At 39.8% G+C, this 72,089-nt stretch overlaps 2 protein-coding genes and 3 pseudogenes across 4 annotated transcripts; 3 read left to right on the top strand and 2 right to left on the bottom strand.

Moving 5' to 3' along the window:
• The first annotated feature begins 19,019 nt into the window (after positions 1-19,019).
• On the top strand, positions 19,020-23,207 carry LOC149157255 (RING-H2 finger protein ATL13-like; annotated as a pseudogene).
• Positions 23,208-36,356: 13,149 nt separating this feature from the next.
• LOC149157256 (RING-H2 finger protein ATL13-like) lies at positions 36,357-38,352 on the bottom strand. The gene is made up of 2 exons (XM_089433695.1): positions 38,156-38,352; positions 36,357-36,999 (listed from the first exon to the last, which is right to left on the bottom strand). Exons 1-2 carry the CDS (start codon positions 38,350-38,352, stop codon positions 36,357-36,359), a joined length of 840 nt encoding a protein of 279 aa, XP_089289821.1.
• Positions 38,353-39,329: 977 nt separating this feature from the next.
• On the top strand, positions 39,330-41,781 carry LOC149157257 (uncharacterized). 2 transcript variants are annotated; one of them, XM_089435719.1, is made up of 2 exons: positions 39,330-41,457; positions 41,621-41,781. In XM_089435719.1, exons 1-2 carry the CDS (start codon positions 40,650-40,652, stop codon positions 41,641-41,643), a joined length of 831 nt encoding a protein of 276 aa, XP_089291845.1. In that variant the 5' UTR covers positions 39,330-40,649; the 3' UTR covers positions 41,644-41,781. The 2 variants fall into 2 exon arrangements, with proteins under 2 accessions (XP_089291845.1, XP_089291846.1); XM_089435720.1 differs by having other exon boundaries at positions 39,331-41,457; positions 41,633-41,781.
• Positions 40,088-40,629, bottom strand: LOC149157258 (uncharacterized; annotated as a pseudogene).
• Positions 41,782-42,219: 438 nt separating the features above from the next.
• On the top strand, positions 42,220-43,518 carry LOC149157259 (phospholipase D zeta 1 pseudogene; annotated as a pseudogene). Its single transcript, XR_016261563.1, has 3 exons — positions 42,220-43,034; positions 43,291-43,357; positions 43,443-43,518. The product of XR_016261563.1 is annotated as a phospholipase D zeta 1 pseudogene (transcript).
• Positions 43,519-72,089: the final 28,571 nt, after the last annotated feature.

Raw genomic sequence — 72,089 nt, forward strand, 5'->3', positions numbered from 1 at the left:
AAGCACCCAACACCGCGTCCTCCAACCGTCGCTTCCTGCAACCGTCACTAAGGCGAGCGGATTTTTGGGAACGGGTGGGAAATCGAGCAAGGTGGAGCAACACCAACTTTGGTGAGCAATGATCCAACGCTCCAGTGAGCAATGACCCAACTTCCTGATAGCAAGCAATTGAAATTGTGCGGACTTTGGGAACAAGTGGGAAATCGAGCAAGGTGAAGCAACACCAACTTCAGTGAGCGATGCTCCAACGCCCCAGTGAGCAATGCCCCAACTTCCTGATAGCAAGCAATTGAAATTGTGAGTCTCCAGATGGAAGGTGTGGCTCAACATTGGTGGGATTCTCAGTTGGAATCATTCACTCTTGTGGTGGATCTACAATCCTCTTCATCTGTTATTTCAATAGCACATCATATCCAGACTTAGGATGGACTCTTCTAGTCTTTGAAGAATCATTTTGACCCACTCGGTTATAGACAGAATTTGTTGGGTCTAATACTTATGCATATTGATAGTACCTCATCGCCTATATCTACCAGTCCAAAAAAGAAATCTATCCGGTTATCCAATTATACGCCTCTCATTTCCGCCTATCCACTGGACTGGAAGGATCACCCTTATTCCTACTATGAGGAGATAACAACTCTAGAGTAGCTGGGGAGAAGGACTAGATCGAGTAGTCTCTGATATTGAGGAGGAATTGCCCCGGGCAACCGTCTCTGAAGAGAAGCGCTGCTGGTATTTTTCAAATGCTGAAGTGGAGATGTTTTGTGGGCATTTTCATCTGCTGGACAATTTCTTGTGGCAAATCAAACTGGAATCGACTAAATTGGCAGTATTGAGGAGCTGCATGAGACGCAGGAGTAGGTTAAAGAGTGGCTCCAGAGTGGTTAAAGAATGGCATAAGCTTTAGTCTGATACTTCTTCTGTTGTTTCAATCTCCATTCAACGATGGAAAAGATAGCGTTGATCTACATCTCCTGAGCCACAAATTCAATGATTCTCGAGAAGAATACATTGAAGTCAGCAGGCCTATAAACTATCTTGGAAGGTATACCAAAAATACTTCACTTAAGTCACTAGGTGACATGTGACCCTAACAACAATTTGTGGCTACTTACGCTTTAGATTTGCAGTAAACCTAGAGAAACCTGCAACTAAACAACACATACGATCCAAAACAACAAACAACAATGTATATATCCAATGTAATAACCAAAATGGAAAGACTTTTAAAATGAATAAATCGTTTAATGATAACACCTGGTGAAGGAGATCTACAAAAACGGTCTGCAAATCCCCTTGTGTGGGATGGGTCCTTTGATGTACTTGATGCTTCAGTAATCGATTCTCTCTCTCAATGTGTGAAAAACCCAAAACAATGTGGAGAACTCAAATGGGATCTCAAGTGAAAAGAGACGATAATGATCGCGATGAAGAATGAATGGCAAAGCCTCATATTTATAACAAAGTATTGAGTTAATTTAAAAAATGAAGAATAATAAAATAATATTGATCAAATCAAGATCTAACCGTTAGGAATACTTTATTATATTTTTTGGAGAGTGAAAAGATATTCAAAATGGTCAAATATCTTTATTTATAAATTATTAACAAATAAAATGATCTAATAATTATTTCGCTAGGATTAAAATGGTGTCAAATTGAAATACTTATTAAATAGTGATTTAACAATTATTCCAATAATATAATTAAGGAATAATAAATAAATAGTGATTTATTTAATTATTCTTAGGCGATTTAGTCATATGTGACAAAGAAAAATTATCAAACAAGATTTAATAATTATTCCTAGAGAAAATTAAATAAATAATGATTTATTCCATTATTCTCATGGTTTTTTTAAATTTAATTAGAAAATAATTTAATAAAATTGGTTTACTAAATTATTCTCACGGTGAAAGTGATTTTACTATGGTAAAATTAATCATACATGGTGTATTTCAATCCGCCTAGTTAGAAATGGCCACGCGATCATTTTTTGGTGATAACAACAGTTTCATTTGGTGATCAAGTATAAGAAGGGCAACACAAAAAAGTTGGTTGATATGCTTTCAAGGCCGCCCACATCAAATATTATAGCTTTGGAGACTATTATGCACACAGATCCATTCACCCATGATGCATACAAAGAGGCATATTCCAAAAATGAGGACTTCAAGGAGGTGTATCAACAGTTGCAGAGTTAGAGTCACGTGCACGATGGCGACAACACTGTTGACTACCATCTCCAAGATGGGTTTCTCTACAAGCTAGATAAGCTATGTGTTCCTAAAGGTGATAAATTGTAGCTGATTAAAGAGGCTCACACCTCCAAGGTTGCAGGAAACTTTGGTGTATGGAAGATGTTGGGCTGTGCAACAGGTATAAGTTTACTCTTGATTACACTATATTTTTCCTCCTTTTTATGCATTTGTGCCCTGATGTAGTAAGATGTTGATAGAATTTCGATAAGAAATGAATGAAATTGCTTTTGATATGATTTGACTGTCAAAACTAACTTTCATTGCTTTTTATGCAGAAATCGGAAAAGGGAACAGTTGTTGTTCAAAAGGCTGAATAGCAAAGGCTAAACAGGGGAAAGAGCGCATCTTGTGCGGACAAATCAAGGAATGAATCAAGAGGATCAGCGCAAGTTGGAAGATTGTTTGATAATAGAATTTAGTTGCAAATTCCTCAGGATCCCCTGATCCTGAGGAATCACTTTTATCTCTTTTTCTCTTTTATTATAAAGAAGGGAGAAATGAATGAAGAAAGGATGGAACTTCTCGCCTTTTTACTTCAATTGTAATTTTAATATACCGAGTGTGATTTTGAAGAACACATCGTGTTGTAATGACATTTGAACTTGATGATTAATACATAATTTGAGTTGTTGTTCACTTGCGATATTCTGAAGTAGTTAAGCAGTATTCGCTAGCAGCTTGGGCCCGGTTACTGGTGGATTTCACTGCTGTTCCCTGTTTTATACTTTTACTTTTCCGTTACTACAAGTTTAATTATTCTACTTTACAATTGATTTACTTTCATGGTGTGGATTTAGTGCAAAGTAGTCAACAGGAATTTAGTGCAACTTTTGAGGGGATATAACCAAAGTATTTGAAGACCTGGGATGAAAATTTGGTATATGTACAACATTTTTATAATAGAGCAGTACACACTTCTACATGAAAGTCCCCATGTGAGACTTGTTTTTGATATTTTCCACCTTCCCCTTTGGATATTGCATATGGGCAGCAAGGAGGAGTGAGGGAAGATCTTATAGGAGATGATTTTAGGGCTAAAAAAATTATAGAGAAGATCAGGGAAGTCCATCTACAGATACAAAAAACATTTCAGAAGTCGTAGGAGAAGTATAAGGCTAGGCATGATCAACATAGAACAGAGAAATCATTCAAGGTGGGAGACAGAGTATGTCTACAGTTGAACAAGGAGAGGTTGCAGGGGCTTGGTAAAAAAATAATGGCTCTAAGGCATGTTCCCTTTGAGATACTTGAAAAGCGTGGGTTATAATGCCTATCGACTCACTTTACCACCACATATGCGCATTTACTCAGTTGTGAATGTAGAGAATTTGAAACTCTATGAGCCTTCCATGCTAGATCAAGAAGAGGAATAGGTCCTCCCTTCTGTGGAGGATTTGGCACCAGATGCTCGGGTAGAGTTAACAAAAGATATAGTTTTGCAAAAGAGGTAAAGAACTAAAAGATAGGGGGCAACATGACCTTTGGCAGATTGGGTTGAAGGGACAACTTCCATGCAAAGCTAATGGTACACTAGAGAGAAAGTGGAGGAAAAATTTCCTCACCTCATTCAGTAAAAGCTTTTGAGGACCGAAATTCTCCCAAAATGGGGAGGTCTAATCTTAATTGGATCATTCTATTGTTTTTCATCCATATCCATCCATTTGGAGTGGAAAAAGAGGAGGAATTAGCTCACGACACCATTTTTACTAGTGGGACCTAGTTTGGCGAAATGAGGTCTCAAACCTTCTGGGAGCATTTTGAGGCATCAGAAGATGCTTTTTTGGGGGTAAAAGTTTGTTGCATGAATGCAACACCTTTTAATGCTATTCTAGACACAAAGATCTTTCCAACGCCGCAAGAAGTGCGTCAATCAGAGTCGATATGCAAAATTTATGCCACTCAGATGTTGGCCTTCTTGTTTTCACACCTATAGTTCGGGAAGATGATGGTCAAACCCATTCTTTATGGAAAAGTGGTCTAGCCACGTGTTTGTGATGTAAAAGACTCTAGAAGAGTCTATATTGTAACTCTAGTTAAGAGTTTATTCAGTCAAAATTAACCACTAGTAGGCTACCAGGTTGTGTTATAACTAGTCACTAGGAGGAAGAGGAATTCCATTCTTTCAAGGGAATTTTGTTCCATAGATGAGAAAAGATAACCAAGAGAGATAGGAGGTAGAGCACACAGAGAGGATCTGTGCAATGTGGCAGCCCACAGGCCACAGATATTACTTCTTTGTACCTGCATCCATATTTCCAGACAAAGAAAGAGAGCGAAGCAGCCTCACCTTCCAGTTGGGTTTTCTCCTGAAAGGGTTTCTGAGAGAACATATCTTTTGTGTGTGTGTGTGTGTGCTTATTTTGTCCTTCTCTACTTTCTGCATAATTTCCATTCACATGCATGCACTAATTACAATTAAATCCACATATCTTAAAGTTTAATAAACTGTAATAGTGTAGAATTTTCAAAGTTTTAATATAATATTGCTAAATCTCTTGTGACGAACTGTCCCTAGTTAAAGACATTAGTATATGTTGGTTGTTGAAATTAAGTATTGCATTGAATTAATTGAACTATGTCTCGTATACGGGGCTAAATTAAAAAGAAAGACTTTGTTAAATAATTTTGAAGACTGAGATTTTCCCTAAAGCGTGTATGCATAAAGACTTACTTTTATTTTAGTTCTGCAGGCACCGAGAATATATAGATATGTAGCTAGTGCGGGTAAGCATTGGTAAAGGCACCAAATTTTTTTGTGGTTGGGCTAATACATTTAAATTCATCATGAATCTGATAAAGTAGAGGCATTGATTCACACCATAGAACCTCACAAAGAAACAATCACAAAAAAATCACAAAACGTCAATTGTGATTCAGACCGATAGAACCTCACAAAGAAATTCACAGAAACTCAATTGTGATTCACATCGAAATGCTTCTTTTCTATTATAGAAATATTATGATCATTTAGAAGTAAAATTGAGCCCTTCCTTCCTTTATATAGGATTTCTTTATGGGAGGATGGATATTTCAATTTAGTTGGAGAAAATGTTCCTGAAGCATAAGCACAAATCTCATCTCTCTTATGATGCTTTTGTAGAATAATAACAACCTAACAAGAGTCAAAGATCAATTTCTAAAATGAAAGGCAAATCTTGTTCAGGAAGGGGCAAAGATGGTAAATCCTTAATTTTATCTTTGATGCGCTGAACTGCTACAATCATCTATCGTAGCCATACTGAATCATTTTTTAATCTCCGTTGAAGGATTCTGGTATTATTAGCTTGTTATGGGTAGAATTTCCGAATATAGTTCAAACATCCCAAGAATCTTTGGACAGATTTGATATCAGGAAGCTGGTCTGGAAATCTCAATAGGGATTGCAGAACATGAGGTTGCAGTTGAATCTTCCCTTGGGAAATATATAGTCCAAGATATTCGATATTGGTTTGAGAAATGATGAACTTATCCTGAGTGGGAGATAGAACTAAGTTGTGCTTAAAAAAACTTGCTAAAACAATTCCAAATGCTTCTTGTGATGTTGTATGTCTCTGCTGAAAACTAAAAAACATCAATATAACAATAATAAAATAAAAATTATGGAAAATATCTTCCACTTGTTTCTGAAATTTAGAAGGCGCATTCTTCAGGCCAAATGTCATAACTGTCCATTGGTATTGCCCTCCTGGAACAATGCGGTCTTATATCTATCCTAGGATTTATGCCTATCTACCAGAAATCACTTTTCAAATCAAACTTTCTAAATACATTAGCACCTAAGATTTTTTAGAGAAGAATATCTTTGCTGGGTAGAGGATACCTGATGGGTTTTAATTCTTCATTTAATTCCTTGTAATTGATCACCAACCTTTTTTTTCCTCTTTTCTGTTCTGAGTGTTTGTTGACATAGAAGGTTGGGCACACCCATGAACTTTTGCAGGGTTCAATTAATCTTCTATCCGAGAGTTGTTAGATTTCTTGCTGGAACAAATTTTTCTCTGTAGGGCTCATGTGGTTGGCATATGCTTTTTTTGGTTTGTGATCAAACCCTTTTCTGAAAGGAAGTGAAAAAAAAAAACTTTTCCCGGAACCAAAATGCATCAGGATGCTCTTTTTTCCATTCTGTTCTAAGCTTATGTGCAATACCTTTGAGAACTTCTTGCCCATGAAGGTCAGCTTGTTTGATAATCTTTTTAATTTTTGACAAGTATTCAATAGCTTCAATGATTGTATCTACATTATCAGAAGGAATCCTGATAGAGTATGTATTTGTCGCAGGGACAGATACTTACTCATTTTGGACACTGAATGTGATCTAGTCCTTATAACCAATCATAGGCATGTGTCTTTTTACAAAATCTTGGCCAAGAAGAATATCAGATCGAGTATCATAATTATCCAAAGTAACATATACATTTGTTGAAGAAATATATATAGGAAAATCAGAAGCTACATAAGAAATCTTCATGAGTTGTTTGTTAACAGCTTTGAAATGTACTTTTGTTGGTTGCCAATAATAAGCTCAGATAGTTTTGTATTTTCGGCAACTACTCATGGCTCCTGTGTCAATTTGGGCATCCAACTGATGGTTTTTGTATCCTGGTATCTTGATGGAAACTGGAATGACCATCCTATCTCTAATTCCAATGATTTATTTTGTTGGTTCTTCTTCTGTGGTCAGTCCAATTGGTGTGTGTGTCTCTTGTCAAATATAGATGATACATATTTAGATTTGAGTTTGTCTAATTGTTAGACCTTTAATTGAATCTATTCTGCTATGCAGACCAATTATTGTCTATGTTTTGGTAAACTTTCTTCAAGTTTTCTAATGTCTTCAAGGACAACATTGTGATCGAAGTCTCTATTCGGTTTTGGTGCAGATTCTGTCCTAAACCATTTTGTAGGATCAAAGTCTTCATCAGGTTAGGACTCCATAGTTAGTGCATCGATTTTCTCTTGGATTCGTCTCCTTGGGATAACTAGGCTCGTATTGAGTGAATCCACCTGTCTCTGGAGACTAGCTATTTGTTGTTGAGTCTTATTAAAAGAAAACATAAGGCAATCAGAGAGATATGTACAATCGCCTTCACTTGTAGCATCATCTGTTATTGAATTTTTTTGAAATGCATTTTCAATGTCACTATCATAATCAATATTCACAGAAAAGTATTCAAATTCAGAATTTGATTCAGAGACTAAATCCCAGTCAGCTGGATTATGTGAGGAGTTGAATAGTTCCATAACCTTACTCTGGATCCTTCTTTTGTTCTTTTCTGGACATTTATTTACCCAATGATCTTTTCTCCCGCAGATGAAACAATTTTCTTCTCTGGCTGGTTTTGATCTCCTTCTGAATACATATATATTCTTGGGGAATTTGCTTCCTTGATGCTCCTTTCGTTTAGAATGGTTAGGGAATTTATGTCGTGGGCTGGAGCACTCACAATTTTGTCTTTGGGATATATGAGAACTCTTACTGGAGGAGTTCTTAAAGCATCCAAAGTGGTAAGTTTCTGAGAAAAAGTTGCAAATATTAGGACTGAAACTTAGTTGTTTCTTGATATTCTTTCGGATCTTGTAAGCTGCGCACTCATAATTTGAAGAATATGCTTTTGTAAAGAAGCTAAGGATAGAGTATCTATTGAGATACTTTGAGAAGATAGTGCTTGGTGAACAAGCTCTGGAATTTTGTCGAGCATTGATGCTATATAATGATAAAGATATGCAATATTTTGGTGGTCTGGGATTTTATAGTACAACTTTTGCATGGTGCAATATTATTCATCTAGAAAATCTAAGTTTCACAACCTTTAACTCATGAACATTTGTTCATAATGGTCAAGATATGTTGATAGAGTACCAATAAACTCATGGGATAATGCCATTGACATTGCTTCAAGTGGATCTTCATTTTCTAAGATTTCCAATTGTTCAGATCTTTTTAATGTTTCCCACCAAAGTCTAGCATTACCTGTTAGTGCCCATGTCACTTTTATGACTACATCCTTCCATGTAGCCTTGAGGTCAGCTTTTCTTTGACTGGCCCATGTATTAATCCGTTGCAATAATATCAATGTTAGATCTATGTTCATACAATCAAAATTAATGAAAAAGGATGATCCTTGGTCGTTAAAAGGAGTAGTTTCTTCTTGGGCTTCTACTAATGACATGTGATGAGCCCATTTAGAAAATGGATTGGTTTGGGACTAAGATCCAATATCAGACCCTGTAGTTCTTGCAGCTTTATGTGAGAAATTAAATGATTCATCTCTCTTATGTTTAGAAGACTCACCAATGTCTTCTTGTCCTGCCATCTTGATTCCATAAGTTTTGAACTTTTCTAACTTGCTTTTAATTAGATCTATCTTTTCTCTAGCTAATCTAGCTCCATCTGTTATTCTTCTAGTATCTACAAATTCAACATAAATAGATTTCAAAGATAAGATAGAAGATGACTTAGAATTTTTGAAATAAGAAAAATTCGGGCATTTAGCTTCGACTTCTTCATAATTGGGATGAGATTTGGGTCTAGGTAAAGAGTCTTGAAAGATAGACACTGCCTTAATGATAAATCCTAATTGAGTTATGATTTCTTTTAGTTGCTCCTCTTGCACAGTTTGATGAGCATACATAGTATCATATGTCTGGTGTATCATTCTGACATGATATTTGGCTAAATCATCTAAGTTTTGAGCCAACCATATAGACTGATAATTATTGTAATTGAGAAATTTGACTGGCTTGGTAGGTTCAGCTTCTAAAGATGATCGATAATGCAAGAACTGAAGATCACTTTGAACATAACCATTTTTGAATTTTGGAGTAGTATTTGTTGGCTTTAAGCTTCTCTCAAGAAGTGTGATTCTGTTTCTAGGTCTTTCTCTGGGAAGACCGTACATTTTTAAGTCAGATGTGGGAATCATGACACAGTCAGGACAATCAGAATGTTGACCATGGTGTGGTTGGGAACTGGATGGAGTATCAATAGTTTGATATTTATTTTTGGGATTTTTTGTATTATTTTGACAATACACACAAGACTGAGAAGTGATGGATTTATGCATCTGTACATGACTACCAAAACTAGTAGTAGGTATAGTAGAAACCGACAATATTGGAGGAATAGGAGTTTTGTTAAGTCGTGCTGATAGACTTCGATTTAATGGGTTTGGATTATGGACTCTGAGACTAGTTCTACGATCTCCTATGGGTACCACTCTCAACTGGTCGGATGTGTTAGATAATTGGGGATAATTTTTTGAGAGAGGCTAGTACGAACTTGACCATTCTTCAGGAAGAGTTAGCTCACTAAATCCAATCTGGAGTGGAGTTACATTGCCAGGGCTGACTATAACTCCTTCTTTGAGTGTTCATTTGTGTAGTTTGGAATTTATGTGGGGCATGCTTGATGTGACAAAATGGATACAAATTGTGGTATGAAGCTGAGCTATCTGGGTACTAGGAGAAAAGTTAAACCCATGGAATTGAATAAAGGCTTGCAGGAATTCATTAATGTAAGGGTTTGTCAATGAGACCAGATAGTGAGGAATTACTGATGACCACGCAAGACCATTATTTAAATACTTTGGAAGCCTCCTATTAATGCATCATTAAAATCATTAGGTCTATAATCGATGACACAAGTTAAACATGAAGTATTTAGTCTAAGTCACACCAGAGGATTGATTCCGAACTGTATAAGCCCAATATGAATGTATTTAAATCCATTTTCAAGGCCCCACTCTACATCTTCCTTATGGATCAAAGGAACTTGGTAGAATTGCTCAGACAAGGAAATAGGAATATTCACAGAGGAAAATCGAAAGAGACTAGTACCTCTAAATTTAAACACTGACATATTATATATCTTATCCACATCAATATCTGGCAGAGTCCGGTTTGGCTAAGGATCAAATTCTTGAGTGATAACTCGTGTATTATACAATACATCCTTATTTTATTTATTTAATAACTGAGACAACCAAGACCATTTTTCTCATGTGCTTCTTTACGTGATTAAGAAAACAAATAATTTTTCCTAGAATCCATATAATCCAAAGAGAGAAAGTAAGAGACACCTGAAAAATCACAAGAATACTTTGCAATTCGTGGTCTAACGCCTTCATGCCTAAAACACAACCTCAACTGGTCTTCAACGGGGACTTATCAAGATGTACGACCTTCAACTTTCACCTACAACAGGTAACCCTTTCTACCTCTACATTGGTTTGGCTCTGATACCAAGTTTCGTTGATCCATAAGGAAGATGTAGAGTTGGGTCTTGAAAATGGATTTAAATACATTCATATTGGGCTTATAAAGTTCGGAATCAATCGTCTGGTGTGACCTAGACTAAATACTTCATGCTTAACTTCTGTCCTTGATTCTAGAGCTAATGATTTTAATGATGCATGGTCATCAGTGATTCCTCGCTATCAGGTCTCATTGACATACCGTTACATTAATGAATTTCTGCAAGCCTTTATTCAATTCCATGGGTTTAACTTTGCTCCTAATACCCAGATAGCTCAACTTCATACCACAGTCTGTATCCGTTTTGTCACATCAAGCATGCCCCCTATAAATTCCAAACTACACAAACGAGCACTCAAAGAAGGAGTTGTAGTCGCCCTTGGCAATGTAACTCCACTCCAGATTGGATTTAGTGAGCTAACTCTTCCTGAAGAATGGTCAAGTTTGTACCAACCTCTCTCCCAAAATTATTCCCAATTAGCTAACACATCCCACTAGTTGAGATTGGTACCATGGGAGATGGCATAACTAGTCTCAGATTCCAGACTCCAAACCCATTAAATCAAATTCTATCAGCACGACTTGAAAAAGCTCCTATTCCTCTGAGATTGTCAGTTTCTACTATACCTACTACTAGTTTTGGTAGTCATGTACATATGCATAAATCCATCACTTCTTGGTCTTGTATGTATTGTCAAAATAATACAAAAAATCCCAAATATAAATACCAGACTATTGATACTCCATCAAGTTCCCAGCCACACCATCGTCAACATTCTGATTTTCCTGACTGTATCATGATTCCCACATCTGACATAAAAATGTACGGTCTTCCCAGAGAAAGACCTGGAAACATAGTTACACTTCCTGAGAGAAGCTTAGAGCCAACAAATAATACTCCAAAATTTAAAAATGGTTATGTTCAAAGTGATCTTCAGTTCTTGCATTATAGATCATCTTCAGAAGATGAACCTACCAAGCCAGTCAAATTTCTCAATTACAATAATTATCAGTCTGTATGTTTGGCTCAAAACTTAGATGATTTAGCCAAAGACATTCTTTAATTCAAAGATCATGTTAGAATGATACACCAGACATATGATACTATGTATGCTCATCAGAATGTGCAAGAGGAGCAATTAAAAGAAATCATAAATCAATTAGGAGCTATCAATAAGGCAATGTCTAGCTTTCAAGACTCTTTACCTAGACCTAGATCTCCTCCAAATTATGAAGAAGTCAAAGCTGAAGGCCTGAATTTTTCTTATTTCAAAAATTCTAAGTCATCTTCTACCTTATCTTTGAAAGCTATTTCTGATGAATTTTATATACTTCAAGAATAACAGATGGAGCTAGATTAGATAGAGAAAAGCTAGATTTGATTAAAACCAAGTTAGAAAAGTTCAAAACTTATGAAATCAAGATGGAAGGACAAGAAGACACTGGTGAGTCTTATAAACATAAGAGAAATGAATCTTAACTTCTCACATAAAGCTGCAAGAACTACAAGGTCTGATATTGGATCTCAGTCACAAACCAGTCCATTTTCTAAATGGGCTCATCACATGTCATCAACAGAAGCCCGAGAAGAAACTACTGCTCTTTTAACAGCTACGGATCAACCTTTTTCATTAATTTTGATTGTTTAAACATAGATCAAACACTGATATTACTGCAACAGATTAATGCATGGGCCAGTCAAAGAAAATTTGACCTCAAGACTATAAGAAAGGATGTAGTCATACAAGTGACATGGGCACTAACAGGGAATGCTAGACTTTGGTGGGAAACATTAAAAAGCTCTGAACAAATGGCAATCTTATAAAATTAAGATCCACTTGAAGCAATGTTAATGGCATTATCCCATGCGTTTCTTGGTAATCTATCAATATATTCTGACTATTATGAACACAAGTTCACGAGTCAAAGGTTGTGCAACCTAGATTTGTTAGATGAATACTATTGCACCATGAAAAAGTTGTACTATAAAATCTTAGACCACCAAAATATTGCACATCTACGTCATTATATAGCATCAATGCCAAGAAAAATTCCAGAGCTTGTTCACCAAGCACTATCCTTAGCTTCTTTACAACAACATATTCTTCAAATTCTTAGGAACGAGTGTGCATCTTATAAGACCTGAAAGAATGTCATGAAACAGCTAAGTTTTAGTCCTAATCTTTGCAACTCTTTCTCAGAAACTTACCACTTTGGATGCTTTAAGAACTTCTCCAGTAAGAGTTCTCATATCTCCCAAAGACAAAAGTGTAAGTGCTCCAGCCCACGACGTTGATTCCCTAACCATTCTAAACGAAGGAGCATCAAGGAAGAAAATTCCCCAAGAATAGATATGTATTCAGAAAGAGGTCAAAACCAGCTAGAGAATAAAAAATGTTTCATTTGCAGGAGAAAAGATCACTAGGAAAATAAATGTCTAGAAAATAACAAAAGAGGGATCTAGAATAAGGTTATGGAACTGTTCAACTCCTCACATAATCCAGCTGATTGGGATTTAGTCTGTGACTCAAATTCTAAATTTGAATACTTTTCTGTGAATACTGATTCTGATAGTGACATTGAAAATGCATTTCAAAAAATTTCAGTAATAAATGATCCTACAAGTGAAGGCGATTGTACATATCTCTCTGATTGCCTTATGTTTTATTTTAATAAGACTTAACAACAGATAACTAGTCTTTAGAGATAGATTGATTCACTCAATCCAAGCCTATTTATCCCAAGGAGACGAAGCCAAGAGAAAATTGATGCACTGACTATGGAGTCCCAGCCTGATGAAGACTTTGTTCCTAAAGAATGGTTTAGGACAGATTCTACACCAAAACCCAACAGAGACTCTGACCACAATGATGTCCATGAAGACATCATAAAACTTGAATAAAGTTTATGAAAATATAGACAACAATTGGTCAACATAGTAGAACAGATTCAACTAAAGGTCTAACAATTAGACGAACTCAATTATAAATTTGTATTGTCTATATTTGACAAGACACACACACCAATTGGACTGAGCATAGAAGAAGAACCACAAAAAGAAATCAGTGGCATTGGAGATATTATGGTCATTCCAGTTTCCATCAAGATACCAAGATACAAAAACTATCAGTTGGATTCCCAAAATGACACAAGAGCCATGAGTAGTTGCTACAATTACAAAGCTATCCCAACTTATTACTAGAAACCAACAAAGGTACATTTCAAAGTTATTAACAAACAACTCATGAAGATTTCTTATGTAGCTCATGATTTTCCTATATATATTTCTTCAAAAATTGTATATGTTACTTTGTATAATTACCATACTGGATCTGATATCCTTCTTGGCCAAGATTTTGTAAAAATACACATGCCTATGATTGTTGATAAGAACCAGATCAAATTTAGTGTCCAAAATGAGAAAGTATTTGCCCTTGCGACAAATATATACTCTATTAGGATTCCTCTTGATAATGTGGATACAGTCACTGAAACTATTGAAGACTTGTCAAACATTAAAAATATTATCAAACATACTAACCTTCATGGGCAAGAAGTTCTCAAAGGCATTGCACACAATCTTAGAACATAATGCACAGAAGAGCATCTTGATGCATTTTGGTTCCGAGAAAAGTATTTTTTTTCACTTCCTTTCAGAAAAGGGTTTGATCACAAACCAAAAAAGCATCTGCCAACCACATGAGCTCTACAAAGCAAAATTTGTGCCAGCAAGAAATCAAACAACTCTTGGATAGAAGATTAATTGAACCCTGCAAAAGTTCGTGGGTGTGCCCAACCTTCTATGTCAACAAACACTCAGAACATAAAAGAGGAAAAAAGAGGTTGGTGATCAATTACAAGGAATTAAATGAAGCATCAGAACCCATCAAGTATCCTCTACCCAGCAAAGATATTCTTCTTGCAAAAATCTCAGGCGCTAATGTGTTTAGAAGGTTTGATTTGAAAAGTGATTTCTGGTAGATAGGCATAAATCCTAAGGATAGATATATGACCGCCTTTGTTGTTCCAGGAGGGAAATACCAATGGACAGTTATGACATTTGGCCTAAAGAACACGCCTTCTAAATTTCAGAAACGCGTGGAAGATATTTTCCATAATTTTGATTTTATTATTGTTATATTGATGATTTTTTAGTTTTCAACGGAGACATAAAACATCACAAGAAGCATTTGGAATTGTTTTAGCAGGTTGTTTTTAAGCACAACTTAGTTCTATCTCACACTCAGGATAAGTTCATCATTTCTCAAACCAATATCGAATATCCTGGACTATATATTTCCCAAGGGAAGATTCAACTACAATCTCATGTTCTGCAATCCCTATTGAGATTTCCAGACCAACTTCCTGATATCAAATCTGTCCAAAGATTCTTGGGATGTTTGAACTATATTTGGAAATTCTACCCGTAACAAGATAAGGATACCAAAATTCTTTAGCAGAGATTAAAAAAGGATTCAGTATGGCTACCACAAATGACTATAGCAGTTCAGCGCATAAAAGATGAAATTAAGGATTTTCCTTTCATTTTAGAAACGGATGCTTCTGACTCTTATTGGGTTGCTATTCTTCTACTAAAGCATCATAAGAGAGATGAGATTTGCGCTTATGCTTCAAGAACATTTTCGCCAACTGAATTGAATATCCATCCTCCTATAAATAAATACTAACTGTTAAGAATGGGATTGAAAGATTTTGTCTTTTCCCAAAAAGTGTGCATTTTACTGTCAAAACATATGAAAGGTATGATACAAAATAAAAAAATGTTGGAACAAGGGAATTCCCGAGTCCTAAGATGGGCACTCTGGCTCGAAGGATTTGATTTTGATATTATCTACAAAGCAGGAAAAGAAAACTATCTCGCTAACATGATGACCAGAGAAGGAACAAGAGATCTAAAGGTTATATCCATAAAAAAAATCGAGATAGGAGAAATTTCTTCAAAACCCCAATCCCAAATCGATTTATGCCCATTATGTCATTATCAGTTCTACTGGGATTGTTTTTCCCAAAAAAATTGCCATTACCATTAGAGATCTAGAAAATGATTTTAGAAAAATGGTACAATTCCGAGGATGGGAGACACAATTATAACATCAACTGGAGCCTCATTAATAATAATCATATCTATTTTGGTCAAGCCAGGGAAAACCACCCAAAAATTGTTTATATCTTTTATCCAAGTATAACTTGGATGGATTATTATGGAATTCTGCAATATGCCAGAGCTTGGGGAAGAATTTTTATTATAATGTACTATGAAGATGTTGTTTCCCCATTCAGACACTGGAGCCAATGGATGGATTTGTTGATGTATTCATTTGTTCCAAGGAATATGATCTTGGTAAAGTAAGCCCACATTGGACTTTACCTTTTCTTCATAAAGATATGGAAGAAGGCAGTCTGAGATATGATATCTTTTGATATGATCTTATTTATCAAGGTACCACAATATTGATCACCCCTAACATCTCTCCGACAGGCCATCACTTCAACATCAACATCCATTATTTTTTAGAAATCAGTATTCTACCAGCCAATTTTGATAATTTTATAGCATCTTCATCTTTTTCACCTTGCTTTGGACATGAGCCACCTTGGCTCGCTCAAATCATACCTAGAATAAATCTTGGTCCTCATCATGAAGTACCCACTGATTTTGATTATGAATATGACTCTGATAGAAGTCCGAAAGGATAGGATTGGTAGACTCTCATTTCATCTTTCTCGACTTTCGAGGGGTTCACCCATGATTAATATCCTCTGTGTAGCATGGTTTGCTTGCTTTCGTGAGTGGTGCACAACTTACTTGCTTTCGTGGGTTCCTCCTCAGGAATCTCCACTATGTTTACTTTTTCGTAATCTTCTTTACTTGATTTCATGGGTTCCTCCTCAGGAATCTCCATTATGTTTACTTTTCTGTAATCTTCTTTACTTGCTTTCGTGGGTTCCTCCTCAGGAATCTCCACTGTGTTTAATTTTTTGTAATCTTCTTTACTTTCTTTCGTGGGTTCCTTCTCAGGAATCTCCATTGTGTAAAATTTTCCATAGTCCGCTTTAAGTCTTATCTATAGAAGGACCTTGTGAAAGTCATATCTTTAAGGAAAATCCTGGATGATTTGTTTTAGATATGATTCGAAATGAGCATGTCTTTAAGGACATACCTGGATTATTTCTTTTGGGGTTGATTTGAAATGAATAATCTAGAGAAACTAGACTTCCCTAAAAATTCCTATATAAAGGAAGGAAGGGCTCAGTATTAATTACTTGTAAAATGATCAGAATATTTCTATAATAGAAAAGAAGGATTTCGGTGTGAATCACAATTGAGTTTTTGTGAATTTCTCTGTGATTGTTTCTTTGTGAGGTTCTATCAGTGTGAATCGCAATTGAGTTTCTGCGAATTTCTCTATGATTATTTCTTTGTGAGCTTCTACGGTGTGAATCACAAAAGTGGTACTCAGGAATATATATATACATATATATATGCGAGGTTAAGAGGCTCTAAGGAAGAGTTGAGGATCATAGAGGATTCATCGAATCCTAGAATGAGAATTGATAATTAAAATGAATAAAGGAAATAATAATAACAATAATCCCATTCTTCTGACAATACAAGAAGAGTTGGATTAGAGTGTAACAAACGGTCCACCGAGGCAGGTGGGGTAAGGTTGTTATAGATTTAAGCCAATCCATTTCTGGGTTTTTGTGGGTTCGGTGAGAGCATCTCGTGAATAAAATTTCAAAGCATTCTGAAGAGTATTCAGCCCTGAGATCATCATTCCAGTGAATAGCCAACAAGAAATTATTTATGGGTAGTGCGCAGATCACTTCGAGGACACTTCCACACTTGGGTTTGAGCTCTTTCCTAGTTTTTCTTAGCTTTCATAGCAAGCCTAGGTTATATCATTTCAACTCATTTTATGTATTTGTTCTCAATATATTAATAAAATGGCTCACAATCTTTTGTTGGTGTTTATTGTGTTTTGATTTGGGTTGTGATTCCTTATCTCTTTTGTTGTTCCTTGTACAATGTTTTGGTATTACTGTTAATTTTTCCATTAGGAATATTAGAACTTTTATGTAAATGGAGTTTTCGATTGGTATTGTAGTGCACATTTGCTCCAGTTCAGATGCGAAGGAGTTACAAGGTTTATATGCTTTTGGGGTATGTTTATTTCTTGCCACAGGTGCTTCTACACAGTTGGTGTGGGGTATGAAAAATATGGAGCAAAAGAGTGGCATGACCTAAAGGCCTGTTATGGGTCTCTGTGTAAGTCCTCACAGACCCTCTCTTCGATGTTTAGTATATGCTCTATTTAGACATTTATGGTTATGATTGGTAGTTTTTTCTCATTAAATTTTTGGGTCTTTCCTTCTCAAATTATGGAATTCCATTTTTCTAGATCTGAGCTAAGTAAAGGTCAAAGCGGGTAGGCTCAAGTTCCTTTTCAAATTTTTATAAAAAAATTATATGGGAAGACCTTAATATTTTGGGTGAGGAACTTAGACATTGTTAAAAAATGAAAAAAAGTAATGGGAATAAATGGGCATACCAGTCCTTTCAAAAAATATACAATTTGAGGGGAGGGTTCTTGAAAATTTAAGCCGTATTAAAGAATATCATATACAAAGGGAATCCACTATTATACTGAATATGGGGATGAGAGGTATTAAAAAAAGGAACAACCACCTCTTTTAAAGAGGTATTAAAAAAAAAAACCCTCCACCTCTATAGAATAAATACAAAACATCTCGGGACAATACTATCCTTGAACAAATGGAGCTCCCCCCAATAGTGGAAATTGATTTTGCAGAGGCAAATACCCTCTTCTCTACCATGCAAAAAAGGCAACCATTTGTTGATTTAATGGGTTTTGGCCAAAACCAAAAGCATTACATCAATGGATATTCTCCTCATGGACAACTAACTATGACCTATACCTATGCTCCAAAGGATTCTTCATTTTACATTTTGATACAGAGAAAGAATATGATTTTGTTTTAAATGAAGGGCCTTGGTTTTGGGGAAATGTTGAACTCTTTATAACCCCATGGTTCTCAGAATTTGATGCAACAAACATGGTGGTCTCAAAAATGTCGGTTTGTGTAGGCTCGCAAATCTTCCTCTTTCTGTTTTGCACCATAAGGTTCTAGAGGATGTAGGTAACACTTTGGGAAAATTCAAAAAGAGGGACAGTGACAGAACTGAGAAAGGCATTTTCACCTTTGCTAGAATATGCATGGAGATTGATTTAAGAAAAGGCTTACTAAATCACATTATTCTGAAACACAAAGATATCCAGTGGTCCTAATTTATGGACTACGAGAACACAATTTCAAATGTAGGTACTATTTCCAAACAAGACATTTGAAGAACAGATGCCCACACATAAAAAAACTCCCAAAAAAAAGGCAAATAACCTAAGAGGATGGTAGTTTACAAACATATATACTCTTGAGATGGAAGAAGAACAAGAAATCATGGAAAATTTAGAAAAAGAGGAAGGGGGCATTCAAGATCATATTGATACTACTTATAATCAGTGTGGGACATACGCAATCCCGATACAGGTGACAAAATTAGAACAAAAAATGAATCAAAGGGAGGATGAAATAGGGGGTATAAAGCAAGCCCATGTGTCAGAAGGATTAGAATCAGACAAAGAAAACCCACCAGAGTCATCGATGGGTGTTTTGGCCCTGTTTCCAGTGGATCCCAAGCTCGAGGTCTGGCACGTGGTCCAAAAGAAGAAGGGAAAGAAGGGGAATACTGGTGATGCATACATTATTTATTCTCCCTAATTGTACTATATTTATTTTTATTTTTTACTTTTTTGTCGGAAGAATGTAAGCATATACACTAGTAATATAATCAATGAAATGATTAACCACACAAGGATTTGGGTAGATCCTTGATGAATGCACACTTTTTGTGTGTATATATAAAATGTATTTTCTTTTCAATATGAATGAAATAACGAGTTTCTTTTTGCAGGAAAAAAATGTAAAAATTAGTGTTTTTTTGATTTGGTATAAATATCATTTTGTTGTCTTTTTTATTTTTAAACTATAATGTACTAATCATTCACATTATAAACAAAAATAGAGTACAAGCATTAGAGTGAGGAATAATAGCCTATAGGAAAGAAACCACTCAACAACTCCGAGTTTCACCAATTTGGCCATTATGGAAATAATCTAAACAAAAATATATAGAAACAAAGGTCCCAAAATAGGTCCATGCATCTTTCTATTAACCTATGCCTAAGATATTGACAAAAAATACAATAGATAAAATGAAAAAAATCCTTAACTAGAATATATGGCCTATATTTGTTGAGATAGTGTCATTATTCCATATTCCTCAGTAGTAGTGGTAAGGGGAATGCTAGCTAACAACAAGTCCGTTACTCAATCTACCTTGTCTAAGATGACGGGGTTGGTAGTATTTTCCCCAAATGGTTCTACCTATCCCACCTTTAGGTCTCCCTTCAAAGTTAGTTCCACTTTGAAGTAGATTCCATTACCCCCTAGCACATCAATTTGAATTTTCTTTGAAAAATTCTCAATTCTTGAAGAGCATCATCGTGAAGAGCTTGAGCTCTCTCCATTGCTTAAGCTAAAATGACATGGGTTGTCTAAAATATATGTTCAATCCTTTCAAACTTTGTGTCCTTGGTGCATGAGTGAAGGGGTTTTGATAGCCAACCTTCCAACTCATCTAAAACTTTCCTTCTATTAATCCTTTACATTTTTCCTGGCCTAGGGGTGATCAATCACTGTCATTTGGTGGAGCCTGCGTGTGATCAATCACTGTCATTTGGTGCATACTAGGGAATTGGGATCGATCATGTGGAATATGGACATAATTAGCATGTGCATAATTATAGTGAATTAGGGAGAAATATTTATGCAATTGGGATCGATCATGTGGATTATGGACATAGTGAGCATGTGGATAATTATAGAGAATTAGCGAGAAATATCTATACAAGTAGTTCGTCAATTTGTAAGTGTACATACAGAGAATTAATCAGGAATCGTAAAAGAATATTTGAGCTTAGGGTGTATGGGTGATGAAATGCAATTTCTTTTCTTTTAGTGCTTTTTATTATGAATTATTATAATTTTTATTATTAATATTTTTCATGGTTTTTATTATTAGTTATTTTTGTATTTTTGAATTGTTATTCGAGTTGAATTATTAACATAATACATGATTTTTGTTTGTATTAAAAAATAAATCCCAAAAAAAAAAGTTTAATGTAAAATGGTTGATACTTTTTAAAATTTTAATTTTAAAATTATTATAATATATAGGAGTAGTCTACCTAGGCGGTAGAATGGCCCGTTTTCCGTCACCGGCCGGAAAATCGTCCGGCTCCGGCCACCGGGAATGTCTCCGCCCTCCGCCACCCTCCCCTATCTCCGCCACCCTCCTTCTCCGCTTCTAGGTAGACTACTCCTCAGTCAATCAGCTGACATCGCCGGGACCCCTCTCCGTTACCGTCCGCTTAGCTCGCCTCCGTTACCGTCCGCCGCCTGCATTAATGTTATCGCGCTCAATTTCAATTTTGAACTACCGCCATACCCTCCCTCCCCTGCTTGCAACACCTAACAACCTGCATCTCAACATCCCCTGCTTCCACGCGCACACAGAACCACAGAAATCCCCAATTCACCGCACTGAGCATTTCCGGTGATCATCCTCAACTGTGGTCGAGCACCCTGTCCACCACCGAGCATCGACACAGCGAACTCTGCATCTTCAAGAATAGTGCGCTTTTCGGATGACCGGAATCTCCGAAAAGTGGCACTATAGCCTATTCCGTTTTCACTAGCAGAAGCAGCAAGGTGGTCAGTTTTCCACTACAGTACTGCAACTTCCTCATTTTTCCCACCTCCTCAAGCTTATCCTTCTGACTTCAGTTCCCATCCTGTGAATCCACCATCCAAACAGCTCGATGACGACAACCAAATTAGCCCAAGCATTGTTCTGATAATTATAATCCTGACAGTACATTTTTTCTCGCTTTAGTCTTCACGTTTTAATCAGATACTTGGCAAGAGCTCCCAATAGAGACTCCAACAGCTCAGGGGGCATAGGTGCAATCGAAGGGCAACTGCAGCAGCTGTTTCATCTCCATGACGCAGGGGTTGACCAGGCATTCATTGATGCATTACCAGTCTTTCTATACAAGGCTGTCAAGGGACTCAAAGAAGGTTCGGATTGTGCAATTTGTCTGCATGAGTTTCAAGCAGAATATAAGATACGTTTGCTTCCCAAGTGCAGCCATGCTTTTCATTTAGAATGCATTGAGACCTGGTTGTTATCTCATTCCACTTGCCCATTGTGTAGAGAAAGTCTGCTGCAGTATTTCTCAAATCTCCCCACTGCAGGTCCAGGATTGAGATTTGAGTCAGGGGATGAAAATAGAGACAGAGAAGCTGAGGAACAATCCCATTTGCAGGACCATTTGGCGTTTTGTGGAGATATACAACAAGTGGGGATTAACCAGTTTCAATCTCAGGCCCCTCAAGGCCCAGAAGAGCCATGTAATCTTCAGGTGCAGGATAACAACGAAAGGGGGAAGGTTATGGTAATGCCTATAAAACTTGGCAAATTTAGGAATACCGTAGATAGTAGAAAGAGTGAAACAGGAAATGTTCGAGGAAGTAGCAGGGACGTTCGGAGATGATACGTAGTCATAGCGGTTGCCCCTTGTAGAAGGCAAACGGCCATTAGACTACTATTGACACCAGGGCATAGACATGCTTTCTCAGAATGCATACCACAATATGCAGAAATGAGCCACAACCAACTGACTCCTTCCCCGGACTTTGTCTCTGAGAGCAGAACATTAATCAAGGTCAATCAGTCGCATACATGGAGAGATGGAGATGCATTTGTGGATATAGATCTGGAAAGTGAGGGTCACAGGACGACTGAGGTAAACGAGAGAAACGTTGAGATCAGCAACAGTAACAGGTGGCGTAAAATGAATACAGGGGAACAACCAGGATCACTGGAGAAGTTGGGTCGTTCGAGGAGAGCTTTCTCTTTCAGATTAGGTGTATTAGGTGATGTCAAACCTAGGCAACCGGGGCCAATAGACGCTCAATGTCTGAGACAGAAGTATTTGCAGGATGGAAGGATGATGCCGGTCTTATAAGGGAGGCCAAGGCCAAGGCCAACTTGAATGTGTGTGAAGTTGTGAACCAATACCTGATAGGGAGAATTCCAGTACAGATTATACAACAAGCACCAGCGAGGTCACTGCATCTTTTGGGATGAGGACTATCAATTGGTTAGTGGGTAGACAAAAACGAGCAGTTCCTCCATCTGCATCTGCAACATGGTATGTGGCAGAACAAAAGTGATTTGTATTAAAAACGAACATGTTTTGTGATTTTACTTTTTATCACCAAAAAAAGTTTCCATTCCTGCAACTGTCTCTCTTCTTGAAAGCCTTACTCTCTGTCAAAGCACTATTTATTACATATACTGTACATCAAATTTTCTATTCCAGTTATCTGAAAAATATTAAATATCTTTGTAGCTAATGATTTTAAGAAATTTGTTATATTGCCTTGAAGCACTATTTTTTAAATATATCAATGTATCATACATCAAATTTTCTATTCCAGTTAGCTGAAAAATATTAAATATGTTTGTATGTAATGCTTTAACAATTTTGTTATATTGCTACTACTCACAGTAGTTTAATTTCGATAATCTTTTCATGCTTTGAGGGAATGTTGTTGGCTTGCTTTCATCTCAGAGAGGTCATGGAAATTTCAGGCCTAGAACATGTCATTTTGCTCTGCTTAATATTTTTCTTCTTGTTAGATCTTATTAGTTGTTTCTTTCTTAAATATTCAGTTTATATCACATATCACATTTTGTGAAGACGATGTAAGGTTTAAAATCCGATTGTTATGCAATTCACCTGATGTAGACCCCTATAGAGGTTGAGTTTTTCACTGAATATGGTGAAGAAAATCACTACAAGATTCAGGAGGTTATAGGAAAAGGAAGCTATGGTGTTGTATGCTCTGTAATTGATACTCACATTGGGGAGAAAGTTGCAATCAAGAAAATAAATGACATCTTTGAACATATTTCTGATGCAACCCGGATTTTACTTGACATTAAGCTTTTGAGGCTGTTGCGACATTATGATATTGTTGAAATCAAACACATTATGTTAAGGTGGGAATCCAAAGACATTTACGTGGTATTTGAACATATGGAATTAGATCTACACCGGGTTTTTAAGGCAAATGATGACTCGATGCCGGAACATTATAAATTTTCCTTGTACCAACTTCTACGAGCTCTGAAGTACATACATACTCGTAGCTTTCTTTTGCTAATATTCTTATTTCTAAATAAGTTTAAACTTGGGAAAGGGTTTATGCATTCTCATTGCTGACTATATTTACGTGAGTAGGCAATATTCAGTTACTGTTCTATTAAAATTGTGATTGTTGCTTTTATGCCACAGGGCTTTTGTCTAATTTTCAGCTAGTCTCACTGTTTTTTAATGAATACTTACGGTATGAAAATTAATATGTATATATAACTTATTTCCGTTTTGCCTTCCTTTAGTTTACAATTTTGTTATATTGCGTTGACTTAGATACTAAGTAGTCAGCCATATCATAGCTATTGTTGATTATTGAAGTGTATGCTTTGGTTGTTTAAAACATCTGAAAGTTATCCTCTTGTTTACTGCATGTAAAATTTGTTTACAGCAGGCTGAGGGCATACAAAAACATATATAGTGAGTAACAACCAAAATCCAATTTTCATAACCGTGGTCATTTATTTTTATGCGGTTTTGTACATTATAACAAATCTGCAAGTAAATGATATTAGTTTTTGAATTTAAATGTATGTTACTGTTTGAATTAAAATGAAGCAGGTTGTTTTTCATCATATTAGTGTAAAAAATGATTTTGTAGGGTCGTTTTAAATGAATTTAAATGAATTTGGTAAAAAAGTTGAATGTTGATAAGTCAAGCTATTAAGTTTAGAAGGAGAAATATTTGTTCAATTTATATATGGAAACAAACAAATATTGTATCTCAATATAAGAGTTGGTCTAGTGATAGATTAAAAATGAGATGTCAAAGAAGACGATTTGTTAGATAAACTATTAGTCATTCATGTTTGGGTAAAGAAAAGGTAATAAACAAGTTGTGGCAAAAATAAAGATGAAACATTGTCATATGTATGAGCAAGTAAGATAGAAGCAATTAGTTTAGTATGAAGATTTGAGTTGCTTATGAAACTTGTTGAGTTTGCCAAAACAAAAATGTAGTTATATTAAAGATGTTTTAGAGCATCACCAAAAAGGAGTGTATTGTAGGTTGATAGAACTCTGAGACAAAGCACATCAAAGCTATAAATGTAGATGCGAATTTTTGTAATTCTTTGTCTCAAAGATCCTATAAAATACACAAGATCACTCTTGTTGCTACAACACGTCTTGGGCGTTCTCTTATTGTTGTTCTCAAGTTGTTCCTATTGACTTTAGGCAACAACTCTTTAAGGCTAAATTCATAATGACTTGAAATCTCTTTTTGAAGGAGTCACAATTCTTCTTTGATTTCCCTTTTCAACATCTTTGAATTCCTTTGTTCTAAAAGACAATACACCATTTCCCAAGTCCAAATAATGCAAAATGCTTGCCAGTTTATGTTTCAAGAGTTGTAGCACATGACAGAGTACAAAAAATATTACATGTATTGAGGACTCTACACAGATCACACTTGAAAAGAGGTGGCCAATTGTGCTTGCATTTTAAAAAATGTAGCTATAAAATTCTTCATAAAATAGATAACATGTGACCAAGTACAATGCCCTTTTAGATAAAGAGTCCAATGTTGTGTTCAATTTACAATGAATATGATGAAAACTAATAATCCTGAAACTTTCCTTCATCTCTAGAATCCTTGATTTACAGTAATCCAAATTGAAGACCTCAAACTGAGTTGTACCTGCAAATCAATCTATCGTACATTTGGAATCACTAAGAATTTGAAAACGTCTTATTTTTTTTTAAGTTGGCAAGATACATAAATGCCTAGCAAGCAATCATTTAGACTTTTGACTTTGTACTTTTTTTCAATACTAATTCTATATTGGTAGGACAATCCAAATTGAAGACCTCAAACTGAGTTGTACTTGTGAAACAATCTATCGCACATTTGGAATCACTAACAATTTGAAAACATCTTATATTTTTTTAAGTTTGCAAGATACATAAATGCCTAGCAAGCAATCATTTAGACTTTTGAATTTGTACTTTTTTCTAATACTAATTCTATATTGGTAAGACTTGTTTCCTGCTAGTTTGAGAAGACCGCCAACCCTATATCTTTTTTCTTGAGTTGTACCATCAAAGAAACCCACTCGATAATACTATAACGGAAATGTGTTCGACTTTTCTTTTCTTTTCTTTTTTGTTTCATATTGAAGAGCCATAATTGCAGGAGTTTAAATACCAATATTAATTGTTGTGTTTTTTAAAATAACCTTGTTTTTTAAGATCCATACATATAAGATGAACATGCTTGCTTGGCTCTCTTGCAATTCTTCCAAATTTAAAAGAGTATAACTTTAGAAGAGTCTAAAATGGTGAACAAGCTTTGGGTGATCAAAGCCTCCATGTGGAATTATGCTATGGAAGCCCATAATTAAATAGAATGCCACAAAGATAAAAAAGGTGTAATGATTCCTAATCTTAAAATTCCAATAATTTTAAAACTTCCTCAAAAGTGACATGTCTTATCTTTTATTTAATGACTGTAACTTGTAAGACTAAATTCTATTTTGCAACGAACAAAAAAATATCCAAAATTTCTTCATAAATTTTACAAAAACTAGACAAATTTGAACAAATCTTTTTTTCAAATTAAATTTTATTTTATAATACAAACTTAATAAAACACCTCAATCTATTTGGTAACATTAATCAAAGTATGTATTGAAACAAAGTATCTATATTATCATCTCACAATTTAGGAATTCAATACCAAAACAAAAAAAAAAATCCCTCACCCTAAAATACATGTACAAGCCAAACTATGAGATATAACATGTAAATCAACCAAATTAAAGAGAATTTAGATGTAAAATCTGGCAAATAAATAAGTTTGTACTCAAACATTGATGATGTATATTATATGACGAGGATTTATATATAATTTTGGTATCTTGAGATATTTTTTCCAATAAAATTTATATTTTATATTTTTTTAGTTGTATAAATCAATTAACATAGGTGAAGAGGATTATTTTTTGAGGGAAGAATCTTAGTTTTGTTTTTTTTAATCTTATAATTTAAATAGAGAATAATATAACTGGTAAATTATTTTGAAGATGTATTAGAAGTATAGTTGGAAAATTATCTGAAGAAATTTTTGAAGGGGTAATATTTTGGTTTTTGGATAGAAAGTTTCAATTGTAACCGAGAAACAAGGTGTCAAAGGGCTACTTTCTTTAGTGCATTCCAATACTAAAGTTTTGAAGGTACTGAGAAAGTAGTCAGGAGGTTTGAGACTAGTGACATTGTCACATTCATTAATGGGGCCTAGTGACCCAACATGTGCTTAGAGTTGGAGAATGTAGTAGAGCAACTATTAATTCAAATTCTCCTTAACCTTAATAATTGCTTGTGAACTTTAGTTATCTTCTTATGTTTCTTTATTAGATCTTTTCATCAAACAATTATCAAGAATGAAAACAATAAAGATAATAAACACAAGTATTAGGCTCCAAGCTAGGGAAAAACCCCTCCAAGGGAAAAATCCAAAAAAATCTCCTCTCCTTATAGAATCTGCTTCAAATGAGAAAACCAAGACCCAAACCCAAGATCGAGTCCTCCTACAAGCACCAAGTCAACCCTCTAACAAAGCCTTTCCAAGATGACAAAAATCAGCGTCGAGTCAACAAGAGTCAACTCTCTTTAAACATGTTCCAATCACAGATTTCAGCCCTCTATCTTAGAAATTCGGATCTGCAGTAAGTTCAGAATTTCGGCCTGCAATTTTTGGCCTTCCTACAGCATAACAGAAACCCTAATTTGCACATGTGAGAGAGAGACCAAAATCAAAGTCTTCTTCCTTCGCTTTGCTTTTCTCCTTCTCTCCTTGTCTCTTTGCTCTTGTTTCATCCTCCTTCTATTGCAGATCAAACTTGAATGTGTGAGTGTCAAATGAGGTTGAAGTTCCTTCTATATATAGCCTTTCCAAGAGGTAGAATGAGCCTCTCTAGGCCAACTTGTCCTTGACTAGGGCTGACTTGTGCTTGGAGGATCATGGGACTTTTTAGACTCAAAATCATTAAATTTTACATGTTACAACTTTCCCAATCGGGTCTTATATAATTGAAAAGGACTCTCTTGACTCAAGAAAAATAATCTTTTGACATGACAAACCCTAGAAGCATTAAGAACATGCTTGACCTATTTTGACCAACAAAATGGAGCATAAAACCCATGCTTGAAATTATATTTTTCTTTCCTTTTTTTCTTGTAACGTAAGATATACATAATGACTTGAGTACATTGACAATTATGAATACAAAAACTAGTTACATTTTCCAACACTTAGGATACTGGCACTAATCGAGATATGAGTATTGAAGGAGGCACTTATTCATATAAAGAATGACAGAGTCCTATCCTAACCCCTTCACTTTGATACATTATTAATGTATGTGGCTTATTAGTCTCCTCGTGAGATGACCAAGTGGTTGGCCCAATGGGATGTTATCTCCTCCACTTGGTTCCAAATCCCATTGGGGAACATCTTTAGCCCCTTGTGATAAGGCCCAAGGAGTAGCTCCCAAACCGTTATGGAGTCTTGACTCTTGCTAAGTCATTAATTCTTGGTATATTTGTCTTACGGGTCGTTGGATATACTCTTGGTGTTATAGTGGCAATCACTAGGTTTGATCTTGGGCCTCGCCTACATTATTCGAACAAGTTACCAATTCACCATGGTAAAAAAATAAAATGTTTGTGGCCTATTGAATAATTAGTTAATAGTCACTCGTAAAAATCGTATGGTCCTCTTAGTTAATAAGCTCCAAATTAATTAGCAGATTCTCATTATAAGTGGGTCCACACACACACACACACACACATATATATGTGTGTGTGTGTGAGGCCTATTAAATAGTTAGTTAATAGCCACTCATTGTAAAAATGGTATGGTCCTCTTCGTTAATAAGATCCAAATCAATTAGTAGGCTCTCAATATAAGTGGGTTCGTTTATATATATATGGAATAGAAGGTTGTGTAATGTTTTTTTGAGAATTGCTTTTGAAGGTTACCCTCTTGAAGAAGCAAGTGAACATAGATTTGTAATTTTTATTATCAAAGAGATTTTTCTTTTTGGGGCTCTCTCTCTCTCTCTCTCTCTCTTTCTTTTAATATGTTCATTGGTTTTGCACTATATTTCATGTGAATTACATTACAAATTGTAGCAAAGCTCTTTCTTCAACATGAAGTGAAAGAATTATTGCGTAGAAAGTGGAAGATTTCATTTTATTTTTGTTGATTTTTTATGGAAAAAAGGAGGATTACAACATTTAGGTCAAATTTTTAAACTTTTTGTGTATAATTTAAAAAATATAAACTAAGAATCAAATTCTTATTGACAAATCATCTAAAATGGAGTTCAAGAAGTGAAGTTATTCATAATTTAAAATTGATAAATTTTTTAACACTTTTTACTTCTTCTTCTTCTTTTTTTGTGAAGGTTGTATTTTACAAATTGGATATTTTTTTTGTAGAGAGCACATATTTCAATCAAATTAGTGTGATTTGATAGAGAACACATATTTTAGTGAAACTAGTGTCATTAGATCTATCAAAGCTCTGACATTTCATATTTGGGTCATAATAACTAATTTAAGAAATATAGTGAAAGTTGCAATTATTTTACATTTTTAGCTTTAAATCTTACTTTGCACAAGTTATTTTTGGTGATATTAAGATATTTTTCCTGAGGTTATCAAGCTCAATTTTTTTTTCTTTTTTAGATGTGTATTCTAACCTCTTTAAATAACACAATGATCTATCATTCAATGGGTAAAATTGTGGTTGGGGAAGAATACACATTGGAAATACACATGGGTTCACCTTGTTGGAAACCTCTATAACCTTTGGTGGTATTCCTTTGAGCAGTACCGCATTAGATAATAGAAGTATATTGAATATCACTTCCACATACCTTAGGGTATATGGAAAGTCCCCTGGGATATTTGAAACCAACTCTAGAAAAGGCAATTGCATATCTTGTTGTTGTAGTACATCAGGAACCAACATTCAAGGAGACCACTCTTTAGTGCTTGGGTAGTCGAGTAGTATGAATAAGGGCACACTTGAGACTCCTTAGCTTGTTCCTTGAGATATTAGGTTAAGTAATATTGTTGGACCCCACACTTATATTAGAAAGTCATAACACTTAACAGTCCCTTATTCTTAGCATCCAATAATTTATTTTAGCGAAATCACCAATGAAGGAGATTGCCTATAAACATCTTTGTACTTCTTTAGACAACATGGAAACCTTATTTGCTACAAATAAGTTGGAATCAACAGAAGGTCATCTTAAACAATGACAAGACAACATAAATGGGTTCGAAGAGAAGTCCAATATGAAGTTAAATGAGAGATTTGACAACTTTGAAAAATTATGATTGAGTAGTTGTGAAATATAATATTAGAGCTAAAATCATACCAAGGGAAAACCATATGATTGTGCAACAAATTGAGCCACGCGAAGAAGAAACTTCTAACTTAGGTCTATTTAGCCACGCAATACTTGTCAGGTCTACACAACAATAAATAAATGGATAATAACATATGCCATCGTTCTCCGAAGGTGGACCTAAACAAATTTGACAGTTTTTACTCATCAATATGGGTTATTCAAATGGAACATTACTACGTCCTCTGGGGTATTGTTGATGACATGATGAAACTTAGTGTGGAGGTCCTATATTTTGATGAATAATTCTAATAGTAGGAATGGCATGAAAAAACCTATTTTGGCTACATTTCCTACAGTCAAGTTGTTAAAGTTTTTTATGCACATTTCTAGAGGGATACTCATTGTTTGGCATGACTTAGCGAGTTACAAAAAACTAGATCAACCATTAAATCTGCAACAACCTTTGAGCAAGTAGCAATAACTTACCAAGTGCCTTCAATAAAGATTGTTCACTAGTGGTCTTAGGAGGAGATTCGAGTGCAAGTTAGAATGCAACAACTTACTATATGGTTAGAAGCACCCAAGAGGGACCTAGAAGCCAAAATGGTGATTAATGTGCAAATAAGAAAACCAATCTTCATTCCTTGCACTTGTCCTTCCCAAGGTAATACACCATGCAAAACCCTTATTCATCTCTTTAAGGTACAAATTTTGTCTCCAACAAAAATGACATATTGTAAAAGATGTGGACTCTACTACAATTGTGATGAAAAATATGCTCTAGGTCATAGGTGTAAATAACATAATTTTTTTCAAATTGATATGATTACTTAGGCCTTGATGGAAAACATAACCATTTAAGAGATACTGATATTACAAATTGAAGACACCAACACTTAGAATTAGGTAAATATTGAACCATCATTATCTCCTAAAGAACCTGTAATATCCTTTCCTACATTATTAGATATTTGAACTTCACAAACATCAAAAGTCATAGGACACATCAAGCATCAGAGAGTTATAGTCCTTTTGTAAGTATTCACAATTCCATTCACAAGAGAGTCACGAAAAAAGTCCGTTGTTTTGTACACCTAGTGCAAAACTTTCAAGTCATGATTTTCCAATGGAGGTACGATAAAATGTGGGGGAATATGTTGAAACTTCAAAATCTAGTTCGAAGATTATTAACTCAAAACCAATCTATTTTCCATTGACATGGGTGGTTGTTATAGAGTATTGGGGGCAGAATGACTATGCATGTTGGGACCAATCACAATGGATTTCAAAGAACTCTATATTAGCATCACTAAAGAGGGACATGCACACACCCTTCAAGGGCTTTAGGCAGGCTTCGCTGAAATATCCAACTCCCATTGTATAGATATATTGTTAAATAAATTCCACTCATGAATTAGTGCCCAATTTAATCCCATACAAGTCACGAATAATATGACAAAATAATCCACCTAGATTTGCAATTGATCCTTGAAAAAAATCATCAAGTCTTTGAGAAAATAGAGGGTTTAACCCTTTCTTGAGGAGAGCATGACCACAGAATTCCCTTGATTCTAGGAAGTCAACCACCAAATGTATGTTCTTATCGACATCGTTTTGCAAAAAAGAATGAAATAGAAAATATTATTCAAGAACTACTGGAGGCAACCGTCATATGTCCCAGTACAATCCGTTACTCATCATCAGTAATCATGGTGTTAAAGAAGGAAGGAACTTGGCACATGTGCCCTAATTTTAGGGATCTCATTAAGTTGAAAATCAAGGACAAATTTCCCATTCTAGTTATTGATAATCTCCTTAATGAACCTCATGGAGCAAAGTTTTTCACCTAGCTTGATCTACGTTTAGTATAGCACCAAATCAAGATGAGAGGTAGACATCCTAAATACATCTTTCAGAACACATAGAAGTCATTATAAGTTTCTAGTGATGCATTTAGGTCTTTGTAATGCTCCATACACTTTCCAAAGCCTCGTGAAAAATATTTTTAAATCCTTCCAATGCAATTTTGTGCTGGTCTTATTTGTTGATATATTTATCTTATAGAAAGCAAGGGAATCACAAAAAGAATGTTGATAATTGCTTACATCTCTTGAAAGACAACCAATTATTCAGTAAGTGCTCCAAATGTGCTTTATGAGCCTACATGATACACTAATTGCATGAACGAGTGACGCTGTAAAAAGTCAATACCGTATTTAATGTCAAATATAGATTAGCATTAACATAAAAACAGAGTCCATTTTGAGATGAGAGTATTTGGAAATTACATATATAATTTGTATCATGGTTGATATTTGGTGAATTTAAGAACAATTTTGAGGTTCAGTGAACTTTAGAGAATTTCATAGCGATTAATCAAATTTATAATTCAAAATAATTATATTTCACAACTCAAACTTATAATATCTTCTATATAATGAAATAAATATTAAAGTACAAACAAACTATATAATGAAATAAAGATTAAACTAAAAACAAACTACGTGGTAATTAACCGTTTTACCATCAAACACTGTAACTTGATATCTGTACATAATATTAGGAGTAGGTTGTAGTGTGACTTTTCGGAGATTCTGGTCATTCGAAAAGTGCACTATTCCAACACCAAGTTCACATTGTCAGTCAGTTCGCTAACATTGACGAACCCCTCTCTGTTACCATCTGTCGCCTGCTCCATTACCGTCTAGTTGCATGCATTAACTCGTCGATGCTCCTAACTCATTGCCGCACCATTAACTCACCAACTTCGGGTCACGCTCAATTTGAATTCAATTCCCCTGCATCCCGCGTTCAATACTAACTCCACCGGAATGCCCTGCAACACACTGCTTGCCTAGAGCGCACCCCTACATCCTTGCTTGCCCAAAGCATCAATACAAGTGGAGATCGATTGAGTGTGGAACTAGGTATTACACCCCTTGCCCCCTACTTGATGCATGGATTACTGATTTGGTTTCTAGAGATCAAATTGGCCACCTCTTTTCAAGTGTGATCTGTGTAGAGTCCTCAATACATGTAATATTTTTTGTACTCTGTCATGTGCTACAACTCTTGAAACATAAACTGGCAAGCATTTTGCATTATTTGGACTTGGGAAATGGTGTATTGTCTTTTAGAACAAAGGAATTCAAAGATGTTGAAAAGGGAAATCAAAGAAGAATTGTGACTCCTTCAAAAAGAGATTTCAAGTCATTATGAATTTAGCCTTAAAGAGTTGTTGCCTAAAGTCAATAGGAACAACTTGAGAACAACAATAAGAGAACGCCCAAGACGTGTTGTAGCAACAAGAGTGATCTTGTGTATTTTATAGGATCTTTGAGACAAAGAATTACAAAAATTCGCATCTACATTTATAGCTTTGATGTGCTTTGTCTCAGAGTTCTATCAACCTACAATACACTCCTTTTTGGTGATGCTCTAAAACATCTTTAATATAACTACATTTTTGTTTTGGCAAACTCAACAAGTTTCATAAGCAACTCAAATCTTCATGCTAAACTAATTGCTTCTATCTTACTTGCTCATACATATGACAATGTTTCATCTTTATTTTTGCCACAACTTGTTTATTACCTTTTCTTTACCCAAACATGAATGACTAATAGTTTATCTAACAAATCGTCTTCTTTGACATCTCATTTTTAATCTATCACTAGACCAACTCTTATATTGAGATACAATATTTGTTTGTTTCCATATATAAATTGAACAAATATTTCTCCTTCTAAACTTAATAGCTTGACTTATCAACATTCAACTTTTTTACCAAATTCATTTAAATTCATTTAAAACGACCCTACAAAATCATTTTTTACACTAATATGATGAAAAACAACCTGCTTCATTTTAATTCAAACAGTAACATACATTTAAATTCAAAAACTAATATCATTTACTTGCAGATTTGTTATAATGTACAAAACCGCATAAAAATAAATGACCACGGTTATGAAAATTGGATTTTGGTTGTTACTCACTATATATGTTTTTGTATGCCCTCAGCCTGCTGTAAACAAATTTTACATGCAGTAAACAAGAGGATAACTTTCAGATGTTTTAAACAACCAAAGCATACACTTCAATAATCAACAATAGCTATGATATGGCTGACTACTTAGTATCTAAGTCAACGCAATATAACAAAATTGTAAACTAAAGGAAGGCAAAACGGAAATAAGTTATATATACATATTAATTTTCATACCGTAAGTATTCATTAAAAAACAGTGAGACTAGCTGAAAATTAGACAAAAGCCCTGTGGCATAAAAGCAACAATCACAATTTTAATAGAACAGTAACTGAATATTGCCTACTCACGTAAATATAGTCAGCAATGAGAATGCATAAACCCTTTCCCAAGTTTAAACTTATTTAGAAATAAGAATATTAGCAAAAGAAAGCTACGAGTATGTATGTACTTCAGAGCTCGTAGAAGTTGGTACAAGGAAAATTTATAATGTTCCGGCATCGAGTCATCATTTGCCTTAAAAACCCGGTGTAGATCTAATTCCATATGTTCAAATACCACGTAAATGTCTTTGGATTCCCACCTTAACATAATGTGTTTGATTTCAACAATATCATAATGTCGCAACAGCCTCAAAAGCTTAATGTCAAGTAAAATCCGGGTTGCATCAGAAATATGTTCAAAGATGTCATTTATTTTCTTGATTGCAACTTTCTCCCCAATGTGAGTATCAATTACAGAGCATACAACACCATAGCTTCCTTTTCCTATAACCTCCTGAATCTTGTAGTGATTTTCTTCACCATATTCAGTGAAAAACTCAACCTCTATAGGGGTCTACATCAGGTGAATTGCATAACAATCGGATTTTAAACCTTACATCGTCTTCACAAAATGTGATATGTGATATAAACTGAATATTTAAGAAAGAAACAACTAATAAGATCTAACAAGAAGAAAAATATTAAGCAGAGCAAAATGACATGTTCTAGGCCTGAAATTTCCATGACCTCTCTGAGATGAAAGCAAGCCAACAACATTCCCTCAAAGCATGAAAAGATTATCGAAATTAAACTACTGTGAGTAGTAGCAATATAACAAAATTGTTAAAGCATTACATACAAACATATTTAATATTTTTCAGCTAACTGGAATAGAAAATTTGATGTATGATACATTGATATATTTAAAAAATAGTGCTTCAAGGCAATATAACAAATTTCTTAAAATCATTAGCTACAAAGATATTTAATATTTTTCAGATAACTGGAATAGAAAATTTGATGTACAGTATATGTAATAAATAGTGCTTTGACAGAGAGTAAGGCTTTCAAGAAGAGAGACAGTTGCAGGAATGGAAACTTTTTTTGGTGATAAAAAGTAAAATCACAAAACATGTTCGTTTTTAATACAAATCACTTTTGTTCTGCCACATACCATGTTGCAGATGCAGATGGAGGAACTGCTCGTTTTTGTCTACCCACTAACCAATTGATAGTCCTCATCCCAAAAGATGCAGTGACCTCGCTGGTGCTTGTTGTATAATCTGTACTGGAATTCTCCCTATCAGGTATTGGTTCACAACTTCACACACATTCAAGTTGGCCTTGGCCTTGGCCTCCCTTATAAGACCGGCATCATCCTTCCATCCTGCAAATACTTCTGTCTCAGACATTGAGCGTCTATTGGCCCCGGTTGCCTAGGTTTGACATCACCTAATACACCTAATCTGAAAGAGAAAGCTCTCCTCGAACGACCCAACTTCTCCAGTGATCCTGGTTGTTCCCCTGTATTCATTTTACGCCACCTGTTACTGTTGCTGATCTCAACGTTTCTCTCGTTTACCTCAGTCGTCCTGTGACCCTCACTTTCCAGATCTATATCCACAAATGCATCTCCATCTCTCCATGTATGCGACTGATTGACCTTGATTAATGTTCTGCTCTCAGAGACAAAGTCCGGGGAAGGAGTCAGTTGGTTGTGGCTCATTTCTGCATATTGTGGTATGCATTCTGAGAAAGCATGTCTATGCCCTGGTGTCAATAGTAGTCTAATGGCCGTTTGCCTTCTACAAGGGGCAACCGCTATGACTACGTATCATCTCCGAACGTCCCTGCTACTTCCTCGAACATTTCCTGTTTCACTCTTTCTACTATCTACGGTATTCCTAAATTTGCCAAGTTTTATAGGCATTACCATAACCTTCCCCCTTTCGTTGTTATCCTGCACCTGAAGATTACATGGCTCTTCTGGGCCTTGAGGGGCCTGAGATTGAAACTGGTTAATCCCCACTTGTTGTATATCTCCACAAAACGCCAAATGGTCCTGCAAATGGGATTGTTCCTCAGCTTCTCTGTCTCTATTTTCATCCCCTGACTCAAATCTCAAGCCTGGACCTGCAGTGGGGAGATTTGAGAAATACTGCAGCAGACTTTCTCTACACAATGGGCAAGTGGAATGAGATAACAACCAGGTCTCAATGCATTCTAAATGAAAAGCATGGCTGCACTTGGGAAGCAAACGTATCTTATATTCTGCTTGAAACTCATGCAGACAAATTGCACAATCCGAACCTTCTTTGAGTCCCTTGACAGCCTTGTATAGAAAGACTGGTAATGCATCAATGAATGCCTGGTCAACCCCTGCGTCATGGAGATGAAACAGCTGCTGCAGTTGCCCTTCGATTGCACCTATGCCCCTTGAGCTGTTGGAGTCTCTATTGGGAGCTCTTGCCAAGTATCTGATTAAAACGTGAAGACTAAAGCGAGAAAAAATGTACTGTCAGGATTATAATTATCAGAACAATGCTTGGGCTAATTTGGTTGTCGTCATCGAGCTGTTTGGATGGTGGATTCACAGGATGGGAACTGAAGTCAGAAGGATAAGCTTGAGGAGGTGGGAAAAATGAGGAAGTTGCAGTACTGTAGTGGAAAACTGACCACCTTGCTGCTTCTGCTAGTGAAAACGGAATAGGCTATAGTGCCACTTTTCGGAGATTCCGGTCATCCGAAAAGCGCACTATTCTTGAAGATGCAGAGTTCGCTGTGTCGATGCTCGGTGGTGGACAGGGTGCTCGACCACAGTTGAGGATGATCACCGCAAATGCTAAGTGCGGTGAATTGGGGATTTCTGTGGTTCTGTGTGCGCGTGGAAGCAGGGGATGTTGAGATGCAGGTTGTTAGGTGTTGCAAGCAGGGGAGGGAGGGTGTGGCGGTAGTTCAAAATTGAAATTGAGCGCGATAACATTAATGCAGGCGGCGGACGGTAACGGAGGCGAGCTAAGCGGACGGTAACGGAGAGGGGTCCCGGCGATGTCAGCTGATTGACTGAGGAGTAGTCTACCTAGAAGCGGAGAAGGAGGGTGGCGGAGATAGGGGAGGGTGGCGGAGGGCGGAGACATTCCCGGTGGCCGGAGCCGGACGATTTTCCGGCCGGTGACGGAAAACGGGCCATTCTACCGCCTAGGTAGACTACTCCTAATATATATATTTTTTAAAATTTAATATTAATATCAAAATATTATTATTATAATTATTATTATCAAATATTATTATTATTATTATTTTTTTTTTTAAGTAAGGTTAATCTATTAATATGATACAAAAAGTAGTTACAGTGTTTCTTGGCCGTAAAGGGACCCGGCTTCAATCAACACGCAGCCATGAAAGTTGTCTGAGACTGCCCCAACAAAGGGGAAACCAGTTCAGAGGAAAATATGTCCAAAATACAACCAAATTTAACCCACAGTTTCCCTGACGAGACCAACCGATCAAAACCAACATCAAAAACCACCCAAAAAACAATAGTTTATCCTGACTGGACCAACCAACCAACAGATTATCCTGAGGACACATAACACTGGACAAAACTAGACCAAGAACTAAAAGAAATGCCACCTGGCAGACGTGACACGCGTCGCAAAGTCTTCCGGAGCAGGTTCCTCCACAATTGGACACGCCCAGTCATCCGGGTTGTCTGACTCGCCACGTCGCACCGCTTGATGGCCTTCCTCCCTGCTTCCTGCCTCAACCTGCGGGCTCGACATGTCAGCCAGATGGCTCTCCACGGCCCGTGTGTCACTTTGAATGCCCATCTCAACATGCGAACTGCGAGCAATGGCTTTACCATGCCTTCTGTTCCGACCTCCATCACCTTCCTATTCGTCATTGTTGCCCCTGTCCCTGCTTGGGCCAGCTCTGTGCGTCTCCTCCGTGGAAATGGTTATGGGAATGTGCTGCTTAGTCTCTTCTGTGATGGAGATGGAGACAGTGGCTACAATAACCAGGCAATTCAAAGAGCTACGGAACCGAAACTGCGTTACCGGATGCGGAGGCAGAGGAAAGGTTGCAGTGGAACAACCGCCGTTTCGCGTCTTGAGCTGTGGAGGCCGGCTCTGCCTCTGCCACTCCTGGTATTCGGACATTGACTTGCAACACTGTGCTGGTGGGGATTTTCGGCAGAGGAGGCAAGGGAAGCAGAGTTATGGCTATGCAAAGCAGGGGAGCGAGAACTTCCGGCTCGCGTGCCACCGCGTCGGCTACGCATTCGGTGGCGGACCATGGTGGAAATGGGAACAGGTAAAGAGTCAGGAGGAGCAAAAGAGGAATTGACAGAAGAGCTCTGCGCAGAAGTTACTGAGCGCTGGAGGACGTGAGCCGAATTGCAGAGGTTTGTATGGGAATGGTGGAAGCCATTACGCAAATCAATACAACTCACAATCCAGCATCTGCGCTCAGTGCTGGTTTGTTCAGTCGGCTCTCCCGCCTGCGGAGGGCATGCACAGTGAAACATGGGCAGAATGACAGGAATGTTCTCCGGCTCCATGGTTATGCAAGTAATGGCCTTGCCTCGACTTGAGTAGGCATTAAATGCCGCCTGCGAGATGCCATGAATGTCATTCATGATGATCTTGGGATGGTTGCAGAGGGCCATGTGACCGCCCCGCCTGCCATCGCCCCATCTCATCATCTTAATAACCATAATTAACACCCCCATCTTGGAAAAGGTTGTGGCTACATTTAAATTTATTTCAAAAATCAAAGCACCCAGCACCGCGTCCTCCAACCGTCACGAAGGCGAGCGATTTTCGCTATTGCAGCTCGTTCCATAGATATAGACATCTAAAAAATTATTGCCAGAGTCAAAATTGAAGCAGAGGCAGAAGTTATTCGTTGAGAAATATGTAGATACAGACTTATATTCGCAAACATAGAAACCCTACACAACAACGCAGATGTATTGTCAAAAATATTTTACGTTATTAGGGTCATTGATTTTCATGTTTGCGCTAGTCGACAATGAAGCCTATGTAGAAGGGTAACTCTATTTTTTTGGTTATGATCTTAGAATATTTCATTGCTGGAGTATTTAATCTAATTTCGGGGAGATATATTTAATCTGGTTGTTAATGTATGTAGCATTCTTGTAAAGACATTGGAATGGAATAAATTAAAGACTTAAGTCGATATTGCTGTGTGCGCTATTGGATTGTTGTATCTTCAAACGTTACCTAATTAAACATAATTGTTCCGTTTTCTTCTACATTTAAATTTATTTGAAAAATCAAAGCACCCAGCACCGCGTCCTCCAACCCCGCTTCCTCCAACCGTCACGAAGGCGAGCGGATTTTCGAGGAATTGCCCCGGGCAACCGTCTCTGAAGAGAAGCGCCGCTGGTATCTTTCAAATGCTGAAGTGCAGATGTATGTGCAAGGACCCCAATATGGGCAAAATCCGAGATGGCAAATTCTGTGAGTGTTTTTGGCAAATTCCTATAATTTTTATCCCATATAAATGGACAGGACATGCAATCTGTGACTTGTCTGTAAACTAATGAGTCCCATTGCCCCTAGCAAGAGGTTCATGCGCGAGTGGATCATCGTCATCATCTGAAAATCCTTGCACTTGTACATGACTTAGTTGCTGGAACTTCATGGGCCTTGCTCCTCCCTTCTTGAACAACTTTTTCCCCAAAGAAACTGCAATGCCTATAGCTCCCACTGCAATTACTACAGAGACAAATGGAACAAGCCACTCATTTCCTCCATCTGTGTATTCCATTGCCTCGGTGCTTGGTGCTGTGTTATTAAGGACGTCAATTTTAGTTGGCAAAGAGCAATTAGCATTTCCTCGCCAATTGGGAGGGCAATCACACAGGCTGTCTTCTTTTATACATTCTGCTTGGTGAAAGCAAAACATATTTCCACACGGAGCTCCACTGTGTTCACAATGCTCTCCAATAAATCCAGGTGGGCAGTTGCAAGTGTAGGTCTCTCCCTGGATAATCTCATTGCAGCGCCGTCCATGCTCACACCAGAATAATTTGTCCCATCACACATCACTTGCTCCTCGTCACAAAGTTTACCCCCAAAATATAGATTTCCAAGTTACGATGCCTGATGGTATGAACACGGAACATTCAAATAAAGATACATCATCTGGGGAAATTGAATTTGAAAGAATTCCAACTCGTATTGTTGAAGTGAGGACACAAGATTTGGTGCCTGTATTTGATCATCTTCAGGATTTTAAAGAAGTCCAAGAGGCAAGAGCTCCTTTTCCTGGAAGCATTCCAAGTGCGAAAGCTATGCACATCCATCAACTTAAAGATGAATACACACAAGATGGAGTTATTGGTATGAATCTGAATTGCGTACAAATACAACGTTCAAGCAGCAGTAGTAGCTGCAGTTTTCTTGGTCATTTTTCTGGGACACCGTCAATGGTTGCAAATGGCTGTCATCAGGGTTATGAAGATTCTCAGGAACAATTGGAGGGTGTGTTTTATTTTGATTCTTCAGCCACCTATGGTAACTCTACCCTGAGGCCAACATTATCTCAGAATGCAGCAGTAGCACCACTAGAGTCATCCTTAAAGAACTTAAAGGTAAATAATCAGGATTTCAATGGGAAGTCTACTTGTCAAGCAGAAAAGCATTTAAGCACAGGACCATCGCCAATGGATATTCCTGGATGGAGCAGAGTTGGTACTGGCAATATCCAGCACTTGGTTGAAGACCATACACGCTGTGCGGATCTTGCAGTGAGTGGCCATCTTGAAGGAATTCTGCCGCAAGATGGGATTGAGGCTGCTGGAGATGCTTGTAACATTGAACGTCAGAGCAAGGAGGGGGATCTGGAGAAAGTGGACCACGATGAGGATGCATGGGAAGGAGGCATGTTCCCTTTTTGTGATGAAGGTATGCCACTTTTATTTTGAAATTTAAGGTATGCTTTTATTAAAAGATGTTTTTCGATGTCAGTGTCGTTAAGAAGATTTCAGTAGAACTAATTGTATATCCTGATTTAACAGAGTGAGCAGGAATTTTTAATTGACTTCTCTATGTTATATGGATTTTGCAGGGAGTCCCGTAGGCTGTTGTTGATTTGTTGTATAAGTTGGAGTCTAGAAGAGGGCTCTCATATGTTTTGTGGGCATTTTCATCTGCTGGACAATTTCTTGTGGCAAATCAAACTGGAATCGACTAAATTGGCAGTATTGAGGAGCTGCATGAGAAGCAGGAGCAGGTTAAAGAGTGGCTCCAGAGTGGTTAAAGAATGGCATCAGCTTTAGTCTGATACTTCTTCTGCTGTTTCAATCTCCATTCAGCGATGGAAAAGATAGCGTTGATCTACATCTCCTGAACCACAAATTCAATGATTCTCCAGAAGAATACATTGAAGTCAGCAGGCCTATAAACTATCCTGCCAACAATTCTTGCTCTATTCTTGTCCTGAAACATGATTTCGGCAACACTTATGGCAAACCTCCTGTTGAAGTATCCTACAGCCCACCTGCAGAATGTTCATACTTAAAATTTAAAGAGTGGCTCCAGAGTATCGGTATTGGAGAGCACACAGCTGGAGTAGAGGAAGGGCACGATGAAGATGAACATGATGAAGAACTGGTATCCTCATACCAAGAAGATGAACATGATGAACTGGTATCCTCATACCAAGAGGAAACCCATCCAAGTAAAAGCAGGTTTGCAAGTTCTTAGAGGTTTCCAAACTTTCTTTTATGCTGGAGTATGGGCCTAAGTTTAAAGAGGAGTTTGTCATGGTTAGGCATCTTCCAAAGATCCCCACGGAAGAGGAGTCAACAAAATGTAACAATTGCTGGTGGCTCTGCTGTTGTTGCAATGAAAACTGGCAGAAGGTATGGGCTGTGCTGAAACCTGGGTTCCTGGCATTTTTGGCAGATCCCTTTGATGCCACTCTTTTGGATATTATTATCTTTGACGTTCTTTCTCCTTCGGATGGAAACGGAGATGGCCAGATACTTCTAGCAAAGCTGACCAAGGAACGCAATCCTTTGCGTTTTGGATATACAGTAATGTGTGGTAACAGGACTGTGAAGATAAGGACAAAGGGATCTGGTAAAGCTCGTGATTGGGTGGCAGCAATTAATGATGCAGGGCTACGGCCTCCTGAAGGATAGTGTCATCCTCATCGTTTTGGATCCTTTGCCCCACCAAGAGGTTTGACTGCTGATGGCAGTGAAGTTCAGTGGTTTATTGAAGAAGCTAAATCTGAGATATTCATAGCAAGTTGGTGGATATGTCCAGAGGTATATCTGCGTCGCCCTATGATGTTAATGATGTTCAGCCAAGCCTACTCACAGCTCGGCTGATTTAAAATTCTTTAAAAAAACACCTATTCTAGAAGGCTGTGGCTACATTTCATTTAAATTTCTCTGGAAACACACCCAGCCCCGCTTCCTCCAACTGTCCTTCATTCAGCCAGGCCAACTCATAGCTCCGTTGATTTAAAATCTGTATGTTCCTCTTCTCATAGACTGCTATTGGATTGATCATTCTACTGTCATTGGAATTTCTTTATATTTCAATTGTCGGTATTGGATTGATCTTTCTCCTCTACTTGGAATTTCTTTATATTTCAAATACGTGCCTGTATGATATGTTTCTGTTTCACGCGCCTGCATGTATGTCATGTATTTTTTTTCTGGAATTGATTTGTAACGTCTGGCTTTTAGTTTTGCTTGTTGAACTATAGGTTTTGTGTTTTGGCAGTGTACTGTATTTTTTCCATGATGATCATTACGGCTGGAAATGCGCACTAGATCGATGTCGTGTCAAGGTAATAGAAATCATGCCGCGCTTATTGATAGTGTCTCAAATAAATTTTTACTTAATTCTAAATGTTAAGGGTTCATGATTTCTAGGTCATGAAAATCTGGATCGAAATAGGACAGAGATAAGAGGAATTCCAAAATCTTTCTCACCTCAAGGTAGCACAGGTACGAAATTCTCATTTCTATTTTAACAAAAAGAACCACAAAATTTTCAATGAAGAAATTGAAATTTATTCTTCATGAAATTGATTGAAATTTGTTGTTCATGCAACTGATTTTATGAATGGACAAATCATAGTTATTTATGGAAGGTTACATTTCTTCCTCTTCATTTGAAAAATTTAAAGAAAAAAATTGTTCCAATTTAACTTCTGTATTTAAAATTAGAAGTCTATTTACAAAATTCGCTATAATTACAATCGGTTTACTAAGTTGATGAATCAGTTTTATTATATATGTTAAATTGAAACATAATGTATGCTCAGAAGCATTAAATGATGGTTGTCGTTCGAGAAATATTTGACGGGCCGAGGCATTCGAGAGAACGAGGCACGGGACGTCAAAGAAAAAGGGTTACCCAAAAGGTCGTGTTCGTCCTTACTGTTCTTGGCCTTAGAAGGGGTGGGCGGTTAAGATCCTATTGAGGAGATTCTTAATCCCAATAGAAAATCTCCTTCACTCTGCCTAGGTTCTAGGAGTAGGAGGTTAGTGGGTGCTTTATCATATGTCTACGAGCCCCAAAATCTACAGTCTATCATTAAGGAAAATGGTTCTCGGGAAAACTCTGAGGCCAACTTTTTCCCTGCTATAATGAGGCAATACCTCTGCTGTTTTAGTCGAGTCTGTCGATTACGATAGCCTTATCCCAGTGTCTTTATCGGTCTCCTGTTCCCAAACTTTGCTCCTGGTTTAGATATCCTAGTATAGTTGGTTCAAAAAGTGGGACTATCAGTGGCAGGCCAAGTGAGCCTAGCTTGGCTTGGTTCTAAAGGAAAGAAGGCAGAACCAAGGAAAAAGCAGAACTATCCGTGGTAGGCTAGCAATCTGCCATGCTTGGTTCTAAATGAAAGAAGGCTCAAGCAGAGCCAAGGAAAAAAGTGGGGCTATAAGTGGCACGCTAGGAATCTGCCCTGCATGGTTCTAAAACAAAGAAGGCCCAAGCAGAACCTAAGAAAGAAGCGGGGCTATCAGTGGCATGCTAGCAATTTTCCCTGCCTATTTCATGGTAGTTCTCCTATATGCACGAGACTTGGCGGGCAATATCTGCCTGCCTTCGTGACATAGGGGTGGGATGCATAGCGAGGGATGAAGCACTGAGCGAGCTAGTCATAGCGAAGGGGTGGCCAGAGTGATGGGTTTTATTTTTTTGGTAGCCTCGACTACCTATGCCCACATGGGGAACCACCAATAGGAAGCATGTGGAGATTCAAGTGCCTAATCGATAGCCTTAATGAATTCATATGCGCGCTGCAGAGGTTGGCTCCGACAGCGTGGCTGGAATCATGGAGAGGCTCCTCCCATAAAGAAAAGGTTACCAACTATACAATCCTTGGAATGGATGAACCGTGGGAGGTTTCTATATTATGGAGGTCCCAATGCATGATGTTCCTTGACTTGCACATCTGTTAAATAAAAAGTATCTTGTGTTTATACCAATAGAATAAATTAATCTGTAATTCATTTAATGAGAGGAACCATCATAGTCGGTGAGGTGGAGCGAAGATTTGATCCATATATTTACGTTACGCTTTGATTCGTCCAACCCCCTTTTAGTGTATATATAATAGAGTTGGAAGGTGTAGGCTTCCATCTATATATAAGGTTTAGGTTTCATGATTCCAGCTAAGATAGATATAAACACCTGAGCTTATCCATTTAGTCACATTTTCCGAGATTTTTTTTTTTTAGCAAAGGAAATGAGTGACTTTCTTTGGTCTAAAATATGTTAAATAAATGTGTCATGTATCAATTACCAAGTATTTATATTTATAAAATAAATATATAATTTATTTATATAAGTAGATCCATTTTATATTAAACTTAAATAAGAAGTTATTTAAGTATAGACAATACTGATAAGCATGATTCATTTGTATGAGGAGAACTATCTAACATTAAACCCTAATGAACTTAATCACATTTAGGTAAACATAGATTGTATTTAGAACATAGTGGGGTTTCTTTTGAGTGAAACTTTTTTTGGGACATATCAATTTCTATAATTAAATTAATGAGGGATGGATGCATGTTTTCATTGTCTCTCAACAGTTTCATGGCATGGATGAAATTAACTTTTTTGGCAAGAATTTGTGATGATTATTAACATTTCCATGCATTGAAAATGATCATGAGGATGAGATACACTATAGGGATGGTTTGGCGTCATCATAATGTTCATTGCATATAAGGTCTAAAGTGGGAAACTTCTCTAGCTTGGTTATCCTAGGAGACTCATCAAAGCATTTGTAATCATCTCCGCGAGGGTTGCAAACCATGTCCTAAGTATGAATAGACATCTCCAAGACTAGTGGGGTCTTCTATTGCTCTTTCCTTTTCCATTTTATCCTCTAGATAAGTGTGGCATGATCAACTTGAGATCTTCTTTACTTCTGATAACCTCAGTTCTGGAGCACATATGGTTCCATGCCTATTCCTTGGCACTAGACTTTTGAAGCAAAGGAAACTCATTTATAGGAAGCTATGACAAATTAGTGTTCAAAGTATGATCCATTAGTTTGGCTTCTCTACTAGCAATCTAAGGATACCAATGACAACTTGACCTTTACATTTCTTCCTCTTTTTAATGCAAATTTTAAATTAAAAAAATTTCTAAATCTTGGGTTACGAGCACTACATTATATATGATAATAATATGACATACATTTAAAAAAATCCATTTATATGGTTGTAAAATGTTATGTATATAGCTATTGAGAGTTATGTTCCAAAAACTTAAAATAGGGTAGGACACTTCAAATGTTTCCAAACACTAGCTATGGCATCCACCATGAACAACAAACCATAACTATCAAAGATGGCCTAGCAAGGCATCACACCAAGTTACTTGTAGCCACTTCAAAGGATGAACAACAAACTAGCATGAATGACTACAAATCCACCGTTAATTTCCCACATACATCATACAAGTCGTCTAGGAGATTCTCTAAGTTTACATTAAACAAGGCCTTCAAGCATAGTGCTACAGATATTTGATAGGGATTCATTGCGACAAATCCTAGATCCTTCTCACCCAAGGGCATCAAACCCTAGCACATCATGTCTTCTCTAGTTTTTCCCTGTCACAAACCCTAGCACCTTCAACCCTTGCATTGAAAAAACTATAAATACTTTAATATAAGATCATTGACAAAACGTATTGATTAGAATACTACTCAATTTATGATGATGCACAAAAGTTGTTAAATTAACATATATAATCATTACTAGAAACTACTCAATTTCAATGGGAAAGATACACTAAAATCAGATTTACAAGTACACAAATTGCGGATAGCAATGTACTTCATTTATAGAACAAATGAAGTTACAAGTACATACCAACCATAATCCTGTCAAAGGCTAGGACACTCCAATTTGTCTCCAAACCCTAGCTAGGCATTCCACCATCAACAAAAAAACCATAACTAGCAAGCATGACATAGATAATGCGATCTGTTCGATCCACCAGATGCCCTTTGCGTCGATAAACAACTAGTAAGTTGAAGCCCAACGTGTGTCATTGATCTCGCTTGATTATAGTTGTTGGATCTAAACTTACATGATACAATCTCTCCAAGCATACTGATCCAAGTCTTCGATGGGGTCTCTTCGCCACATATCCTGGTTCTTTGTCACCCAAAGATATCAAACCCTAGTAGATCATGTCTTCTCTAGATTTTGGTTGTCACAAACCCTAGCTCCTTCAACCCTCACATCAATACAATTATAACGACTCTTATATAGTCTTATTAACGAAACACAATTATTTGTTGACTCCTATACTCAATTTACAATGATGGGCATAAGATGCTAAATTAGCATATATGAGCAACACCATAAACTACTCTAATCTCTATGTGACTATATGGTAAAAATTAGATCCTCAACTATAGAAATTGTGGATAGCAATATACTTCATTCTACAAACAATAAAGTTAGAAGTACAGGCCAATTAGCCTATGACAAGTTGGTACATGTCGTTCATGCTTGTCATAGGATAGGACACTTCAAATGTTTCTAAACACTAGCTAGGGCATCCACCATCAACAAGAAACCATAACTAGTGAAGATGGCCTAGCAAGGCATCACACTAAGATACTTGTTGCCACTTCAAAGAGTGAACAACAAACTCGCATGAATACCTACAAGTCCACCCTTGATTCCCCACATGCATAGCCCAACGAACCTTAGGTGCAGAAAAGGGTGTACATTGCCTATGTGCAGGTTGATGGGGGATGTTAACTAGGAGGTTGGAGGATTCAAGGGTTTGATATAAGGACTTGGAGCATACTTGGCAAGGTCAAAGAGTAGCAAGAACTCTTCGAGCCGCATGAGTCTGAGAACGTCTCTTTACGGTTGACTAAGATGCCCTGGAGGTAGTGGCATATGTTGAGGGATCACAAGTGCAGAGAAGGGTGTGCATTCTTGGGTGCAGGTTGATTGGGGGTGTGAGCCCATAGGTTGGAGGTTCCTACGGTTTGGCACCTTAGTATGTTAATGGTACCAGATGTGTAAGCGGATTTGGCTGAGTAATTACCCAATGGTGTCGAAGCCCCAACTCGGGGATGACCCATTGTTGAAAGAAAAAGAACAATGTGGACACCTGGAATGCTTCCAAACCCTAGCTAGGGTATCCACCATCAACAACAAACCATAACTAGAAAACGTGGTCTAGTGAGGCATCACACTAAGCCACTTGTAGCCACGTCAAAGGGTGCACACCAAACTAGCATGAATACCACCAAGTCCATCATTAATTTCGCACTTATATCATCTAAGTCCTCTAGGAGATTTTCTAAGTTGACATTATAAAAGCTCTTCCAGCATAGTGATCCAAGGATCCACGTGAATAATCCAGGGCCTAATTGGGGGCTAAGATGCATTCTAGGCGTTTAGGGCAAGTCATGCAAGCTAGTTTGTGTCCAATGTGAAATAAGCAACCTTAATTAGTACAAGAAGTTATCTTTTAGTGAAGCAGAGCTACAAAGGGGAGGCCCGTATGTCTAAATACAGTTACAAAACTTCGTTACAAGAAGATTTGATTAGAGGAGTAAAACAATCGAAATGTTTGCCAAATTTCCTGAATTTTCTTTAATTTCTTGAATCATGTGCCTAATCTACAAGATAAGGTATCGAATTCAAGCGTTCACTTTCCAACTTGTACACATGTGAAGAGATAAATCCTCCTGTGATGCTCTCTACATTAATGGGCTTGAAGTGTTAGACAATTCACATGATGAGGATTCTTGTTGTCCAAGTTGAACATATAGTGCACGGATGCTCTTACTCAACGCATATGCTCTAATGCGATATAATATTTACTTGGTCAAATATCCTTTATGCCAAAATTCCATATTTGATTCCCCACGAGAATGTTAAAGGGGAATGTTGTGGATGTGTTGGCGATTTCTTATTTTTGTTGCCAAGGAATTCTTAAGGTGGATGTTGTTGAGTTGGCTGCTCTGCCTAACATATGATCCTAATGGAGATATGCTAATTGTTGCCACCTTATTACCTTTTGGAGAAATATTGGCAAAGCTTGACGTAGGGATGCAACGACCCTTGGATGTCATTCATTAGACAACCTTAGTTTAAGGCTATGGGCCACATTAGTGTTAGTGGGTGCCCACTAACACTAATGTGGAACATAGCCTTAAACTAAGGGTGTCTAATGAATGACATCCAAGGGCCATTGCAATATACAAGAGAAGAGTCAGGCTCTCACTCTCCCAGGTGTACACATGTCAAGAGATCAATCATCACGTGTTGGACTCTCCAAGCATGGATTCCAAATGTCAAACACTTCTCATAGAAAGGATCCTTGTTGTCTGATTCAAGCATCCAATTGTCCAATCATCTTACTCAACAAATTCTAGTCACTATTATATTAAATTAGCATTTGTACCCAACATTAGAAACTTCTTAATTTCCATGGGAATATACTCTAAAAGTCAGATCTACATGTATAAAATGTGTGGACATCCGGGTACTTTCGTTATACAACAAATGAAGTTACAAGTACATACCAACTAGCTTATCAAAAGTTGGCACAACATGTCCACTATGCTTGAAAAATACTAGGACACTTGGAATTCTTCTAAATCCTACATAGGGTATCCACCATCAACAACAAACAATAACTAGCAAACATGGTATAGGAAGGCATCTCACTAAGCCACTTGTAGCCACTTCAAAGGGTGCCCAACAAACTAGCATGAATACCACTAAGCCGACCATTAATTTCTCACTTATCTCTTCGCCACATATCCTAGTTCCTTGTCACCCAAATATATCAAACCCTAGTAGATCATGTCTTCTCTAGATTTTGGTTGTCATAAACCCTAGCTCCTTCAACCCTCACATCAATACAATTATAACGACTCTGATATAGTCTCATTAACGAAACACAATTATTCGTTGACTCCTATATTCAATTTACAATGATGGGCACAAGATGCTAAATTAGCATATATGAGCAACACCATAAACTACTCAAATCTCTATGTGAATATATGGTAAGAGTTAGATCCTCAACTACAGAAATTGTGGATAGCAATGTACTTCATTTCTACAAACAATAAAGTTAGAAGTACAAGCCAATTAGCCTATGACAAGTTGGTACATGTCGTTCATGCTTGTCATAGGATAGGACACTTCAAATGTTTCCAAACACTAGCTAGGGCATCCACCATCAACAAGAACCCATAACTAGTGAAGATGGCCTAGCAAGGCATCACACTAAGATACTTGTAGCCACTTCAAAAAGTGAACAACAAACTTGCATGAATACCTACAAGTCCACCCTTGATTCCCCACATGCATAGCCTGACGAACCTTAGGTGCAGAAAAGGGTGTACATTGCCTACATCGATATATGTCTCTCGAGCTAGATAGTCGGGCGGGATGTAGTACCTGAACCACAAGACCTGCTAACATCGGGTGAGTGACTCTAGCTCTCCAGACGCTTCTTGGGGTTGTTTATAGTAGTGAAGGTGTGGCCAGAAACAGAAACTTAGAGTGGTTTAGGGTGTTTGGCTTAGGCCATCTCACCCCCGGTAAGCTTGTTAGATATTTATCAAACCCCAATTAAGGTTTTGTCTTTTCGTCATTCTTGATAGGTTAGGCATATATCGATACATAGATATCGGGATGAAGGGAATTTCAATCTTTTCCCTAATGGGAGGTAAGGTGAAGGTTGTAAGGGCAAGGGCTCACTCGAACTAATTCCGCCTTAGATATTGGTGATTCCGGCCGGTCAATAGGCTCTCGAACGGGAAAAGATGCTTGCACCGGCCAAATTGATTATGAAAATGGTTCAAATACAACCGCGGGTCAATAAGGTAAGCAACTTGCTCAACTAGCTAACCAAACCAAACCTAATCTAACGCCTAATGAGATCTCCGCTCATCTCATCTCATATAAAGAACCAATCTGTCTCTAACCCCAGAAGACATTGAATCCGGCATGAGCCAGCCCCAATCGAATTAGCAGCCAAAAGTAGAAGTCTTTTTTGCTACGAGCTCAATATTTGCATTAGGGTTCTCCTCAGGGATATAAGGGTTTCATGAGTTTGATGTTGAGCCGCCATCCAAGCACGAAGACCTTCGTGAAATAGAATAGATCTCAAATCCCCTACGGTATGACGGTTAGACAGTGATAGAGAGAAATGATTTTTCAGGCTGTCCTCCGTGGAGATAAATGACGTTGATAGATAGACGGGATGACGGTGAGATGATGAGATAGCTGAATGCTGAAGGTGTGTAACTCCTCTGTGGAGCATAACTAGCTGCTCCATATGGTAGAGTTGTGTTGGCTGAGACCAGAGATAGATGAATGCTTCCTCAGGCTGGCTGGCTTCCGGTGGTGATAGAGATGAGGGTGATATAGATAACGGTGAAATGCTCTGGCTGACAACCCCATTCTTATTCTGTTTCAACCCAACCAGGGTAGAGCCCCCGAAGGGCAACTCTAGTTTGATTCTTCTTTTTCTTTCTTCCTATCCATAAGCAAGGTCAGCATTCTGACACGATTCTTCTTGTCCGGCCTTAGGGATCAAAGGAAAGCTCTTCTTCCTCTCCCTATGGTCGAGCGGCCTAACGACACCTCTTTCTTTCCATCTGGTTATTTCCATAGTGCTTATCTTGAACCAGCCAAAGTGATCTTCTGTCTTCTAGGCCGTTAGGAGGTAATAGTGCATTGCTTCTTAGTACTGTCTTACACCAAAAGTCCCTTCTTAGTACTGTGTCCCACCATCAAGCAAGCAACACCGAAGCTTCAAGCATGGTTAGCGAAACACAACAACAATTAGGGGATTCAAAAGCATGGTAAATCAACAAGAACCTCGGAATCAAGAACAAGGGAACAATCTGGAACAAATGAGCCACAAAAGGCATTCTCCCTTAATCCAATTGCTTCTGCCACCACCCACTGGGCAATCGTCTCAGGGATCACAACTCGCCTGAACCTGATGTTGGCTTAAGAAAGTAGGGGTCCTAATTGACAGGCATAACCCTTTAGCAGAGATCCCGTCAACTCAGAGTAGCTGGATACGCCACCTTTTAGTAGTGAATTTCCCATATCTCAAGGCGTGGTACGGCCGACTGGTCTTGCTTGCTGGTATGGCTGGATGGGATGGATGGCATCGCTGGGATGGCTGGCTGTTGGGCATAAGAAGGTAAGCTGGTGGGCCTGTAGCTGGTGGGCCTGTAGCTGGTGGACTAAGACGCTTATCCTCTCTCTTTCCTAGCCGCATCAAGCGGTAAGTACGAGATACCACGAAAACCACACTGATCCAGTTGGTTTCATATATAACATGAGATGACATTGATGAGGGAGGGGTGAGACAAGAGCGCGATTTCATTTGCTTGGCATATCCAAGTCCATGGCAAAGAAAGAGTTCGGAGCGGCGGACCTTTTCGCACAGACATCGAATGAAGTCCGGGTGACTGAATGAAGGGTGGGTGGAAACAGTAATAGGATATGTCTGCAGTATGTGCAGCAAGCAAGAATCGTGATAGTTGTCTAGGTGGGCAGCTATTCTCGCCCGAACTATACCTTTGGGGAGAGTGACCCTTAGAAAGAAGGTCCAGGGGTCGTTAGAGAGAGTGTTAATCATAACACATGAAGTAAAGAGGATAAGTCATCTTCATTTGGATGACAGTCAGGCAGGGGTGCTCAGCTTGTAATCTTTCCTTGTTCGCCGAATGAAGGCCGGGCGGGTGGAAGGAATCAGGGTTCTATCTGAGGAATAGGAGCTCAGGCTGCACGAGTAAGTCAGTGATTCATCCCATTCCTTCTGGGCAGGCTTAGCCCGGCCTAGTGTTCAGAGACAAGCTCCGACTTGACAAAGAAAGTGTATTATTGATAAAATAGAAATGTAGTGAGTGATATGTTAATGATAAGTCTTACTAAAGGAGTAAGGTTGGTGAAGCAGGTGGGTAGAAGGCTCAAAGTACGAGACCGAGTAAGGCACTGCCAGGAGGTTCAGAGCCGATTGTCACTAATTCACAAATGTAACTGATAGGATGCCGAGAGAGAGAACCTAATTCACCACCGGTATATGCCAGTCGGCCGAGAGAGGTGTCCTTAATAGGAGGCCCTTTCACACCATGTTTTTGGATGGCCCTTTCACCCTTCAAAGGCCCACTTCTATAGCCGAGAGGGAGAAGTGACCCCATGAGCTGAGACTCGCATATCTACGTCCTTGCCAATTAGTCCGATGTGAAATAAATCCCATCTAAAAGAAATCTCTACATCTCTAGCTAGCTCTCCATGGGTTTCTGGTGCCATTGAAAAAAGAAATAAATAATAACAACTGTCCATTCTTGTTCAAAAGAAAGAGAAGAAAAAGAAGCCTAAAATATGATAAGAGCTCTAGCAAAGAAGCTGCTTCTTGTTGTGTCCTTTGAAAGAAGGAGGAAGACCTAGGGCCCAAGGAAAGGAGGCGAGGTACGAACCCGCTCGCCTTAAATGGGGGAAGCCGAGGGCTTTTCACCAAGCCTGATCGATCCCGATGAATTGATTGATTGATTTGATAGCCCACATCTTTACAAATAGGCGTTCCCACGGATGAATGAAAGCTTCACCATCGGCCAAGAGGATTAGGCCATGATGTTACCGCAAAAAGAATCCCCCACAACGTGAATCACCTAACACGGGCGGGAATAAGCCACGGGACGGTACGGCAAGGGAATAAGCTACAGGACGGTGCGGGGCCGAGTTAGTTAGTCACAGAGTATATATAATAGCCGGTAGTAGATCCAAGAGTCAATCACTCAATGCCCACCAGTCATTGTCCCTAGTAATTGGCTTTTATCCATTGCCGATAGTACCTAGTCGTAGTTACCGTTGGAAGTATTAGCTAGAAGGTAGATGCAGCTAGGCAGTGCATTAAGTTCTTGTCAATCAGGAATTAGGTCTAGTCCATGGAAAGACTCATTGGACACTCAGTTAAGTGCATGAACCTCTGGTCAACATGAATGAAGCTCTGGTCTGCCCGTGAATGAAAGAATGAAGCTCTTTTCAGTGCAGCAATTAGCTCTTGTCGGTGCAGCTAGCCTACTATAATTAGGGGGCAGCAGCATGATGAAGCTATGGTTGGTGCAGCTAGAAGTTATTGCCTTGAGACATAGAACATCATTCCAATAAGAAGAGACAGGAGACCTCGACCCTCAACTAGACCCTACCGTGGCCCTCGAAATAGACCTCGAAATAGACCCTACGAACTCTAAGAACTACACCCTACACGGTACGGGGCCGAGTGAGTGAGTCACCATTGGGTCCATAGCTGATTGACACTCATTCCAAATAGAGAGTAACAATCAAATCCCCATCTCACGTCCCAATACGAGGTGACATCCGCAGAAAAAGACCAACTCCCTAACTCCAAACTACTACTCCAACCACCTACCCTACCTACACCGCCTACCCTACACCAATCACATCGCTTAGAGCATACTTACTTGTGCTTACCCAGTTGAGCCTTGCTTTTCTCCTTACGGCCATACACATCCAGTTCTCTTCACGCCCAGTCCCTACAGCCCTCAGTTCTACCTACCTGATGTGATTGATCTATCTTCCCGCCTGCCTTCCCATCGAACCAGCACCAACATCGATTCACCAAACAATTCACCACCGACATTCATGACAATTCTCCACCATGACTATGACTCCTACCAACATCCAGCAGCACGATGATACCAACAACAAGGAATTCCTACAACTAGACTACCACTATAAGGACTTGACTACTAGAGACTGGCCTCTATAATGATACTCTTGAGAACTCTTGGTCTTCTTTTCTCACTAGAGCTGACAGTAGGAGCTATTCACTAACCAGGGCCATAGAGTAGGGCAACGGGGGAAGGGTTCTATTTCACAGGTGAAACCTAAACCTAAACACCCTTCTCACCATATATAGGGAACCGGAGGAAGAACCTTGAAACTATAGTGGGCCCTACCTACCTAACCCTTAGAACAGAGAGCAATGAGTAGGAAAGATACATATCCTACACAAGCAAGGAGTTTCACCATGATGACCTACATTCAAGACGTTGTCACCCTACCCAGGGCGCCCAGGAACCACCTATTGAATTGATAGCGGCCTCAGGAAAGAACCCTCAGGAAAGCGTAAGCGGGGTCAACAACGGAGCGGGGGATATATTAGATAGCTTAGAGCTCCCTCACTTCATGGGTCGTAGCTAGGAATCAGAGAGAGATTGAAAAGCCTTATGCCATGTAGCGTATATAATATCATCAGAAAAAAGATCTATTATATATGTCATTATTGACCGATAAGATGGCGGAGGTTTGAACATCTTTCTCTCAGTTTACTTATTGGGTGGGGGGGCTCTCCTCTCCCTCTCCTCTCCTCTCCCTTATGGTCGAGCACCTAAAGGTGATGGCGGCCTTAACAGTCGAGCCTGCTTACGCATCCTTATCAGTCGAGCCCCCTAAAGGGTCCTTAACAGTCGAGCACGTAAAGGTGATGGCGGCCAGTCGAGCTTGCTTACGCATCCTCTCCTCTCCCTCTTGGGTTTACTTATTGGCCCCCCCAAATAAGTAAAAAAAGGGTCGAGTACCTAAAGGTCCTCTCCTTAACAGTCGAGCCTGCTTACGCATCCTTAATAGTCGAGTACCTAAAGGTCCTATGGTCGAGTACCTAAAGGTGATGGCGGCCAGTCGAGCCTGCTTACGCATCCTCTCCTCTCCTCTCCCTCTCCTCTCCTCTCCCTTATGGTCGAGCACCTAAAGGTGATGGCGGCCTTAACAGTCGAGCCTGCTTACGCATCCTTATCAGTCGAGCCCGCTTACGCATCCTTATCAGTCGAGCCCCCTAAAGGGTCCTTAACAGTCGAGCACCTAAAGGTGATGGCGGCCTTAACAGTCGAGCCTGCTTACGCATCCTCTCCCTATGGTCGAGCACCTAAAGGTCCTTATGGTCGAGCACCTAAAGGTCCTCTCCTCTCCTCTCCCTAATGGTCGAGCCCCCTAAAGGGTCCTCTCCTTAACAGTCGAGCCTGCTTACGCATCCTTATCAGTCGAGCCCCCTAAAGGGTCCTTAACAGTCGAGCCTGCTTACGCATCCTTATTAGTCGAGCCCCCTAAAGGGTCCTTATCAGTCGAGAACCTAAAGGTGATGGCGGCCTTAACAGTCGAGGCTGCTTACGCATCCTCTCCCTATGGTCGAGCACCTAAAGGTCCTTATAGTCGAGCACCTAAAGGTGATGGCGGCCTTAACAGTCGAGCCTGCTTACGCATCCTTAGCAGTCGAGCCGATGGCGGCCTTATTAGTCGAGCGTGCTACGCACCCTGCCGGTCCTCGCCCTCTTAATTACTTATTGGTTAGTGGGGGTCTTTAGAGCGGTCCGTCCCTCACCCTCACCCTTGCCTTTTCTTATCTTATTAGTGCGGGCAAGCAATCAATTCCTCAATTCAATTGGATACGCCTTCACTTGGCCGCGAGCTCGTATCCTTCCTTGATGTCTTTAACGAGAGCCAGGGAGATGAGTATAAAGCCAAGGAGATAAGCACATAACTCTTTTCATTTTCCTTATTTCATTAATAAGGTTGGTTTCCAGGCCAAGGTTATACCTTACTTTAATAAGATGAAAGTAAGTAAAGAAAGACTTCGAAGATAAGGCTCTAGAGGGCAGACAGTCCTGGGCCTTAACCTAAAGTCTTTGAGGGGAATAAATAGAAGTGTCCTGTGCCGGTGTGGGCGGTAAGATCCTGGCCTTTTCTTTCTTCCCCTCAAGAGTCGAAGGTAAGGGAGAACCTTACCTGAGCATGAAGGTAAGGTCACTTACCTTAGCTCTGCTCAGGAAGATAACCTGACCTGAGCTACGGGAAAGAAAGGGGATAACCTTCTCTCTCTTTTTTCGGTATGCCGCTCCGCAAGCAAGGAGTGCCACGAGCGGAGCGAGGAACAAAGCGCTAGGATCGAATCATTATATGTACGTATCCCATGCGGAATCCTATCGGTTATACCTCCCCCCCCCTATAGTCAGTCGAGTATAACCTTGCGGTATAACCTTAGATAGATTATGTATTCCATATACATGCATGTATCTTTCGTTCCACTAGCTAGGATGAAATTCTAACATGTTCGTCCCGTTATTACAACCTTCTTTCTTTATGTCAAAGACCAGAAGCTACGCGCAAATCCCCATTGGATTCCGGTGGTTCTTAACAGCGATGGCTATTCATTTGAGTATTCGGGTGGCACCATCAGATTCTCAACAAGGTGAAAATCATCGAATCACCCATGTACATGTTCTTGCAGCTCGGATGAGTATACCTGTTCATATTGCAGTGGCTATCAGCAGTTTCTTGCTCTCATTAACAAAACATCCCCTTTTTCCCCGCTCTCCCGGAACCGATACAGAAATAGGTGCTTTCTCCACATTGTTGACCTCAGTAACTGGAGGGTTTCGGGGGAAACCTATGCGGGGCACCTTTCGGGTGTGGGATGCTCGTTTAACCCCTGTATTCATCTCGTCTCTTATTTACCCGGGTGCATCGCGTTCCCAAAAGCTTCCTGTCGAACCGGCTCCTATTTCAATCCGTGTTGGACCGATAAATATACCAATAATTAAGTCCCCCGTCAACCGGTGGAATACATCGCATCAACCTGGGAGCATTAGCCAATCTGGGACATCGATACATGTTCCTATGCTCATTCCAATCTTGTTCAACTTTGCTAACTTCCTCTTTCCAACCCGTATCTTGCTCGTTTTGGAAACACGTCTTCCTATTCCATCCTTTCCCGAATCTCCCTTAACGGAAGAAATGGAAGCTCGAGGATGGGATGCCAAAACCTAGTTCACTCGCTGTTCCGAAACCCCCTTATTATATATAATAGTAGCATAGAATGTACAATTCGCTGGGTCCAGATCCCAATCCTTTGTTAGCGTCCGTACCAACCAAGCGGGCATCCCAACAACTACTTATTGGTTGGTTGGGGACTCCGAAGGGTTAAGAAGATCTCATTCATCGGACCGAGCTCATCTTATTTCTTCATTTCATAGGGGGGGGGGGGGCGCAGAGCTTAGAGAGAGGTCCGCTCACTTTCTAAATCAATAATCGAGCACAGCCTTGAGCAATATATAAACCCCAAAATGGTTCGTTCGGGTGCTGCAGGCAATAGCATGTGTAGAGGGGGGAATGAATTGTAGGGTCAGGCCATGCATGATAGATATGGCGACGTGAGATTGATTTGACCTAAAATGATCGGCTGCAGAACCCGCCCTATTTGTTCGTTCAGGCAGGGGAAGAAGCATTGCGCGCCATCATGCATGATTGAGCAAGCAAATATAAGTGTGGTGAGGTTAGTAAGGCTACTCTATTGCTAACTATTTACCCACCCACCCCAATCCCCGAAGAATTGCCGACAACGGAGGGTGAGGAAGAGGTGCCGTAAGGCCGCTCGACCAACCTTTAGTTACTTATTTGAGAGGGGCCCACCCAATAAGTAAAATGAAGGATGGCTCACCTGACAACGGAAGGTGAGGAAGGATGGCGAGGAAGGTTATACCTATTGGTCCCCCCTCCCCTATAGTAAGTAGCGAGGGGAGGGTCCAACCTTGCGAACCTTCCAGCCAGTGAATAAGCCAACGACGATCCCGAAGGAGGGAGAAGGTGGAGCCCAAAAAGGAGATCGGGGGAAGGAAAAATTGGACAATTATGCCATTCGGGAGAAGTATTCTACAGAGGAAAACCCAGGACATCGGGAAGAGATCTCCAGAGATTCTTATCTCATTCCATTCCAGTGGCTCAACCAGTAACCAATGGCGAAAACCCAAAAATCCATGGTTTCTCGGTAGAACCCTATTTCGACCAAGTTGCAGAACCGACGACGACGAACTAATGAATAGAAAGGAGAAGCAAGGTTGGTTCTCCGCGCAGCTTGCTCATAGTGCAGGTCCCACTTGTATATTGTATTTGACCGAGAAAGCACCGGGCAATATATGGTCGGAGTTTATACCTTCTCGGGACTCCATGACGCAAAATATTATTCCATCATACGGGCAATACCAATATACTCTAGTAGATCATATGGATGTTGAAAAAGCGTCTGATTTCGAAAACGAATCGGAATTGGAAACATCTCTCTTCCATTTCCATTTACCCAGTTCATATCCTTGTTTCGTGTGTTCCCCAATCTGATGAGGGGGTTAAGGATTTATATCCCGGGAATGACTTGACCGAATTTCATTTGTGGAGGCCAGAATGAAAATTCTGTCACTCTAGATCTAGCCTACACAAATTCTTTCTGTTATCCCGGGTGCAGAGCAGATTTGTGAATTTGTTACGGCAACTACGATCGATCCATAGTGCCTTCCCTTCTACCTTCGCTAGCTAGATTGAGGGAAGAAAATAGTATCCTGGTCTTACCAAAAATAGCTAGCGATTTATATAAGAGTATCCTGGCCCTTGATTTCTTCCCCTCAAATCGCTAGCTAGAAGGTTATACCTTACCTGAGCTATAAGTGATGACCTTACCAGAATGGCCTTGCAATGCCTTCCTGTAACATGTAAGGGCCTTGCCTTATGTTTAGAAGTATTCGCCTAACGACTTTTCTTGATGGGCTATGAAAAGAACAATTTGCTAAATCAAAATAATAGATACATGTTGCAATTACCAAGCTTGAGATAATATTGAAATAACTAATTGCAATTACCAAGTGTTTTTGAAATAAGTCTTTGCACATTTTGCTCCTACAATCAATTTATACTCCTGACTGAGGATGCGTAGCTCCACCGATGTTATGTGTGCTTCTTCTGATGGATCTATGTCCCTGCATGGATCTGTATGCTCTTCCTTACCTGTGTTCACCGATTGATCTGCTCCTCTCGACTGATATGTGCTCCAGATGATGTTTGGTTGCTTAGGGGTGTCCATTAGGTTGTACTTCCCCCCGTTGTCAATATGTGCTTCCCTCTGTCTCTCTATGTGTGTTTACGACTTTCGTGTTTCTCCCAATGTGTATGATTGGTGCTATTTGGAACGAGGTGTGAATGACGTGAACTTAGTGTTTGGTTGGTACCATGGATAGATTTTCATAGCAAGTGAGCATTGCGATAGGATTTGCTTGTAGGTTCGATTGCTCCAGTAGCGTAGGTTCTGGGCGTCATAGGGTGCGCAAGCAGGCTCGACTAAAAGGAGAGGGGAAGTACCGAAGATGTATATGATTCGGTAGTTTCATAGCCAATTTGTAGCGAAAGTACCGAAGATATACTGGGCTTTGAGGGTAGGTGATTTAGGTAAGGTCTTACTTTGGTTTGACAAGCATGTTAGAGAGATAGCTAACAGGATCCAACGAAGTGGGCAAGCTAGGCTTCAACCAGAAGTAGCACCTTCAGTAAAGAGAGAAATAACTGGCTGCTTGTAGTCATGCTTCAGCATGTTCCTTAGGTCAGATTCTTGTTCACCTTACCACAGGCCTTGAGTCACGCTGCGGGTAAGGCCTTATAGGGGGGGTAGATGGGGTCTGATAGGATCTGACCTTTACCATTGATTTGCTGGTTTATGTTGTTCATCCGCTGTGAGGGGCAGGCTCTTCTGAGGAGGCGGGCTTCTGCAACCTCACCTCACTTATACGCTTTCGACGACGAATGACTAAATTCATGTCCCTATTCCATACCAGCCAGATTTCGAATTATGCAAAATAAACTCATATATAATGGAAGAGAAGGACCTGCCTGTTTCCCACCTAAGGTCCCGAAAGGTCAAGCCTTGGGATCCTCCCTCCAAATGGCAAACGTCCAGCAGCAGTTGACTAGGTTGAGTCGGTTGAGTAAGCAGTTTCATATCCATAATACCTAGTTGGAGTGAAAGTAGCAGTTCTGTATCCATAAGCATCATAGTAGACAGCATCTTATATAGAAGACCAAAAGCTAGCACTAGTAGCTTCAGTAGTATATTAAGCACTAGTTTAAGCCGTTAATCGAGACTGAAAAGCAAAGGTAGCTACAAAGCCATACGTAGCAGACCCAGTTGTTTACCTTTATCCACCGGTACCACCAGCAAAGCCATAAGCGAAGGCACAGGGTACAGAGGCAGAGGTAGAGCCAGTAGCAACTTATCCTACACCACCAGTCCCATATTAAGTAGCATAAACAGAGAAAGCAGTAGTTCCAAGACGAGCAGTTCCATACCCAGACACAGAAGTAAGGGTAGCCGGAGCAGAACCAATGGCAAGGTAAGCATCTTAACCAGCAGCAGAACTAGAAGCATATCCATCAGTAGCATATCTAGCAACAGCATACCTATACCCAGCAGCAGTCCTTGATGTAGCTGTATATGAAGCAGTTCCAGGAGCAGGAGCAACTCTAGGCCCAGGTCCAGATGTAGAGTCCGTTGAAGAAACACTCGTTGAAGCTTCTCCAGTCCTAGTAACAGATCCTAACGTTTACCTTGCTTACTCAAACCCATCATCAGAGGCAAAGCCATTACCTCGCAAGCATCAATGAAAGAAGTCAAGGCAAAGGCAGTTGACTTTTGGAACTAAGAACCAAGAGTACAGGAAGCAGCATCAGTGTAGATAAAATCTCCGCTTATACCTTCATGTTGGAGAATCCACATAAGCATAGGCATGGGTAGCATAGGTAGCAGCATAACCAGGGTAACCAGCGCGCCACAGAGGCATCATGGGCAAAGGCATTTGATCGAGTTGATCTAGCACAACTAGTAGCAGCTCGAGAGCCAACAACAGATCCAAATCTAGAAGCAGAGGTAACAGGTCGAGTGGACCTTGAATCAGTAAATGATCCCGCAGAGGCGGATGCAGTTCGAGATGCAGCTGACTAAGCACCAGTAAAGGAGCCGGCATCTTTTCCAGTGCGATAGAGCTCTTCGACAGGATAAACAACGGGTTCAACTACGAATTTTGTCAATTGCAATTGGAACTGGCTCCGCTCTAACTTGCTTTGTTCCATCTACCTTTGCAGCTTACTCAGCTGCTGTTGAATCTGATGCTGGGACTGAAGGATCTGAAACTACGAGTGCTGGTTCTTCTTCTTAGATTCAATATCTAACTAAGAGGGCAATGCAAGCTAGGCAGAGAATGACGGAAGCTGGACACCTATAATAACTATATATTGATATATATATTCTAAAGATGAAACAACAGACCATGCGCCCTATACAAACCTGTAGCTCGTTTTTCCATCGGTTCTTATGCCTGCTGGATGGGCATGTTATTGATTTGATGAATTATATGATGTGCAATGCGTTCGTGTCGGTTCTTCGTAAGCTGTAGGTGTAAGTGACTGTAGTGTTTTCCCCCTGTAATGTGTATCGCCCCCTGCTATGTGCCTTTCGCCTATGTGTTTTCCCTCGGCTGATTCCTGCCCCTGCTTCCCCTGCGGCCTTCACTGGCTTTGCTATTCCCTCTTATGATGGGCGATCAACGGGCTTGACCCTTACTAGCACATTCACTGGTTCAACGGTTGCTGCTGCTCTTGGAACTACTAAATCAACTGAGTCCACTGGAACAGGATATGCTTCTTGCTTTGTTACTGCTTTCACTAGGTCAATAGGTTCCTGGTCAATAACAAGGTAAACCACCAGTGGAGATTACATAATATCCACGACGACCTGCTGTTGGCAGTTGATTTGCCAGGAGTATCGGGTCATACTAAGAGGACTAATATCATGGTTATGAAACAATAGTCTCATTTTCTTAAACAATGAAAGAAAATATCTCAAAGTAAATGAAAAGTCTAGTCTGGGTAGTTGTCTTGGTCAAACCCTCAGTTTAAGCCGTGTTGTTGGCTATCCACGTGTGTGATGTCGCCGGGCTTATGTTCTCGTTGATTTGTCTTAGTGATGATCGTTTGTTTTTATGAGATGATAGTCATTGTTGTTGTTGTTGTTCCTTGAGATAGATTCCTGTTGCTTGAGCTAAGTTTAGTTGGAGTTAGCCAAGTTTAGTTATATTGATGAAGTTTAGTGAGAGGAGCTAAGTTTAGTTAAAGTGATTAGAGTTTAGTGTTCCTAAGTCTAGTCTAAGTTCAGTATTAGTCAAGTCTCAGATTGCTCCTAAGATTCCTAAAGCTTATTAACCCTATAAGACTAATGGAGATAAGCTTATTATTTCTATTGTTCCTAAGAGAGTAGATTTGTAAGATATCTCTTGAGTCTAGTCAGTTGTAATCATGAACTGATCGTTTGTAACCGGCCAAAGCGCATTATGGAAGGTAAGTCTTTATAACGTGATAACACAAACGGGGTCGCAGTAAGAGACAAGCAATCTTCTTCACTAACGCCCTGTGATGTATTTCAGGCCCTGACAAAATTCCCCTCAAACCAAATCAATAACCGGAATTTCTTTTCTTCTCTTTTCCGCCCTTTCCGCACATTGACGAGCTCCATCCTTTTGACGAGAATGACTGTACAGGAAAGCCAGCCTAAAAGCCAGCTTTAATGGCCATTACACAACCTCTCCTTGAAGTATATAAGTCTACCTGGGTGAGCACTTCATTTTGATTTACTTTCTGCTTACTAGCATTGGATTCATTTCAGTTTCTCGCACAGGAACAACTGTGGTGGGTGCATGGGATGGGATCCTCAAAACTGCCTTCTTGAATTTAGGAAATACTCCCAGAACTTATGATATTTGATGGGGTACGGCACTTAGACCGGTTGTTATAACTTGAGATCCCTACTCGCCTTTACTTATGTGCATCCTCTGGGTTGGCGTATTAACAACCTTTATAGAATTGAACGGATCCATTACCTTAATATAAAAGCATTAGTCACGGGCTTCAGACAACACATTCACAAGCTGGATTTACCAGCTTACATGACACTTACTTAATGAATCTCTTGGGCTGGGTACCACCATGAATCTTTTCCCGGCCGAGCCCAGGATACGGTTTATAAACTATAAATAACCGTATTCCTAGTAAGAGCCCTAATAGCAGCCTTGACTTTTTGATTACCTCCTACCCCTATACCCATCCACCTGGAGAACTTACTCTACTTATCACCTATTCAGTCAGTAATACCTTGCTAGGCACTCTTGCTATTTACCTATATACCTTTACCTTTACCTTTATAATACAATTCACAACTACCCATCTGACCTTACAACTTAGCTTTTGACATGCCCCCCAAGCCTTGCACTCGCTTCCACCGCCTTCCAGACCGCCGCATTCACTGGAATCACACCTACTGAATGAATCTGCTAGGTACCACACGTACCTTCTGGGTAACACTATTACTTGCCCAACCCTCTGGTTTCAGTTACTTTTTTCTTTTTGAATCATGGCATTTCACAACGTTCAGGCCGATGGCTAGGGGGGAGGAGAAGAAACAAGGATCTGCAACGGTAAGTGCTAAGAGGGAAGGACGGGTATCATCCGCGGTAGCGTCCGTCGAGGGTGCTCTGGATCCCCGGCGCTCTGGATCATTCCCCTTCCTTGAGGCAAGCGATAGTATCAACCACGCACCAGCAACAAGAAGGCAATCTTTCAAGTGTACTGATGGATCTCCCACGGACTCAAAGTGTAACCAACCAACGGCTATCCAAGAGACTAATGCTGTAGGTTACCAATGTATCTCCCACGGACTAACTCATGCTGGATGTGAACGCCTCTAACTAACCCACCTTCTCCCCCGGAACTCATGCGGATGTTAACGCCTCACCTCACACTACAATGGCTGCTTTTTAGTTACAGAATGCCTACTTTGGTAGGTAAAAACCAGAACTGATCATCAAACAAAGACTCCTTTCCTAATAGGGGTGACCCGCCTCACCTCAAAACAACGTGGACTATTTTCCCCCATTGGCCTGCCTCACCTCAACAACGTGGGCTATGGGTATTGGATTCATAAGGCGAGTACTATGACGCTTGGCAAAATACTGGTTATCCAAGAGAAACGTTATAAAAAGGTATAGTTTATAAGGTGCCGTAAGGCCGCTTGACCATAAGGGAAAGGAATCAAACCCCCTCCTTATAAGTTAATTTGGGTCAGTTTCAACCTAAAGAGATTTGAAGGAGGCCGCCATCGTGCCCCCGGCAGGGTGAGGGTGAGCCTGTCGAACTCTCGACCTATGCCCCCCCCACCCAATAAGTAAAATGAAAGCGAACTCTCGACTAAAAGGCCGCCATCGATATGCTCTCGAATTTATTGATGATGCATTACTTATGATGCACCTGTTTTGGGTCATACGCCTCATTAAAAAACACCTGTGCTGCCTATGCCAGGACTCTTTCCCGCTACTCGATCCAGGGAGGTGTAGAGCCACTAGATGCCGGTACTACCTACATTTCAAGTGGAAATGACAGGTTTCAATCACTCAATGCCAAGAGTCGATCACTCGATGACAGGTTTCGATACACTCAATGCCAGGATTCTTTTCCACTAGTCGAGCCAAGAGGCGATCACTCGATGACAGGTGGTGATCCCAGGAGGAAATGCCAGTCATAGATGGGCTGGGATACTCGGCTGCTTGGCTTTTGGCTGCTTGGCTAATCGACTTGGCTTGGATACCGGGATCGGTTTATCAGTTGGGATATTCAGTTGGAAACATGAGCTGCTTGGCTGGGATATTTCACTCTGGCTGCTGCACTACTCGACTTGGCTAATCTACCGTGGCTGCTACGCTATTCGAATGGACTATCAGCGCTCCCGGGCTGGATACTGTTAGTGCCTAGAAGCTCTTTTCAGTCAGTGCTTGAAAGAAGTTCTACTCTTGGGAAGGTCTATTCGTGAAGGCTCTACTCTCGGGAAGGTCTACCCAGTGCATGAATGAAGCTCTAGTCACAGTGCGGCTAGAACTCTTGTATGTCAGTGCATGAATGTAGCTATACTCTCTTTGAATCTCTACTCTTTGGATGCTATACTCAGTGCATTAAGCTCTAGTTCGTGCCCAATAAGTCGTTCCCACCTGTTGTACGTGATCGTTTTCAATCCCCCATGCCCAGTTAGTGGTACGTGACAAGTAGTCATCCGCTATTAGATGCCAAGAGTCATAGTCGCCAGTAGGGTTGTCAATGCCGATAGTAAAAGGAGTCGATCCGCTAGTCGATGCTAGAAGGTAGGTCAGCCTAAAGCCAGTGGTACATGATAGCCAGGAGGTTGCGCCAGGAGGTCGACGATACCTAGTCTCATTGATAGGAAGGTGGTCGCCGATAGACAGTGGTGTCCCGATAATGAGGTGTCGCCCAGAGCCAGTCGACAGGAGGTCATTTTTGATAGCCGCTAGTCGATCCAAGAGTCGATGCCGGGGGCGATCCAGGCTTCAATGCTAGTCATTTCAAGTTGGCAATCAGCAGAGCTAGAAGGTCAGCATTAATCTCTACTCATGGGAACCTATACTCAGTTACCAGTTGTACGTGACCTGTTCTCCATACCCTGTGCCCTGGAGGTGTTCATGCCAAGTTCCCCGTGACCTATAGTTCGCGTACCCACTAGTCCAAATATTCCCAATGGTTCCTACCTGCCCACATAACACTGAACGATATGGAGGGAGGCTTCGCCTTCCTACCTAGATTGGATGACATGAACGAGGCATTACTTACGATGCACCTGTTGATGAGGATCATATGCCAGACACATGGAGATATTCAGAGAGGGGAGGGCAGGTAGATAGAGCCTTCAGCGAAAGAGGCTAGGTTGAGCCATTCATGCAGGTCAGCTAGTTTCATTCACGCTAGGAAGGCAGCGCCAGTAAGGGAGGTGGGTGTTGCCCGGATAGTGATTTATGGCCAACATCTTTCGAAAGGGGCCCTTTTTCGCTATGAAGCGATCCTAATTCAAACACGCTGCGTTTGACTTACATAATAGAACCATGGGACTCTTTATAATAGAACCACCCGACATTCATTTGTTAAATGATACACTAGTTTATAATAAGGATGCGTAAGTCGACTGATAAGGAGAGGAGAGGACCCTCACCATATGAATAGTGAGTGACTCTCTAGGGTTCGTGGATAAACACCTCAGTCATTCTATTATAATATAACTGCGAACTTATTCTCTCTCCCACCCAGAGAGAAACATGAATGGAGGAGAATTGTCAATTAGAGAAGAGAGAGCCTTGTTTGACGGGTGGACATACCGCATTCACCAGCCTTACCATTACACTTGATAAATGATTATGGGTACCACCTTTTACCTATTGGTTCCAGTCGAGCCTTGACGATACGATTCATCAATTAGAACCCACTCCATCGCCAGGAATAGACAGACCTACCCGCCTTTCATTTGTCCCTGCTACCTACCCACCAATAGACTCTTACCCAACCTTACTTCTCACCTATCGCTTAAGCCAGGAAGACGAGGGTCAGCACTAGGATATTCACCCTTTACCCCTATGACCCCTGATGACTTCTTCTGGGTAGGGTACACTCTTACCTTTTGTTCTCGCCAAGGAGCCCCAATATGATTCATCAATTAGAACCCACTGCATTGCTAGGAATGATTAGAACCACCTGGCTTTCTTTTCATGCCTCCACCTTCTAGTTAACCACCTGAAGATAGAACTAGACCTGCTTATCCCTAGACCACTTGGATTAATGAAGCGCTTAGGAGGTAGGTACTGCTTAGACTTTCGATTATTGGGTCGGGATTAGATCGGCCAACCTTCCCTTAATTAATGCCTTCACCCTAGGAGAGAGTGTGGTATCCCCTTAACCATGGCTTGCAATTATGGTCTATCAGAGCAACCTCTGAGATGATGGGGACGAGCTTCATATTATAGGAGATTTGTCCAGCCAGGATATGCTTCGTTTATCACGCGTGCAGGAATCTTAGGAAGGAGGTCTGGGGCATCTATTAGATTATACCTTCGACTGGTATCAGGACGGGATCAACAACCTCATCCTTACCTTGCTACTGCCTGAAACCTAGGAGAGGGAGTCTTGACTTACCAACCCATTAAGTAATAATAACAGTGGAGTGGTGGAGGAGCAGAGCGCTTAGTTTACCTTGCTTTCCTAACGTCAAGCAAGCCCCTATCGGTCCTTGCTTTCCTAACGTCAAGCAAGCAATAAATTCCTCTCCTTATCAGTCGAGCCCCCTCCGGGTCCTTGCCCCCGGAGGGACAAGCGGCTTCGCACCTTGTTAATCCAGCAGCAGATGATCTATGAAAAAAGCTTGCATCGTTTATAACATGATTCACTTTGATTACTTTGATGTGCCAGTTCCAGCTTTCCTGCCATCACTTCGACCAGCATTTCCGCTAGCAGCATATCCTGTTCCAGATTCGTCAGTTGTGGATTCATAGCGAGTAGATTCACCAGCATCTAAGGCGTATAAGGCAGCAGGAGGAAAGGCATAGGCCGTTAGAAGGGGCAACAAATAGGGCAGGCACTAAAACAGATACTAAAATGGACTCCTACTATATCCAAACGAGGATAAGGTGAACGATGGCTAGAAGGCAGTTAGCTAGTGTCCAGACCTAGGTGGCTTGTCCTTTTGGTCCAATGTGGCTGGGGCAAGGTTTCGTGTATGCCAGAGATCAATATGTGGAAAAAGAAGGGGCGTGAAGCTTAGCACAGGTAGGGGCTTTAGCCCGATTAGTGCGGCTCGGGGCGTATCGAAGTAACCAGGACAGATGGTTTTCACCTGATTAAGATTGCGCTCCCATCCCAACCCAAGACAAAGCTCCAGTACTCTAGGCAAGAATAGCTATAAATCCACCCATGCTATACATCGATATATGTCTCTCTAGCTAGATAGTCGGGCGGGATGTAGTACCTGAACCACAAGACCTGCTAACATCGGGTGAGTGACTCCAGCTCTCCAAACGCTTCTTGGGGGTGTTTATAGTAGTGAAGGTGTGGCCAGAAACAGAAACTAGAGTGGTTTAGGGTGTTTGGCTTAGGCCATCTCACCCCCGGTAAGCTTGTTAGATATTTATCAAACCCCAATTAAGGTTTTGTCTTTTCGTCATTCTTGATAGGTTAGGCATATATCGATACATAGATATCGGGATGAAGGGAATTTCAATCTTTTCCCTAATGGGAGGTAAGGTGAAGGTTGTAAGGGCAAGGGCAAGGTTCTAAGGCGGAATTAGTTCGAGTGAGCCCTTGCCCTTACAACCTTCACCTTACCTCCCATTAGGGAAAATATTGAAATTCCCTTCATCCCGATATCTATGTATTGATATATGCCTAACCTATCAAGAATGACGAAAAGACAAAACCTTAATTGGGGTTTGATAAATATCTAACAAGCTCACCGGGGGTGAGATGGCCTAAGCCAAACACCCTAAACCACTCTAAGTTTCTGTTTCTGGCCACACCTTCACTACTATAAACACCCCCAAGAAGCGTTTGGAGAGCTGGAGTCACTCACCCAATGTTAGCAGGTCTTGTGGTTCAGGTACTACATCCCGCCCGACTGTCTAGCTAGAGAGACATATATCGATGTATAGCATGGGTGGATTAATAGCTATTCTTGCCTAGAGTACTGGAGCTTTGTCTTGGGTTGGGATGGGAGCGCAATCTTAATCAGGTGAAAACCATCTGTCCTGGTTACTTCGATACGCCCGAGCCGCACTAATCGGCTAAAGCCCCTACCTATGCTAAGCTCACGCCCCTTCTTTTTCCACAATTGATCTCTGGCATACACGAAACCTTGCCCCAGCCACATTGGACCAAAAGGACAAGCCACCTAGGTCTGGACACTAGCTAACTGCCTTCTAGCCATCGTTCACCTTATCCTCGTTTGGATATAGTAGGAGCCCATTTTAGTATCTGTTTTAGTAGTGCCTGCCCCTGTTTGTTGCCCCTTCTAACGGCCTATGCCTTTCCTCCTGCTGCCTTATACGCCTTAGATGCTGGTGAATCTACTCCTATGAATCCACAATGACGAATCTGGAACAGGATATGCTGCTAGCGGAAATGCTGGTCGAAGTGATGGCAGGAAAGCTGGAACTGGCACATCAAAGTAATCAAAGTGAATCATGTTATAAACGATGCAAGCTTTTTTCATAGATCATCTGCTGCTGGATTAACAAGGTGCGAAGCGCTTGTCCCTCTGGGGGCAAGGACCCGGAGGGGGCTCGACTGATAAGGAGAGGAATTTATTGCTTGCTTGACGTTAGGAAAGCAAGGACCGGTAGGGGCTTGCTTGTTACGTTAGGAAAGCAAGGTAAACTAAGCGCTCTGCTCCTCCACCACTCCACTGTTATTATTACTTAATGGGTTGGTAAGTCAAGACTCCCTCTCCTAGGTTTCAGACAGTAGCAAGGTAAGGATGAGGTTGTTGATCCCGTCCTGATACCAGTCGAAGGTATAATCTAATAGATGCCCCAGACCTCCTTCCTAAGATTCCTGCACGCGTGATAAACGAAGCATATCCTGGCTGGACAGAATCTCCTATAATATGAAGCTCGTCCCCATCATCTCAGAGGTTGCTCTGATAGACCATAATTGCAAGCATGGTTAAGGGGATACCACACTCTCTCCTAGGGTGAAGGCATTAATTAAGGGAAGGTGGCCGATCTAATCCCGACCCAATAATCGAAGGTCTAAGCAGTACCTACCTCCTAAGCGCTTCATTAATCCAAGTGGTCTAGGGATAAGCAGGTCTAGTTCTATCTTCAGGTGGTTAACTAGAAGGTGGAGGCATGAAAAGAAAGGCTGGTGGTTCTAATCATTCCTAGCAATGCAGTGGGTTCTAATTGATGAATCATATTGGGGCTCCTTGGCGAGAACAAAAGGTAAGAGTGTACCCTACCCAGAAGAAGTCATCAGGGGTTTAGGGGTAAAGGGTGAATATCCTAGTGCTGACCCTCGTCTTCCTGGCTTAAGCGATAGGTGAGAAGTAAGGTTGGGTAAGAGTCTATTGGTGGGTAGGTAGCAGGGACAAATGAAAGGCGAGTAGGTCTGTCTATTCCTGGCGATGGAGTGGGTTCTAATTGATGAATCGTATCGTCAAGGCTCGGCTGGAACCAATAGGTAATAGGTGGTACCCATAATCATTTATCAAGTGTAATGGTAAGGCTGGTGAATGCGGTATGTCCACTCGTCAAACAAGGCTCTTCTTCTCTAATTGACAATTCTCCTCCATTCATGTTTCTCTCTGGGTGGGAGAGAGAATAAGTACGCAGTTATATTATAATAGAATGACTGAGGTGTTTATCCACGAACCCTAGAGAGTCACTCACTATTCATATGGTGAGGGTCCCTCTCCTCTCCTTATCAGTCGACTTACGCATCCTTATTATAAACTAGTGTATCATTTAACAAATGAATGTCGGTGGGTTCTATTATAAAGAGTCCCATGGTTCTATTATGTAAGTCAAATGCAGCGTGTTTGAATTAGTATCGCTTCGTAGCGAAAAAGGGCCCCTTTCGAAAGATGTTGGCCATAAATCACTATCCGGGCAACACCCACCTCCCTTACTGGCGCTGCCTTCCTAGCGTGAATGAAACTAGCTGACCTGCATGAATGGCTCAACCTAGCCTCTTTCGCTGAAGGCTCATCTACCTGCCCTCCCCTCTCTGAATATCTCCATGTGTCTGGCATATGATCCTCATCAACAGGTGCATCGTAAGTAATGCCTTGTTCATGTCATCCAATCTAGGTAGGAAGGCGAAGCCTCCTCCATATCGTTCAGTGTTATGTGGGCAGGTAGGAACCATTGGGAATATTTGGACTAGTGGTACGCGAACTATAGTTACGGGGAACTTGGCATGAACACCTTCAGGGCACAGGGTATGGAGAACAAGGTCACGTACAACTGGTAACTGAGTATAGGTTCCCATGAGTAGAGATTAATGCTGACCTTCTAGCTCTGCTGATGCCAACTTGAAATGACTAGAATGAAGCCTGGATCGCCCCCTGGCATCGACTCTTGGATCGACTAGCGGCTATCAAAAATGACACTCTGTCGACTGGCTCTGGGTGACACCTCATTATCGGGACACCACTGTCTATCGGCGACCACCTTCCTATCAATGAGACTGGGTATCGTCGACCCCCTGGCGCAACCTCCTGGCTATCGTGTACGATTGGCTTTAGGCTGACCTACCTTCTGGCATCGACTAGCGGATCGA

This window comes from Pinus tabuliformis, chromosome 5_2 (genome assembly GCF_031772625.1).
Source record: "Pinus tabuliformis cultivar Carrire ecotype Pingquan chromosome 5_2, CPIR1, whole genome shotgun sequence".
NCBI lineage: Eukaryota > Viridiplantae > Streptophyta > Pinopsida > Pinales > Pinaceae > Pinus > Pinus tabuliformis.

Coding starts and splice junctions, on each gene's coding strand:
- LOC149157257 (XM_089435719.1), top strand. CDS start 40,650: ATGCCTGATGGTATGAACACGGAACATTCAAATAAAGATACATCATCT. Junction 41,458..41,620: donor GTTCCCTTTTTGTGATGAAG/GTATGCCACTTT, acceptor TGGATTTTGCAG/GGAGTCCCGTAGGCTGTTGT.
- LOC149157256 (XM_089433695.1), bottom strand. CDS start 38,352: ATGGGCATTCAAAGTGACACACGGGCCGTGGAGAGCCATCTGGCTGAC. Junction 37,000..38,155: donor ACGCGTGTCACGTCTGCCAG/GTGGCATTTCTT, acceptor CGTTTTAATCAG/ATACTTGGCAAGAGCTCCCA.